Source organism: Myxocyprinus asiaticus, chromosome 29 (assembly GCF_019703515.2).
Source record: "Myxocyprinus asiaticus isolate MX2 ecotype Aquarium Trade chromosome 29, UBuf_Myxa_2, whole genome shotgun sequence".
Lineage (NCBI taxonomy): Eukaryota > Metazoa > Chordata > Actinopteri > Cypriniformes > Catostomidae > Myxocyprinus > Myxocyprinus asiaticus.
The window spans coordinates 22,494,959-22,566,282 of NC_059372.1; the positions used below are offsets into that span (position 1 = coordinate 22,494,959).

Consider the following 71,324-nt stretch of genomic DNA (forward strand, 5'->3'; position numbering starts at 1 on the left):
TTATCTTCTCTTTATCTCTTTTTTTCTCTATCTGTTATCTGTCTATTAATATTTTTATTTTCCCTTTTTTCTTCTCTAACAATTGCACACTAATTTTCAGCTTTATAACGTCAATAAAAGGTTGCAATTTCAGTATGCAGGGAGTGTGGAAGTCATGAGGCAGAGGTAGAAAATAAGAGAAGAAGGGGGAGGAGAAGAGAGGGGTTTAGGGGAGGGATTCAATGCAGGCAGTCACTATGCTGTTTTTCCCACTTATTCTCTCTCTCTTATCCTCGCCTCACTTCCATCCCCACTAGTGAAACAGTGCTTCAGTGTTTCAGATAGACACAACACAGCTGGTTTTCTCCTGAACCAGTTGTGTTCCTTCTATCTTTTCCCCACCTCTATTATCTACTTGGTTTCCTCTGCCTCTGCCTGTTCCATATCCCCTTCTTTCCAGCACTCTCTCTCTCTCTCTCTCTCTCTCTCTCTCTCTCTGTCTGTAGCTAATTTTTCCCCGTTGCCCCACTCTCAGTCAGCATGGTGAACAGATAACTGCTAAGCTGATGAACATGGGCTCCTGCCTCTGCAAAGGTCACCAAGGTCAGTCTCTTCGTGATTGTCTCTGAGTTTATCTGTCTCAATCTTGTCTGAGTCTTGTTCTCTGTCCGTCCTGTGTCCATCAGCCTACTTGCTGGTCCGTCCAGCACTCCCTCTATCTCTTTATCCACCTGTCTGTCCATTTCCATCAAGGAGAGCATTACCATAATAAGTCCTTAATGCATGGAGTAAAATCACAATAAAATATTTACATATATATATATATTATTATTATTATTATTTTTTTATTTATTTTCTTTATGCAAAATTAGCATATGTATTTTTATATTGTTGTGACTGAAATTAAGTACAGTGTTGATGTGCAGCTTTGGAGTTGTATGATACTGATCAGATAAAAAATAAATAAATAAACAAATTTGGGCAGCAATGGGAAATTGATGCTACAATATTGCTTCTTGTAAATGTGTACTGCATTCCAGATTATATAATGATTGTTCTGCTAGACTGATGGATTTGCTTCTATCAGTTATTTTGGCACAAACATTTTGGAACATCTTTAGATTTTAATTGATGCAGAAGTAGCAGACTAGATTCTGAGAAGATCAGAAATAACTTCTCTAAGTTTCTTAGAGAACCCAACCCAGTCTTAAAGGAATAGTTCACCCAAAAATAAAGATTATGTCATAATTTACTCACCCTCATGTTGTTTCAAACCCGTATGACCTATTCTCTCTTCCGTGGAACTTAAAAGGAGATTTTAGGCAGATTGTTAGCCTCAGTCACCATTCACTTTTATTATATGGAAAAAACATCCAATGAAAGTGAATAGCGACTGAGGGAGAGAGATGTAGTGATTGTTATATTGTGGAATTTAAGGCTCTGAGACAGTTCAATCTGGGTGAAGAAAAGATGTAGAGTCACAGAGTATTTACAAATGGAGTTCAAGGTGTCCTCCAAGGAAATGGCAAGCAGCGGGGTTGCAGTGAAGTGGAAGATTTGTAAATCCCAGGAAGCGAGCATGCAGTGTTTGTTTGTCTGAGCTTCATAGGAAGGTACAAAGTTCAGGGACACCGTAGCTAAGGTGGAGCATCACGTGCTAAATGCCAGGGTCAAAACTGATGTATAATGCATTTGTGAGATGGATGTTTCACGCTGATGAATGGGAGGTGGGTTGTAGTGGGGAAGACATGCACGACGTGTGAATTTGTAAAGGTCACACATTGTCAGTTGAGACCTATTAACAAATTGTCCATTCAATAACACACTGGTGGGGTCCAGAGGCTCCACAGGTCGAGATTAGCTGTCCTCTTTAAGGTCTCGCCTCAATGAGATGCGGCCGGTGACGAAAATGTACTCTCGCACACTGGGGATCCCCAGAGAGGTGTTGGCAAGACAATCTCTTGTTGCCATGGAAATGTGGGAGCAACAGCAGTGAGTCCTATCCATCCACTCCACTCCAACTCAGAGAGGCACAAACTTTTTTTTGTGTGTGTTGTGTTGTGATTTGCAAAGTTAGAGTGCCTATAACTCCAGAAGTAATACATTTATCTTTATATCCTTTTAAATAAAAAACATTCAAATCCAGACTGAAAACTCATCTGTTAAGCTGTGCATTTATTGACTGAGCACTTTGCTGCACTTACTGATTGCACTGCATCATTTTATTTCTGTATTCTTTCCTATTCTTTCCTTCATTTTAATCATTTATGCTTTTTTTAAATGTATTTTATTACTTTTTATTCTTATTTCTGTTCTTAATTGTTTAAAAAATTATATCTTGTATTTTCTTTATAATTTTTTATGTATAGCACTTGGAATTGACATTGTGTATGAAATGTGCTATACAAATAAACTTGCCTTGCCTAAATTCCAGTTTAAAAAACTTTTTCATACTAAAGGAATATTCTGGGTTCAGTTGTTCAAGTTGTTATGTGATAGAATCGCTTACTAACCTTTTCTGTGTAAAGTTATAGCCAATTTTACAACTTAGTTGCCATGATGATGTAATGCCAAGAAACCCTAAAACCCTAAAATGACTGTAAAAATTATGATTTAAACAAATTTACAGCTCAAATACTACATGAGCTTTAACAGAATAATTAATGTGTGCTTTTATAAAATTATAAATTTAAAATACCTGCCTTTAAACCCTCCAAAAATTGGCCCCATTCCCTTCCATTGTATTAATATTCTTTAAGGTCATTTACGATTAAATCCCAGAGGCTTTCAGTGTGGCTCCATGTGAAAAATTTACACATATTCAGTGATCAAAAACCAAATGTGGGTCACATGGTATGAAGCTAGTTTTTCTTGTCCAACAAAACAAAGGTCTGAAGTACAAATAATGTTTATTTACATTAAATTATTATTTCACAAGACTCAGAAATAATGGGACAAACTAAATTTTAAGAATACTTTGCAAATTTATGTTGACTTTTCAATTTCAATTTTCACAAATCAATTTTTACAGTATGTTGATATTATTATATGTAAAGGAAAAACTGTATTAAAATGCAAAATAGAAATTGTTTCTCAAGAGGTCTCAGACATTTAAACCACTCTGAATTTATAAATTTTAGCAGCATATTTGTTTCTACAGAGCTTCAAAATGGCCAGCTACACCCCATGGAAGAGCTTCAGTCCTATGCTGAGGGACAGCCCATTTTCAAGGTGTGTGCATGTCTTTTTCACAAAGCCAGAGTCAATAGTGGGAGTGTTACAACACAGACCTCATAACATAAAACCAAATGTATAGGCCACTTTGTAATCATGTTAGTACTTTTTTTTTTTCTCCCCTTTTCAGCATGCCCAATTTGCAATGCACTCTAAGTCCTCGTGGTGGTGTAGTGACTCGCCTCAATCCAGGTGGCAGAGGACAAATCTCAGTTGCCTCTGTGTCTAAGACCTTCAATCCATGCATTTTATCACATGGCTTGTTGAGCGCGTGTGGAGGCTTCATTCTATTCTCCGCTGCATCCACGCACAACTCACCTCGCGCCCCACCGAGAGCGAGAACCACATTATAGCAACCACAAGGAGGTTACCCCATGTGATTCTACCCTCCCTAGGGACTGGGCCAATTTGGTTGCTTAGGAGATCTGGCTGAAGTTACTCAGCACACCCTGGATTCGAACTGGCGACTCCAGGGGTGGTAGTCAGCGTCTTTACTTGCTGAGCTACCCAGGCCCCAATCATGTTAGTACTTAAAACAAAATGCCTGTCATTCAGTATTCTCCCTGTGACAGTCTATGAAGATATTTAAATTTTAGATTACACAGGAGTGCTTTCACCCAAACTAGATGTGTACAATCTAGGAAAAGCATCTTGTTAGGTGTTATCAGCACCTATGATTCACTCTGTTGCGTGGAAATGTGATATTTTGTCAGGTTTTATTTGGTATGTCAAGCTGTCATATTTATTTTCTCTTTTGTCATTTTCATTTAGGATAACCAACAGTCCTACAATGGCAGCATGTCAGATAAAAGGAGCAGCAGTGGGTATGACATTGGAGAACTGGCTACGTCCTCCCTACTGGGTGAGGAACACAAAGTGCATGTCAGACACACTGTGCGTTGTTTGCTATGTTTTTATTATCATTCAGAATTATTCATCTGAATCAGAAGAGCAGTCAGCCTCTGCCAAATCATGCTAATGTAATTTCCCTCTGCCTGCATATCTCAATTATGAACCTCTCTCTCTATCTCACTCTCTCTCTCAAGATTCAAGATTCAAATAGCTTTATTGGCATGGTAAAAGAAAAGTTTTACATTGCCAAAGCATAGTAACATTAAATATACATACATATACATTTACACACATATACATGCAGTTAAAGAAAACAATCTAAAAATACAATAAAATAAAATAAAGGAATAGTAAAAATGCATAAATAAAAACAGTTTGTTATGCTATGTTTTCCATTTTATGCTCGTGGAACAGTGTTTCAGTTGTTGTTCTGGTAGAGGTCCTGTTCCACTGGTTGTCCTTTTGTCATGGCAGGACTTGACATATCTTGACATAGCCAGGTTTGAGCTTGCTGGTGTTTCTCCAAGTAGGTATGAAAGTTTGTCCTTGTGATGTATCCAATTAAAGTCTTTGTGATGGGTTGTGAAATGGGGACAAATGTTTTCCTAATTTGTGCATAACTAGGGCATGTTGTTAAAAAGTGTTGCTTCTGTCCAATGTTTTAGATATTTTTATTTTCGTGGATGTGGAACTATAGAGATCAAGATAGAATTCTTTAAAAGCATTATAAATATCAATGGCCAAGGTAAAAATTTCACCACCAGCAGATTTCACTGAGGGAATGGTAGGAAAAAGCTTTGTCCCCCGACTCAAAATATGACTGTCTTGCTCTAAAAAACAAAAACACCACCTTCTGCAACAGAATAGTATTATATCTGTATTTCAATCGGGTCAATTCTCTGAGGCCATCAGATGACATTCGGCGCTTCAGTTCTGTCTCAGTACTTTATATATATATAAATCTATTCTAGACTAAATCTTATGGACTGATGGAGAAAATGTATAGTCCCTAACAGATGGGTTCAAAAGTCTCCAAATATCTGTAAGCCAAGATTTTTACACATCCTGTGACGCGCCAATGTTGCTCTAGGGGGCTTACACACTTTTGCTTCACTATGATCAAGGACTGAATCCATCAATATATTAAAGTCTCCTCCCAGTATTATATCATGAGGTGTGCTAGCGGCTTGCAACATCCCTTCAAGATCTATAAAAAAAGCCCAGATCATCAGCGTTAGGTGCATAAATATTAGCCAAAATCAACATTTGCCCCTGAATTTCTGCTAAAACAATAATTACTCTTCCTAATTTATCTTTAATCTGTTTGAGACATTTGAATTGTAGATGTTTACTTATCAATGTAATGACTCCTCTGCTCTTACTTGAGCCAGCACTAAAGAAAACATGTCCACCCCATATCTTCCCAAATTTGTCAGCTTCCTGCAGAGAAAGATGCGTTTCTTGAAGAAACACAATATCATATTTCTTATGTTTAAGAAAAGAAATAACCTTCCTTCTTTTTTATGGGGTGCCCCAACCCATTCACATTCTATGTGGAGAGAGAGAATCCACTCATATTTACACTGACATTTTGACATGTTAGAAAAAATAGATTTTGTGTCAAAAATAAAATTATAAATACCACATTCCCCATTAGTGCTACAATCAAACCACAAACTTCCCCCCAAACCAAAAAAACAGAAAAAAAAAAAATGCGTGCATTAACCCTGTGCACGACAGCGCCAGCTGTCGTCCATCCCTCTAAACTCAAACAGTCCATGCATGCCTACGAGAGTCCCCGCGACAAACTTGCCATTGGATTGCTCAAGTCCGGTGCTTCTATACAAATCTTGCGAGACAGAATTACATAACAGAATATAATCTATAAAACAAACTCCAGCCAATAGGCAGAACAAATACAAAGAATGTATAGATTCATTCACAAAACTGTATCAAAGGAATGTTCCTCCACAAAACAAGCTTCAACTGCTAGCGGAACCAGCACACACACACACACACAAAAAGGCTGTTCAGTTTCACTCAAACAAATGTTCAGTGAGACGGCTGTTCATGAGTGCAGCAGATGACCTAATCCTTCCAATGTCCTGCAAAAAATACTCCACAAAACAAACTCCAGCCAATAGGAGGTACAAGCACAAAGAACGAGCAGATTCATTCATAAATGTCCCAAAGAAGTGTTATTCCACAAAACAAACTCCAGCCGTTAGGCGGAACCAGCACAAAAAGAAACAAAGAAGGTGCCCAGCTTCCTCGGATGGTCAAGTGTATGTTCAGTGAGACAAGCTCACTTGGGAGGCAATGTGAGAAACACACCATGACTTCCTCAGTCCATTGATTTTAAGAAAGACATTGCTTGTTGTGGGCATGTAAATATTTTGCAGCCATCCTTAGTATCTATTCTCAATTTGGCCGGAAACATCAGTGCAAAAGCAATCCTCTGTCAATGCAAGAGATTCTTGAAGGAGTGTTACTACACAAAACAAACTCCAGCCGCTAGGTGGAACCAACACAAAAAGAAATAAAATGGTGCCCAGTTTCTTCAGAAAGTTGAGTGTATGTTTAGCGAGACAACCTCACTTGGGGGCCACATAAGAAACACCAAATAGCTTACTCACCCCATTGTCTCTATGAAAGACAATGCTTGTTGTGGGCATGTAAATATTTTGCGGCCATCCTTAGTATCTATTCTCAGTTTGGCCGGAATCATCAGTGCAAAAGTGATCTTCCATTGATGTAAGAGTTCTTGCATTCCTTGAATCTATCACGTTTCTCTCTTGTTGAATTCGCAAAGACTGGGAAAAAGAAAATGCTGTGGTTCTTCCAAGAATGCCTTCCTTTACTCTTCACCTCACGTAACACAAGATCTTTATCGGATGATCTCAGAAATTTGGCCAGAATTGATCGGGCCTGTCTCCCTCAGCGGATCGCTGAGCCAGGACCCTGTGAGCTCGCTCGATTTCCAGCTTATGGCCTGCTATGTCGAGCAGACTCGGAAAGAGCCCATCCAGGAATTCCACCATATTCTGACCCTCTGCTCCTTTGGGAATTCCAACAATTCGGACATTATTCCGCCGGTAATGATTTACCATATCCTCCAACTTTTCCCAGATGCACTCCAGATCCGCCCTGGTCGCTAGCGGATTAGCAGCTAATTCCCTCTCTGATGACGCCAGATAATCGATCCATTTCTCGACATCCGCCACTTTGTAACCATCTCAGTGAATTTCGGCTCCATGGCCGTGATCAATCGACGTATTGCAGCAAGATCCTCCAAGTCAGTAAAGACCTCAGTCAGCATTGACGACACATTCAACAATTGTCGCCAAATCTCTTTCACCTCTCCAGCCAAATCGACTCCCTAGCTCGAGGCCTCTGGAGGGGCATCAGCCTGAGCACGTAAGTGTCTTTTAATGTCTCCAAAGCCCGAGGATTTTAATTTCTTTGACATGTTGTCTTCCTAGAACAGTTATGGATCAGTGTGTATCAAATCTCACCGGTTTATGACACAAAAAATATCAAAACTAGCAAAGTGCACAGAGCTCACCATTTTCACGTCTGAACCTCGCAAGGCATCACGTGACTCCCATATGTTGGGTTTTGGTGTGTCTTCTGTGGGTGTTGTGGGGTTGATTGATTCACAGACTGGCTGTGAGTTTGTGGAATGGTTTGAAGGGTTTTGGCTGGGTTGTGACTCTGAGGTCTGGGGGCTGTGGTCAGAGTGGGGAGTGTCCTGCACCACTGGTTCCTCTGGTGAGGTGAACTCTGTGCAGTTAGACCCTGTTTCCTGCCTCAGTTCTCTCATCTCCTCCCTCAGAGCTGTCAGCTGAACCCAGTGGCTTTCAGTCTGCTGTAAGAGTTGGGTTTCCAGTGCTGCTAGCTGGACCTTTAGGCTCTCCTTCCCTTGCCGGAGCTCACTCACTTCGGTTTGTAGTGTGGGCAGTTCTCTCCTGAGTTCGTCTCTCTCTCTGTACTTGACTGTAGGGTTGTTGCTGTGCTGGAATGTGCTTTGGGCTGTGTGGAGAGGGATGGTCAACTCTCTGAGTTGGACCAGCTCTCCTCCAGTGCTGTGAATCTATCCCTCATGTTAGAGCAATAGCAGTTTGAATGGGTGTCTTTAGTTTGTTCAGTGCTGGGGATATCTCTGTGCTCTGTGCCAAGTGATCGTCTGTGGTTGAGGTGGAAGCAGGGATACTATCTGACTCCTCTGTGGTGAGGTGCTGGTCACAGGTAGTGTGCTCCTGCTGTGCTCTTTTTTTGATCTTGAGGAAGTTTTTTTCAAAGAGCCCATGGATGCTTTTCACCACAACTATCCCTGTTGTTTTGTATATGTTGACATTAATAGTTGCTGTGTCTTCCTCATTTTTTTATTTTTAGCAAGAAAACCCCACAAATTCCTTTTCTTTCAATGAGGAGAGGTGTGAAAGTCCAAAATCTGGACTCAAGATGGTGCTGAGTATGGCTGCTGCGTTGCAAGCTCCAACACAACATTGTAGTGTTTTGTTTGTTTTGTTTACAATTCTTATGTTTTTGTATTGGATGTTGTCTGCCTTATTGTCTACGACAGACAAACACTTTTGGACATTGGTTCAGCAATTACACACCGTAAACCGGACTTCAAATTCCTCAATGCCGACCCGCTGTTTACAAACACACCAGCAGAGCCCTTTGTCTGGGCTGCCCGGCCGTGGAAACGCAGGAGGAAAAGGGGAAACAGAGCCGGCGTTCTCATCAGAGTAAGACATCATGCAAATCGACCCCCGCTACCCAGTATTCTACTGGCAAATGTTCAGTTTCTGGATAACAAGCTCTGCGAGCTGAAAGCGCGGATCTCTTTCCAATGAGAGACGAGGAACTGCTGCATTATCTGCCTAACAGAAACTTGGATGTCTACTGAGATTCCAGATTCAGCCATTGAACATCCGTGCGCCGAGTGGACAGAGTGAAAGACCTCTCAGGTAAAAGCAGAGGTGGTGGTGTATGTTTTATGATCAACAAATCCTGGTGTGATCAGAGGAACGTACATTCTATCAAGTCTTTCTGCTCTCCTGATCTGGAATTTCTCATGCTTCTGTGTCGACCATTCTGGCTACCGAGGGAATTCACAGCGGTCATAATCACTGCTGTGTACATCCCGTCACAAGCCAACACAGACTGGGCACTCAAGGAACTGTACAGGATTATAAGCAAGCAGGAAACTACGCACCCTGAGGCCACGTTCATTGTGACTGGGGACTTTAATAAAGCCAGTTTCAAATCAGTAGCACCAAAATACCACCAACACATTAGTTTTAACATACAATGGGACCGGGTTTTGGACCATTGCTACTCTCCCTTCCGGGATGGCTACAAATCCCTCCCCCGCCCACCATTTGGCAAATTGGACCACTCTTCCATTCTGCTTCTGCCAGCTTACAGGCAGAAACTGAAACAGGAAGCACCCAACCTCAGAACGATCCAGTGCTGGTCGGACCAATCAGACTCTACGCTACAAGACTGTTTTGATCACGCGGACTGGGAGATGTTCCGGTCCGCCTCTGATGATGACATCGAGCTTTACGCTATCAGCGTAACGTGTTTCAGAAAGTGTGTAGAGGACGTCGTTCCGACCAGAACAATACAGATCTATCCGAACCATAAACCTTGGATTAATAGCGATGTTCGCACGGCACTTGATGCGCGGACATCCGCTTTTAATTCCGGGAACATGGAGGAGCATAAACAAGCCAGTTATGCCCTCCGAAAAACTATCAAAACAGCAAAACGCCAGTACAGGAGCAAGATTGAAGGACAGTTCAACACCACCAACTCTAGAAGCATGTGGCAGGGAATTAACATCATCACGGACTTTAAAGGGAATAAAAACTCTGCCGTGAACACCGCTGCCTCTCTCCCGGATGAGCTAAATACTTTTTATGCTCGTTTCGAGGGAAATAACACCACCCTCGTGGAGAGAGCTCTCGCAGCCGAAGCTACAGAGGTTAGTTCACTCTCCGTCTCTGTAGCAGATGTAACCTGATCCTTCCGACGGGTGAATATCCGCAAAGCCGCGGGTCCAGATGGCATTCTGGGCCGCGTCATCAGAGCGTGCACGAACCAACTGTCTGGTGTTTTTACGGACATTTTCAACCTTTCCCTCTCTTTGTCTGTAGTCCCCACATGCTTTAAAATGTCCACCATTGTGCCTGTTCCAAAGCAATCCAAAATAACTTGCTTAAATGACTGGCATCCTGTTGCTCTGACCCCCATCATCAGCAAATGCTTTGAGAAACTAATCAGAGATTACATCTGCTCTGTGCTGCCTCCCTCACTAGACCCATTGCAGTTTGCTTACCGCAACAACCGCTCCACTGATGATGCCGTTGCATCTACAATACACACTGCTCTCTCCCACCTGGAAAAAAGAACACTTATGTGAGAATGTTGTTTGTAGACTACAGCTCAGCATTCAACACCATAGTGCCCTCCAAGCTTGATAAGAAACTCCGACCGAGCTCTGGGCTTAAACAGCTCGCTGTGCAGCTGGATCCTGGACTTCCTGTCAAGCAGACACCAGGTGGTTAGAATAGGCAGCAACATCTCCTCATCACTAACCCTCAGACTACAGAGAGGAGGTGCACACTCTGACACACTGGTGTCAGGAGCACAACCTCTCCCTCAACGTCAGTAAGACAAAGGAGCTTGTGGTGGACTTCAGGAGAAGAGACAGAGAACACAGTCCCATCACCATCAATGGAGCACCAGTGGAGAGAGTCAGCAGCTTCAAGTTCCTGGGTGTCCACATCACTGAGGAACTAACATGGTCCATCCACACTGAAGCCATTGTGAAGAAGGCTCATCAGTGCCTCTTCTTCCTGAGAGGAAGTTTGGAATGAACCGCCACATCCTCACACGGTTCAACACCTGCACTGTAGAGAGCATCCTGACTGGCTTCATCTCCTCCTGGTACGGCAATAGAACCGCCCACAACCGCAAAGCACTGCAAAGGGTGGTGCGAACTGCCAGACCACCATCGGAGGTGAGCTTCCCTCCCTCCAGGACATATATACAAGGCGGTGTGTGAAAAAAGCTCAGAGGATCATCAGAGACTCCAGCCACCCGAGCCATGGGCTGCTCTCACTGCTACCATCAGGCAGGCGGTATCGCAGCATCAGGACACGCACCAGCCGACTTCATGACAGCTTCTTCCCCCAAGCAATCAGACTTTTGAACTCTTGATCTCCCACGATCAAAATACATCAGCACTGCACTTTATTACTCTTACGCTTATATCTCACACCGGACTGTCATAAATTATATTATTATTATATTATATTCTCTCTTAACAACACACTGGCAACTTACTATCAACCGACAGCCTGAATGTCAATTCAGTTCAATACAACCTACTGTACATTCTATATATACTATATATACTTTTTTATTGTATAATGTGTATTCTATATTGTGTGTATTGTATACTGTACATTGTATGTTATTATTTGTATATTGTGTTGTGTGTAATTATGTGTATATTAGATTTTAAATTGTGTTGTAAATCTGATGTTTATTGTAAATTGATGTTTATGTCTCATCACTGTCACGACTACTATGTTGCTCGGAACTGCACCCAAGAATTTCACACACTATTGCACTTGTGTATATGGTTGTGTAACAGTAAAAGTGATTTGATTTGATTTGATTTTGATTTGAAATTATGGCCTTGTGCCATGCATGGGGCTTGTTGGTGTAAAAGATCAGGTTGCTGGTGCTGCCATCCTTATGGAGGTCTGTAAACAAAGTTTCTGGGTTTTATGTCAGTCCCTTTTTTTGTAAACTTTCCGTGCTGTTTCATTTGAAGCTTCTTTTGGGTAATTCAGAGGAATGGCCTCCACACAATAGGGTTTTGTGGGCTGAGTGTTATGGGCTATTAGCACCTGTGCTGAGGCTGTGGCTCATCTCTGCTTTTGTTTTGGCCCAGACTTTTTCACACTTACATTTTCACACCTCCAAGATGTATGCAGGGTGGTCTGGCAAGCAGGTAAGCATTGGTAGCTCCAGTAACTCTATTGTTTATTTTAGGCAGTAAAACTTCTGTCTTTTTTAAGGTTTTTTAAGTTTTTTTGTTGTGGTTTTTGAAGAACACACTTGGATAGAATTATTTGGAGGGTACTCACTTTGGTAACTGTCCCTTTGGTCTTTTGGTTTGTTTCTAGTGCAGGGTTGTTGTAAGTCATTTGGTGTCCTTTTGCAGATAGATTATCCCAAAAATCCAAGTTAAATATACAGAATATTAATCCAAGTGGTAATTATGTTGATGATTGAATGCTTGTATACTGTATATCTCCTTGAAAAATATCCAAGATAGTCCAGGTTAATTCAACATTAAGTAGTAGATTTGCAGGAGCTCAGGAGTGCATGTTTTCTCTCTCTCTCTCTCTCTCTCTCTCTCTCTCTCTCAATCAAATCAATCAAATCAAATCACTTTATTGTCACACAGCCATATACACAAGTGCAATGGTGTGTGAAATTCTTGGGTGCAGTTCCGATCAACATAGCAGTCGTGACAGTGATGAGACATATACCAATTTACAATAACATCATATTAACACAACACAATTTAAACATCTGTTATACACATAATTACACTCAATAACATATATAAATACAAATAATAACATACACTGTACAGTATACAATACGCTGTTTTTTTATTTTTTATTTTACCATATAGATACACATTATTCAATAAAAATTAAAAAAAAAGTATATAAAAAATAAAAAAAAATAAATTAAAAAAAATATATATAGAATGTACAGTATTGTACTGTATTGACATTCAGGCTGTCGGTTGATAGTCAGTTGTTAAGAGAGAACATAATATAATAATAATATAATTTATAATAGTCCGGTGTGAGATATAAGAGTAAGGGTAATAAAGTGCAGTGCTGATGTATTTTGATCGTGGGAGATCAAGAGTTCAGAAGTCTGATTGCTTGGGGGAAGAAGCTATCATGAAGTCGGCTGGTGCGGGTCCTGATGCTGCGATACCGCCTACCTGATGGTAGCAGTGAGAACACCCCATGGCTCGGGTGGCTGGAGTCTCTGATGATCCTCCGAGCTTTTTTCACACACCGCCTTGTATATATTTCCTGGAGGGAGGGAAGCTCACCTCTGATGATGTGTCTGGCAGTTCGCACCACCCTTTGCAGTGCTTTGCGGTTGTGGGCAGTGCTATTGCCATACCAGGCGGAGATACAGCCAGTCAGGATGCTCTCTACAGTGCAGGTGTAGAACCGTGTGAGGATGTGGCGGTTCATTCCAAACTTCCTCAGCCGTCTCAGGAAGAAGAGACGCTGGTGAGCCTTCTTCACAATGACTTCAGTGTGGACGGACCATGTGAGTTCCTCAGTGATGTGGACACCCAGGAACTTGAAGCTGCTGACTCTCTCCACTGGTGCTCCATTGATGGTGATGGGACTGTGTTCTCTGTCTTTTCTTCTGAAGTCCACCACAAGCTCCTTTGTCTTACTGACGTTGAGGGAGAGGTTGTGCTCCTGACACCAGTGTGTCAGAGTGTGCACCTCCTCTCTGTAGGCTGTTTCATCATTGTCAGTGATCAGACCTACCACCATCGTGTCATCAGCAAACTTAATGATGGCATTGGAGCTATGTGTTGCCACAGAGTCATGTGTGTACAAGGAATACAGTAGTGGGCTGAGAACACAGCCCTGCGGGGCTCCAGTGTTGAGGGTTAGTGATGAGGAGATGTTGCTGCCTATTCTAACCACCTGGCGTCTGCTTGACAGGAAGTCCAGGATCCAGCTGCACAGCGAGCTGTTTAAGCCCAGAGCCCGGAGTTTCTCATCTAGCTTGGAGGGCACTATGGTGTTGAATGCTGAGCTGTAGTCTACAAACAGCATTCTCACATAAGTGTTCTTTTTTTCCAGGTGGGAGAGAGCAGTGTGTATTGTGGATGCAATGGCACCATCAGTGGAGCGGTTGTTGCGGTAAGCAAACTGCAGCGGGTCAAGATTGAGTGGCAATACAGAGCAGATGTAATCTCTGATTAGTCTCTCAAAACATTTGCTGATGATGGGGGTCAGAGCAACAGGACACCAGTCATTTAAACAAGTTATTTTTGATTGTTTTGGTACAGGCATAATGGTGGATGTTTTAAAGCATGTGGGGACTACAGACAAAGAGAGGGAAAGGTTGGAAATGTCCGTAAAAACACCAGCCAGCTGGTTCGCGCACGATCTGATGACGCGGCCCGGAATGCCGTCTGGGCCCGCGGCTTTGCGGATATTCACCCGTCGGAAGGATCGGGTTCCATCCGCTACAGAGACGGAGAGTGAACTAACCTCTGTAGCTTCAGCCGCGAGAGCTCTCTCCGCGAGGGCGGTGTTATTTCCCTCGAAACGAGCATAAAAAGTATTTAGCTCATCCGGTAGAGAGGCAGCGGTGTTCATGGCGGAGTTTTTATTCCCTTTAAAGTCCGTGATGATGTTAATTCCCTGCCACATGCTTCTAGAGTTGGTGGTGTTAAACTGTCCTTCAATCTTGCTCCTGTACTGGCGTTTTGCTGTTTTGATAGTTTTTCGGAGGGCATAACTGGCTTGTTTATGCTCCTCCGCGTTCCCGGAATTAAAAGCGGAGGTCCGCACGTTAAGTGCCGCGCGAACATCGCTATTGATCCACGGCTTCTGATTCGGATAGATTCGTACAGTTCTGGTCGGAATCACTTCCTCTATGCACGTTCTGATGAAACACATTACGCTATCAGCGTAAAGCTCGATGTCGTCATCAGAGGCGGACCGGAACATCTCCCAGTCCGTGTGATCAAAACAGTCTTGTAGCATAGAGTCTGATTGGTCCGACCAGCACTGGATCGTTCTGAGGGTGGGTGCTTCCTGTTTCAATTTCTGCCTGTAAGCGGGCAGAAGCAGAATGGAAGAGTGGTCCGATTTGCCAAATGGTGGGCGGGGGAGGGATTTGTAGCCATCCCGGAACGGAGAGTAGCAATGATCCAAAACCCAGTCCCCTCGTGTGTTGAAACTAATGTGCTGGTGATATTTTGGTGCGACTGATTTTAAACTGGCTTTATTAAAGTCCCCGGTCACAATGAATGCGGCCTCATGGTGCGCGGTTTCCTGCTCACTTATACTCCCATACAGTTCCTTGAGTGCCCGGTCTGTGTCGGCTTGTGGCGGGATGTACACAGCTGTGATAATGACCGCTGTGAATTCCCTCGGTAGCCAGAATGGTCGACACAGAAGCATAAGAAATTCCAGATCAGGAGAACAGAAAGACTTGATGGAATGTACGTTCCTCTGATCACACCAGGATTTGTTGATCATAAAACATACACCACCTCCTCTAGTTTTACCTGAGAGGTCTTTCGCTCTGTCCGCTCGGTGCACAGAGAACCCCGCGGGTTCAATGGCTGAGTCTGGAATCTCCGCAGACATCCAGGTTTCTGTTAGGCAGATAATACAGCAGTCCCTCGTCTCTCGTTGGAAATAGATCCGCGCTTTCAGCTCGCAGAGCTTGTTATCCAGAGACTGAACATTTACCAGTAGAATAGTGGGTAGCGGGGGTCGATTTGCGCGGCGTCTTACTCTGATGAGAACGCCGGCTCTGTTTCCCCTTTTCCTCCTGCGTTTCCGCGGCCGTGCTGCCCAGACAAAGGGCTCCGCTTGCGTGTTTGTAAACAGCGGGTCGGCATTGAGGAATGTGAAGTCCGGTTTACGGTGTGTAATTGCTGAACCAATGTCCAAAAGTGTCTGTCTGTAGTAGACAATAAGGCAGACAACATCCAAGACAAAAAACATAAGAATTGTGAACAAAACAAACAAAACATTGCTATGTTGTGTCGGAGCTCGCAACGCAGCAGCCATACTCGGCGCCATCTTGAGTCCACTTGAGTCCACTCTCTCTCTCTCTCTCTCTCTCTCTCTCTCTCTCTCTCTCTCTCTCTCTCTCCCTGTCTCTCTTTACAGTGCCTCTTATGGCACTTTTCCACTGCACATTATGGTTCGACTCGACTCGACTCTGCTCGCTTTACTTTTCTGAGCTTGCTTTTCCACTGCAGTTTAGTGCCGAAGCAACATGGGTGGGATTATAGGCTGATCATCATAGTTGCGCCGTCTCTACTGCCGTGACATCATCTTAAACGCGACACAAACATTACTGACCATAAACAATAACACGACCGTCAGCTGTTAGCTACTAGCTGATTGTGCTGCATAAAGCAGTTGTTGCATGGTGATTTTACACAAGTGTAACAGTTAAATTGGCCTGGTTGTTTCAGAAGCAAGCTTTCCAGTAGCTGGTCAACTAAATAAACTGAATCTTTCAGGCAGAATATAGAGTTAATGTAACAAAACATACCATCCTCCATCGTGGACTCCAACAACACCGTGGCTGAGTCCAGGGCACTCTCCCTCCCATTGCTCGCCAGTCTATTGCCATAGATAGCGTCCATTTGGTCGAACCACTTCCACTTTCTTCTGTTTGAACCACTCCGGCTGTTGTGGTCCTCGATGGTTCTGTAGTCACTTAAGTTTTTTTTACTTTTCCCTACACCGTTGATAGGTCCGGTGGTAGCCGTGTGCAGCCAACAGCTGAGACACTTCCTGAAAGACTTTTTCGTTTCACATCGTTTCGTTCGTCACTAATGAGAGGAACATCTGCACCTCGTTTATTGACCACGGCGTGGTTTTGCGCACAGCCATTTCTTTTTACAATTCGCATGAACAAATGATACTGCTATCGCTGTTGCTAACTTTAAAACTAGCGGGTTGATGTCCCGTGTCGCAAATCCAGTGACGCTGGTAGTGACGATTCTCTCTGACCAATCAGTGATCTTCAGGGTTTTGACGTCACATCTAGTATCGGTTCGGCTCACTTGGAAACTCGACCAAGGTAGTACTAAAAAAAGTACCAGGTACCAGGTACTATCCACAGTGGAAAACCCCCAAAAAGCAAACAGTTGAGCCGAGTCGAGCTGTACCGTCCAGTGGAAAAGCCCCATTAGCCAACTGTTTACTTGTCATCTAATTTGATTGACTTCTTTTCTTCAGGCACACCCTCTTTAGGAAGTTAATTACAGAGACTAATAATGTGTTGTGTTTTTAAGCTTTTTCCAAAGAAAACTTTTTGTGTAGTGCAGTCAGCAGCCAATAAATATGTATAAGGAATGACTGACAAATCTCTGATTGACCAAAATGTTACATTTTTATAAAATAAAAAATTAGTTTTAAATAAATTAAATGCTTGGGGAAAAAGACTAAAAACATGTGTCATGATGAGAGCAAAGCATTGCCACATCCAGTAATAGATTATTATAAAGCCTTATATGGGCAGTTCACCAAACAATAAAAAATATGTCATCATTTACTCACCCTCATGTTGTTCTAAACTGGTATGACATCTGTGGAACAGAAAAGGAGATGTTAGGTAGAATGTTATGGACTAAAAACCTCAGTTTTAGGATGAGTAAATGATAACATAATATTAATTTTTGGATCTGGAACTAACCCTGTAAACAATGTAACTTGCAGATGGCATGCCCTTGAGATATTCCAGTTTTAATACAAGTTAAGATTATTTTAAAGCATTTTTGGCATAATGTTGATTACCAGAAAAATTGATTTAGACTCGTCCCACCAAAAGCAAAAATCTTGGTTATATTGTGGCACTTACAGTGGAAGTGAATGGGGCCAATCCGTAAACGTAAAAATACTCAGTTTCAAAAGTATAGCAACATGACATAAACAATATGCATGTTATATGCATGATTTTAGTGAGATAAAATTGCGTACTAAACTTTTTTGTGTAGTTATATCTAATTTTGCAACTTTATTGCCATGACAACGTAAAGCCGTGACCCCTAACACCCTAAAACAACCATAAAAATTTTGTTTTAAACAACTTTACGGCTCAAATAATTAAAAAGCTTTAACAGAAGAATTAATGTAAGTGCTTTTGTAAAATTATAAACTTCACATTTCTGCCTTTAAACCCTCCAAAAATTGGCCCCATTCACTTCCATTGTAAGTGCCTCACTGTAACCTCGATTTTTCCTTTTTTTAAAGAAAAGGAAGGACGAGTCGAAATAAATTAGTAATTAGTGATCTAGTAATCATCATAGGCCCTATTTTAAGAGCACTAGCGCTAAGTGCAGCGCTATAAAAGTCATACATGCAATGTCAATGGGCATGGCCATAAAGTTTTGGTATTTTCACGCAAGCATGTGCTAAGTCTAGGAGCAAGTGTGTTAGGCAAAACTGCGCTCGCAAAGCATATTTCTATGATAGTGACACGCTGCTTTTATATGCATGGAAAATGTGGTTCTCGTCAGGATTTGGATTTACACCGTTAAATTATAGGTGTAATGGCTAGTATTAACAGTGATTGTATCGGAACGCACTTCAATTCTACCAGTTGATTTTGATTTAGAAACATTTTATTCATTTATTGAAACACGAAAAAATTAAACCAAAAATATTTCTAAATTCAAATTACACTTCAAACAAAACAAAAATATAATCAAAATAACAAAGTGGTCAAAACAATCATACCAAGTCAAAACATATAACTATCTCCAACTTCTTCCACCAGCCCCTTTTGCAGTGACTTAAAAATCACTTCACGACAAAAGGTGGAAAAATACCAATACAAATACGTTTGTAGTGCGTAGTGCTGTGCATTGTGCACTCACAATAAATAGGGCCCTATGCCACAAATGCTGCAGATTGAGCTTAACTTGTATTGAACCCGGAATATTCCTTTAAAGGGATCAACCAAAAATTAATGTTCGGTAATCATTTACTCATCCTTGTGTAGCTCCAAGCCAGAATTACTTACTTTCTTCTGTGGAGCACGGAAGAAGATGCTGCGCAGAATGTTAGTCTCAGTCACCATTCACCATTCTCTGTGAATAGCAACTGAGGCTAACGTACCTACCGTCTCACTTTGTATTCCACGAAGGTAGGAAAATCAAGTTTGGAAAAACATGAAGGTGAGTAAATTACAAAATTTTCATGTTTGTTTGAACTATCCCTTTAATTTGCTTATGACATAGGCAGTGTCCTCTTTGCTTTGACACTCATTTTAAAAAGCTGTGCAGTCTTTAATAACTTGGAGAGAATAAGCTCTTTGTCCCTTTTTCCCCTGACAATTTATCCTGTCTTTAATGTTCTCACTTTTTCCCTTCTTTAGCCTCACCTCTTCACCTCCTTTCCTTTCCTTTCCTTCCCTTTTCTGCACCCATTTTAATCCCTCCAATCTCCTCAGGACTGCTGGCCACAATTAAGGACCACATCACCAAACCCACTGCGATGGCCCAGGGCCGGGTTGCCCACCTGATTGAGTGGAAGAGTTGGGGAGGGGAGGCAACGTCTGGAGGGGGTCAGTGTGGCTGGACTCGAGATGGAGGGGGCTGGGGAGGTTTAGGAGCAGCACTGCAGGAGGACGAGCAACTTTACTCCCACCTCACTGATGAAATAAAGGAAGCACGATTTGCTGCGGGTGAGACACCGTTTGTAAATTTACCACATGACTGCCAATGCTTGTATGGTACATTCAATTTATACAGCACATTACAATTTGCCTGAAAATAGCACAGATACTCAATCCAATGCAGCAACTTTACAACATATAACAGTATGTAATATAGTATTACCAGTAGTAGTATGCAAGTAGTAGTGCTTGCCACAGTAACCCTCAGTATGAACAATAGTAATAGTGATGCTTGCCTTTAAAGCCAGAGCTACCACTCAGAACACTTAAAGAACTGCATAGCAACACCCTGGTACCCATCCACAATACCAAAGCATCATAGCAATCCATCCATCCATCTATTGAGAATGTTCCTGTAGCTCAACTAGCAGAGCATAGCACTAGCAATGTCATGGGTTCAATTCCCAGCAAACAAACACTGATTAAAATGTATACCTTGAATACACCGTCAGTCTCTTTGGATAAAAGTGTCTGCCAAATGCATCAATGAAAATAATAGGGACTTTTAATCTGAAGTTGAAACCAGTGTGTGAGCAGTAGATGTCTGTTGTGAGTAGAGCTGACAGTCTATTTGGTAATTTCATTGTCTTGAATTTCATTTAAATGTGTCTCCTTTTTTGTAAAATGTGAATGAGAAAAACAGAGAAGGTTGAAATGCAGTGCACATTTCTTTGAGGCAATTACATGGTACTCTATATGTGACCTTTATTTTCTTCCTGCCTCTTACAGGTGTCGCAGAGCAGTTTGCACTGGCTGAGGCAGCAATGAATGCCTGGTCCACACAGGACATTGAAAATCAAACCACAGCCAGCACAATCCCATTACAAGGTAATGATACCCTACCATTATATCAACCAAACAGCATCAACTCGAAATTGCAACTCCCCGACAGATCTAACCATGCTGAAATGAATAGCTCTGTTGGTCAGCAGTATAGGATTTTGTGAATGCTGATATGCTGGACACCAGCATGGGCTGCTGATTCCTGCTGAAAAAACTGTTTAAACCAGCCTAAGGTGGTTTGCTGATCTTAGCTGTTTTAAGCTGGTTTTGCCAGCCTCCCAGGCTTTCCAAAGTGGTCTTCAGCTGGTGGTCTCCCAGCATGATCAGCTGACAAAAGCCATTTAAATTCAGCAAAACTGATTGGCCTAACCATCATGGACAGTCTTGGGGACCAACTCCTGATAAGGTTGGTTTAAACTGTTTTTTTCATGACCAGCCTGCTTAATCATAGGCAACTATCCTTAAGGCCCTGATATACTTCATACAAAATCGAAGAACAGATGGGTGTGATGTAATTTAGAACAAAATCTGGCATTAGTTTCAGTGGTTCGTAACAGCTCGCAAGTGCAAACTTTTAGGAAAACTTCTTACTGGCTGCTTAACACCTTCTTACTGCCATTGGTCCACGTCATGAGTAGATGTGACCTGAAACTCAACCTACTTTGAGGCCGATTCTGTTTACGTTGTTCAATCAGTCAAGATCAGTCAACATGAACACACCGGCGTGCAGAGTTATTAGCGAGCTCGTGCAAATTTACCTACATCTGTATAATCGTTCGCATGGAGACATTTTCCAAGAACATGTCATGCAACCTTTTTTTATTTAATTATGCTACAAAAGGAATCAAATCTACTCAAATACTCTCAGGTGCCCATTCACTTGTGTGCCTTCTGCAGCAAAACTCATTCACACATCTGCCCAAAGTAAGGTATTTCTATCATCATTCTTTTGTCTTTATTTTGCCCATTAACACTTTTATACACTCATCTTTGCAATAGTATCAGTGTCATCATAAATTAAAATAACAGTGTAATCTGCACATTATGGACGCATATAGTGTGTTAGCACATTAGCTCATGATTTCAGAATGTAAACAAGACAAATTAAAAATTTTCTACTGCATATATATTATTTAAATCATCATCAAGGGGTTAAAACAGCTTCTTTTACTGACCTTATGTGAATTCTATAAAGTAACTGATAACACATTTTAATGTCACATTAGTTAAGGTTTTACATGTAGGGTCCTCATATTAAAATGCTCCTCTAAATGCCTCCCACAGCGGTGTGGTGTGTGTCTGAATGTTAGCAAACAGTATACCATTGCTCGACTGTTTCAAACTTCTTTTGACCCCTGAACGAAGAATGAAGAAGAACTGCTCCAGAAGTATATCAGAGCCTTTAAACTTCTAAACCAACAAGACCATATTAAGCCAGCGCCACACTAGATAATTTTCCCAGCGATTTTCAGGTGTAAGCTCTATTTACTTAATCGCTGGCCAGTAGGCGAGAGACGGAGGGCGCATTAGTGTCTGCAACAGGAGGTCGTTAATCTCTGCTGCGTTAAATGTTCCAGCACCTGGAAAATTTTCTGTCACTGTTATTTTGGTGAGCTCCACATCACAGTGGATCAGAGAAAGTCGGGGGGGGGGTCGTTATGTCTGTCACCCCCCCCCCCACCATTTTGTATCGAAAAATACCTCCAACTGAAGAGAGCGAGATCTCAGCAAAACAGTCACCCTCAGTCAAAATCTAGTTTTTTGAGTATGCTAGTGAGGCGCCGGCTTTAGTTGACCATCTTAACCAGCAAGAAACAGCTATGGCTATTGCCATGCTGGTTCACCAACAACACCAGCACTAACCAGTATAAACCAGCCTGAATGGAAATCCATGCTGGACTATTTTGGAAATTATTTCAATACCTATCAAAATGATCTTAATCATAATATTCTGACAGAGATGTGGAGTATAGCCACAATAATGTATTTTTTTTTAAAAATAAGTCTCAAATTCATGAGTCTTACAGCTGGGCGCATGAATAAATGACTGGGGGGAAAGAAATCTTTATATTAACAATATGTCGGGGACAGGATGACTCGTTGGTTCGAGCACATCAGAGGTCTATATTGAGTTTGGACTAATGGGCTTATTCATTTGCGATACAGTTCTCATTCTATCAGTCTTTTTGTGCTCCAGGTTTTTTTTAACTTCTGCTCTCGCAATGATGATGTCTTCACAGATCCTGAGGGCCTCTATCTCTCTCAGTTCCTCTTGGATGGAGGCAGTCTGGGTGTTCCTCAGCACCTATACAGGATGCACATGGATGCTAATGCTGACACCAGCTCCCTGGCAACTTCTCAGCGTCCTCCGTCCCATTCCCCCAGTCATTTTCACTCTCCACTGGACATACAGCATCCTCAAATGGAGCAGAGAATCACGCCATCGGAAGAGTCCATACGACATGCAGACAGCATTTCGCTGTCAGAGGATGAGGTTTTTTACAACTAAGATATTGACTGCTGGTGACACAACCGAGGACAATAAGTGGCAGCATTTTTGTCTATCAGTTGTGTTTGCTGATGTGGGAGAGCCGGTGTGAAGTTACATCTGAAGGGGTTATCAGTTTACTGATAAAGCACGTAATAGCCACCACGAGCCTCTTCAACAAGCAGTGAATGCCGGGATCGTTGTACACACGGACATGTTACTTCCATATCACATAGCCTTTTTGCCAATGAAAGCATCCCCATTTTCGGTAATGACGATTATAACTCAACAGGGTCAAACCAACTGTATCTGGAAAAAGGTACAAGGTCATCGCCAATCCAGGGCCAAAAGACAAATGAATGCATAAATGCTTCTGAAATTACACCTTGCTTGACAGTAGGTTGGTCAAGACCACAATGCCCTTTCACCTTGAACTGAGTGCTTGCAAGTAAATACCTTTTTTGAGCAACCTTTCAGACTGCTCAGATCAAAAAGAAGCTTATTAGCACTATAGACTGAAGAAAAGACAGCCGAAATAAAAATGTGCTTTCATCTCCCAGATATGGCACAGACATTTTCCTGGTGCATTTCCTCCAGGAACAGTTAGATGAGATTACATGGTGTGAGAACTCTCGTGTGGAGGTTGAAAGTGGCTTACGTCTTTGAAAAATGCTGCAGTCAATAATAATTTGGATGGCAAGATTTTTGATGTTACTAAATGTTTCCATGGAGATTTCAAGTGTAAAAATGTCTAACACAACAAATTACTGGATGTATCCTGAAGAGTGTAATGTGCACCACTAACATCACCAAACGGAACTGTGAAAAATAATTATTGTTTTCAGGCTGAACACTCCCCCTACATGCCATTGGTTGGACACACAGCTGCTTTAAACTCACGTTATTGGTTGAGCCAATGTTGATGTGTCAGGCTGGTTGGAATGCTCAAACAAACAGAGCAAAGTTTTGATAGCGCCACAGAGCCACATTGTTTACAATTTTCGGTGAAATCAACCTACAAATGGCTTACTTATAGTTTTCTCTGCATATTAAGCTGGAATATTAATTATTTTAACACTGAAAAAAACAAACACTTCAGCTTTTTAAAAAAAGTTACAGTTGCCACAGACTTATACACTGCTTCAAAAGTGTTACCTCAGCTGCCTTTGAGTAACTTGCCTCCATATTGTGTTAATTATTGTGTCAACCTGTTCTACTTGTGCAAAGTTATTTCTATGTATAAATTATGATTTAATCATTACAATATCTCAAATCTATATTGCAGCAGAAAATGCTTGCTAACAAGAGAATTCTTGTGTGTTCGTGCAAGGGTTCTGCTGGAGACAAAAGAGGTGGAAAAACAATCGTCTGCCTTGTCTCCGTAATTAGCCTTATTCACACTCCACTAATAAAGAGAGATGATGGAGAGAGAGAGTAAGATAGTTAGAGAGGCAGAGGAGGAATAAGAGATGGTGGGGATTATAGTAAATGCAGAGGCAGTAGAGGAAGAAAGAGAAAACAGAGGGAGGAAGAGCAGGGGTGTTTGAAGTTGGTATGGTCAAGTGTCATCATGCTCCAGGGTCTTTTAATAGAAGTTTACACAGTGTGATCCTTGTGTGCAGTGTCAGATAATGTGTGTGGCTGCTTTTGTGCTCCGGGAGAGGTTTGGAGTAGGAGTTAATTGTGTAGATAAAGGCTCTGGGGTGGTGAGCTGAATTAAAATGATGTTTGTAACTGGAATTCAATTTCAACAAAGTATTAAAGAATACAGTGAGAATTTAAATGAATTCTTATAAAATATTTTTTTTGTAGAAAAAAAAAGCAGTGGGTGTTTAAAGCATACAAGGAATAATTGCAGAAATACAGAGACAAAGAATGGATTTGGGTTGGTTAAAAAATTATTTTATTACTGAAGCATTTGTTTCACACTGTTCTTTTATCTTGGTGTTGGTCTCACAAGGCTAACAAGCTGTTAAAAAGGTTACAAACAGATATTGAATTTCATTTGAACACTATACATGTAAATGATCTATTATGCAGGGTCAGTTTCAAAGTCAGTCAACATCTTGAGTTCAGTCCCTACAGCTCATGCACTTTCAGAAAAAAAATTGTACAGTTTAATGTATTAGTCTGTTACTGGAGTGGTACCCAAGTTTTGGGTACACATTTGTACCCTTAAGGAGACAAAAAGATAATTTTTTTTAGTTCATTGAAATGTACATTGAAAGGTACACAATAGGTCCTTAGGGTACAATTATGTACCCTAAATGACTTACATAAAATGTACAACCCCTGCGATAGCGCTTTTTCTGAACAGAGACTGACAACAGAAAAATGAAAATTCTGTCATTAGTTACTCACCGTCAAGTTGTTCCAAACCCAAATGACTTTCTTTCTTGTGTTGAACACAAAAGGACATGTTAGGAAGAATGTTAGCCTCAGTAACCATTCACTTTCATTGCAAATTATTTCCAAACAATGTAAGTGAATGGTGACTGAGACTAAACATTCCGCTTTTGTGTTTTGCAAAAGAAAGAAAGTCATATGGGGTTGGAAATACATTTTGAATGTAAGTGAATAATGACAGAATTTTATTTATTTATTTATTTTTTGAATATTGATGGAGCAACACAATTTATGAGAAAATAATTGACAAGTAGTGTTTTGAATAAAATCCATAAAAGGTCAAAAAGAAAATGAAAAGTAAGCTTCTGGCAGAGCACGCCATAAAAAATTTAGGAAAATTTCACAGTACAGAGTGACAAACTGGTGTTCAGGAAAGTGATGTGGTGGTGTTTGCTGCTATTTAATATTTTGGGAGAAATTAAAATCAAAAGGGCCTTTACCCTGAGGAGCCTTTAACCTTGTTGTACCTTACTAAATTGCTGCTTAATTTCATAAGATTTCCCTTCATCTCCTCATCATTTTACTGTGAATAATTATTACTTGCCATCGGATGAACTATTAAGTATGCTTATTAAAATGAAGAGATTTTAAGTGGAAAGTATAAATTGATGTCTGTTCTCAGTTGCTGTCTGATCTTGTCCCCCTTGCATCAGACTTCCTTTGCCATCTCTTCGATTATTTTCTTCATCTGGGGGAAAATCAAGTGTTATATTAGGACAGGCTTTTTGCAATATGAATGTAGTCAGTGTGACCAGTGTATTTCTCAGTATTTGGTTTGTATATAATTTATGATTTTCTTTATTTATCACACATTATACATTTGCACATATACAGTGAAATTCTTCTTTTTCACATATCCCAGCTAGGCTGGGGTCAGAGTGCAGGGTCAGCCATGATACGGTGCCCCTGGAGCAGATAGGGTCAAGGGCCTTGCTCAAGGGCCCAACAGTGGCATCTTGGTGGTGCTGGGGCTTGAACTCCCAACCTTCTGATCAGTAACCCAGAGCCTTAACCGCTGAGCTACCATTGCCCCTGGTATATAGATGTTTGAGTGTGTGCATATGTTTGTGCTTGCAAGCTGGCTTCTCTTATCACCTCTTTCCATGTGATGACGCCACACAGCCGCCCACTCTCTGTCACAAACAAACGCTGCTCGCCCGTCACACACATGATACAATGGGCCTGAAAGAACAACACAAACATTCACTGCAAAGAAGAACACCTGTGCAAAATCATATACATTGTGTGAAGGAAACCAAAGTAATGGTCATGTAATAATTGTGGTAATCCACTGGTTTATTATCATACTGCACCTGCTTTACAGAAGTTTCAGGAGTCAGTTGTAGCCGAACAGGTCGAATGGAGCATACGTCTTCTAGCTGTTTACTAAAATCCTGCAAGAAAATGTTTTAGTGATGCTGAGAATCCAGTCTCTTTATTCAAATCCATTTTCTTTTATTACTTAAATATAATAATAATTATTATTATTTTTATATTCTGTCAGTACCTCTGCACAGTTCTTATTACGACTCAACACATTATGGGTTTAATTACCTCATTTCTATGCTCATGCAGAAAGTCCTGCAGCTGTGTTTTGATGACTGTGCCCAGGAGAGTGAGGGATTCTAGGAGACAAGGAGAGAGAGAGAAAATTACATTGCCAAGCCAAAGCCACAGAATTAGTCTTATTTCATTTAACAGTGCTTTTATTGTACTGTATTGGAAAATTATTTGAAGAGTGTTTTCTCTGCTATTTCTACAGTCATCATCACTGAATCGTTTGGCCTTTGGTCCTTGTCACACACATTTCAATTGCTTTCACCCTCATTTGTCAAGCACTGAGGTGTACTATTAAAGTGAAGAGCTGAGATTGTCATAGAGCTAAAATAAATTGTGTCATTAAGTTGGTGTAACGAGCGATAGCGAGACAAACAGACCTAATAGCAGAGGAACAGTTCAAAGGATTTATTTACAATAACTTAAATGAGAAGTGCGTGCCTTGGCCTCGCAAGGGGCAATCTTTCACCCGACACGCAGGCAAAGACAAAGTATCCTCCGTGGATTACCAGCTGACATGCAGCAAACTGGAAAGCAATTTCACTCCCATCACATGGGCAGAGACGAAGTATGCTTCGTGGATGACCAGCTGACATGTAGCAAACTGGAAGTCAACCACACACCCGACACGTGGGCAACCAACAGATAAACGAGACAGGGCCAACTAGGCAGAGAGAGTGAGGATAGTACTCGACATCAAACAGCTATCTATAATGTAAACCCATTTCAAACTACAACAAACTACATTCAACTTTAAATAATCCAGCGAAGGACATGACACATGAGGGGATTAAAATAGGCATGAACAAACAAGGAACAGGTGCTGCTCGCCAGCTGAAAGTTGGCATGATCAGCGTTCCCATGGAAACAATCAGGGTTCCCATGGAAATGCTGATTCCGCATGCCAGCGGCACCTGAAACACATGAGGAAGAAAACGTGAACACGCTTGGAACAAAACAAACAGCACGATGTTGCCTCGGTCCTCGTCAGACAAAAACCCAACCTGTCAAGGTGACAGGACTGTGACATCACCGGAGAGCGCATGGCGGTAACTCGTGCACGGTGGTAACCAACAACCAGACCTGTGCGCGCACACAAAGAACATACAAGAGACAGACGGGACGTTGATGCCACGGTGCTCTCACACAAAGAACGTACACGAAACACGAGACAGACAGGGGGACGATAATGCCACAGTCCTGCCAGACAGAAATCCAACCTGACAAGGTGACTGGATCATGACAGTAGCCCCCCACCCCCCCTCTCGGCATCCCAATGGGAACATCAAACAAAAAAAAACCAAGACAAACAAAACGAACACTTAAAGAACAGGAAACACAACAGAAAGGGAGAGAAGGGAGGGAAACCAGGGAGGGAGTTTAAGTATAGGGGCATGGTCTGGAGGCCTGGGAGGAGGCCTCAGGGCAGAGGCAGGTTCTGGTGGCATGGGAGGTGGCCTCAGGGCAGAGGGGACAGTGAACTGGGCAGAAGCTGCTAGACAGGGATCAGAAGGGAGCGGCTCAGGGGGCGAAGCCGTGGGCGGCTCAGGTGTGGGCACTGGTCGCGGCTGGGGAATGGCCTCACTGAGTGACCGTGGCACTGGCTGGATTGTTCTGTAACGCGTGATAGTGAGACAAACAGATCCAGTAGCAGAGGAACAGTTCAATGGATTTATTTACAATAACTTGGGTAGATGAGAAGTGCGTGCCATGGCCGCGCAAGGGGTAATCCTTCACCCAACACATGGGCAGAGATGAAGTATTCTCTGTGGATTACCAACTGACACACAGCAAACTGGAAAGCAACCTCTCTCTTGTCACAAGGGCAGAGATGAAGTATCCTCCATGGATGACCAGCTGACACGCAGCAAACTGGAAGGCAACCACACACCCGACACGCGGGCAACCAACAGATAAGAGAGACAGGGCCAACTAGGCAAAGAGAGTGAGGTTAGTACTCAACATCAAACAGCTATACAAACTACAACAAACTACATTCAACATTAAACAATCCAGCGAAGGACATGACACACGAGGGGATTAAAATAGGCATGAACGAACAAGGAACAGGTGCTGCTCGCCAGCTGAAAGTTGGCATGATCAGCGTTCCCATGGAAACAATCAGGGTTCCCATGGAAACGCTGATTCCGCATGCCAGCGGCACCTGAAAAACATGAGGAAGAAAATGTGAACACGCTTGGAACAAACCAAACAGAGCACGATGATGCCACGGCAGCATACTAAAAGAGTATATATTTCTCTAAAAGAGTGCAGACACAGAACGTCTTTTTAAAGGCGCATCTTTTCAAAGATGCCTTTCCGATTGTGTGTTATTCCTGGTTGCGGTCGTTATCTTTCAACTTCGGATGGTCATGATCGCTGTCTTTCATGTCTGGGCGCGACCCACATGGAGGCAGCATTTGTGAATGGTTCATGTTCTCACTGCGAGAACATGACCATGGCAACGTTGCGGTCGCGGCTTGCTTTTGTAAGAAAGCAAGCCACCCCAGCGGCTCCCTGCCTCGGTCCTTCTACCTACAGGTATGAGGTCAGCGCGGCTAGCACTGGGGGCGATTTGGGGACCCCAATGGGATTGTCTCCGCCGGGTATCCCCCCGCGGACCTCCCATTCCCCAGCACGATCGTCTGCCCCAATTAGGCTTCCGGATGAGTTCACCAGCTCGTCTCAGTCTGGCTTCTTGTTCGGAGCTCGCGAAGATGATGAGCTCTTGAGCGCAGCATCGGAGAGCGGGCTTGTCCAGTCGGACGCAGAAGCCTCAGCTGGGCTTCCCCCTTCGGGGACGATTGCCCAGTCACAGGCCGATGCCGAAATGATGGACATGCTTTCCCGGGCGGCCGCGAGCGTCGGGTTAGAGTGGAACCCTCCGCTCTTCCCTGAACACTCGCGGCATGATGATTGGTTTCTGGGCTCGCGGCGCCACTCAAAGCAGCCGCGCCCCGCTCCAGTGCCATTCTTCCCGGAAGTGCATGAGGAGCTGACGAATGTCGTGGAAGGCACCTTTCACTGCCCGGCCCCAACTCCGCAGTTCCCCCGCTCTCACTACTCTCGATGGCGGGGCAGCCAAGGGCTATACGGCGATTCCCCCGGTGGATAAGGCGCTCGCGGTGCACCTATGCCCGCAGAGCGCCACCACCTGGCGTGGATGCCCTAAGCTCCCGTCCAAGCCCTGTAGGCTCACGTCGTCCCTGACGGCTAAAGCCTACAGTGCTGCTGGACAAGCCGCCTCTGCCCTGCACGCCATGGCTCTCCTGCAGGTCCACAAAGCCAAGGCGCTGAAAGAACTGCACGAGGGTAGTTCTGCCCCAGATTTGATGCAGGAACTGCACTTGGCGACCGACCTCGCCCTCCGGGCGACGAAGGTCACGGCGCGGTCTCTCGGGCGGACGATGGCCACACTAGTGGTCCAGGAGCGCCACCTTTGGCTCAACCTGGTCGAGATGGGCGAGGCCGACAAGACACGGTTCCTTGCTGCCCCATTTCCCAGGCGGGCCTATTCGGCGACACCGTCGAGGACTTTGCCAAGCAGTTCTCGACGGTGAAGCAGCAGACAGAGGCAATCTGCCCCGGCGCGGCTCAAGATCCCACGCCCTGTCTGCTCGTCGCCAAGGGCGTCCCCCTGCAGTGACTGCACCGGCTCCACCGCAGCCCACCCCTTCGGCCCGGCCCCGACGTTGAGCCCACCGCAGGAAGCCGACGCCACCCGTCTCACAGCCGGTGCCGAAGAACCCACGGAGGTCCTTGAAGCGTCCCTGAGACGGGCAACCCAGGGACGAGGGAACCCACTCACGTGGAGCTGGTAGGAAGACCACTCCATCCCCCGGTGGAGGGCCGGGTGGAAAATCTTTTGTTGCCTTTTTGTTTGATTTTGCCACAAGCCCAAGTGGCTGCGGTACCCAACAGTTCAGCAAAAGAGTGGCTTCCTTCCTCCCTGGGTCACATACCCGGTGCGTACGGTCGTCACCACGACTACCGTCCACGGGCTTTTTCTTGCAGGATTGGTGCTCCAGCGGTGCCCTTTCCGCCCCTGAGTGCCCAGCTGTGGCACACAGCCGCCCCCGATGTCGCAGTCTCCACAGGTTACAAGGACAGGCCTCTTCCTCCCCCGTCCCAGGCTGTTCCGGGGGTGGTCACAAGGAGCCAGGTAAGTGCTTCGATGTCCCTAGACTCAGCACGGCCACGACGTGCTGTGGCACCTCGCGCTCAGCCCCGCCGCGAGGCCCCACCTGCTGTTACGTCCGACGACGTTGTCCCCTTGGTCCCCCTCGCGCGGAATTTGGACGCGTGGCTTGCGCTATCCAATCCATCGCAGTGGCTGATCCGGACCGTCCGACTCGGCTACGCGATTCAGTTCGCCAGGCGCCTGCCCAGGTTCAGCGGTATTCAATTCAAAGGGTGAAAACGCCGCCACCCTGCGTGCGGAGATCGCTACCCTCCTTCAGGATGATGCGATAGAACCTGTCCCTCCAGCCGAGATGAAGAAAGGGTTTTACAGCTCCTACTTCATCGTACGGAAAAAAGGCGGTGGGTTGCGGCCAATCTTGGACCTGCGAGTACTGAACCGGGCTTTACACAGACTCCCGTTCAAGATGCTGACGCAAAGACGCATTCTGGTGAGCGTCCGGCATCAAGATTGGTTTGCGGCGGTAGACCTGAAGGATGCGTACTTCCACGTCTTGATCCTTTCTCGACACAGACCCTTCCTGTGGTTCGCATTCGAGGGACAGGCGTATCAGTACAAAGTCCTCCCTTTCGGCCTGTCCCTGTCTCCTCGTGTCTTTACGAAGATCGCAGAAGCTGCCCTTGCCCCGCTAAGGGAGGTGGGCATTCGCATTCTCAACTATCTCGACGACTGGCTAATCCTAGCTCACTCTCGAGACGTGTTGTGCGCACACAGGGACCTGGTGCTCTAACACCTCAGCTGACTAGGCCTTCGGGTCAACTGGGAAAAGAGCATCTCTTTTCTCGGTTTGGAGTTGGACTCAGTCTCCTTGACAGTGCGCCTTACGAATGAGCGCGCCCAGTCGGTGCTGGCCTGTTTGAAGGCGTTCAAACAGGGAACAGCGGTTCCACTGAAACTTTTTCAGAGGCTCCTGGGGCATATGGCGTCCTCGGCGGTGGCCACCCCGCTCGGGTTGATGCATATGAGGCCGCTTCAGCACTGGCTCCAGACTCGAGTCCCGAGACGGGCATGGCGCCACGGGACACACCACATGGCCATCACGTCGGTCTGTCACCGTCTTTTCAGCCCTTGGACCGACCTCTCGTTTCTATGAGCAGGTGTTCCTCTAGAACTGGTCTCCAGGCACGTTGTGGTCATGACAGACGCCTCCAAAACAGCTGGGGCGCTGTTTGCAACGGGCACGCAGCCGCCGGCCTCTTGACGGGCCCGCTACTGCATTGGCACATCAACTGCCTCGAGTTGTTGGCAATTCTTATCAAAGACCAGAGGTGTCTCGGGCTCCCAAGAGTGACCCCTAGTGTCACTACATCGACACAACGTCTCGCTCCCTCCATCAGGGAACGGAGGTTACACAAGTAACCATGACGTTTAAGGTAAGAATTTTTACAAGTTTACCACTTTTTACACACAGGTTTATAACTCTAGACTGCTTGCACTAAAAATAGAGATCATTCCACAAGACCAACATTACTTAGAGTTCTTTGTATGTATATACTATATATCTGTAAATATTTGTATTTAAATTTTATTATGTTTTTGTTTGTTTTCTAGAAAATATTTACATATAGTAATACCTCAGACGATCTTAGGGTTCCCCAATCTCCAAACCCCTAATTTAACCCAACCATTTAGTATCATAATAAGACTCACCATGAGAGTTCACTACAGGGAATTCAGTCTCTATGCTAGTGTTTAGGATTTGCTGCACACTTGTCAATCTCTCAGCTTTCTCTAGCACAGCTCCTGCTGGGATCACAAACTGCTTGATCTGAACTTGGGCCAACCTGTGGGAAAGTGTTCATGATGAAAACAATTTACTGTGCAACCATCACTACCTTGATACCTCCCCTCAGATTCACCAAGGTCTTAATTTGGAATAAAAAAGCAGTTAGGGTGTGTCAGCTAAAAACAAAACAAAAAAGCAATTAAAGGGATAATTCACCCAAAAATTAAAATGCTGTTATCATTTACTCATCCCCATGTTGTTTCCAAACTGAATACCTATCTTTCTTCCTTGGAACACAAAAGGGGATGCTCAGCTCAATAACACCCTCAGTTACTATTCACTATCATTGTATGAAAAAAAAAAAAAAAGATGCAATGGTGAATGGTGACGAAGGCTGTCAGTCTCTAACATTTTGCCAAGCCTTTTGTGTTCAACAGATGAAAGAAAGCCATATGGGTTTGGAACAACATAAGGTCGAGTAAATTACTACAGAGTTTTCATTTTTGGGTGAACTATCATTTTAAATCTACAGTCACAACACAGTATAACCTGAAGGCAGCAAGAAAAGCAGTTTACTCACTTTGGACAAGCTCGGATGAGAGATGGCAAGTGCGGGAGCTTTTTAATAAGTGATATGCCATCGTAGAAAGATGGACGGTGCTTTGCACGGGCAACTGCGTAGGACACCAGCGTAGCAACCAGGGCGGGAACTGCATGTGTGCACTGCCCAGTCATTTCAAGAGCCAACAGGGCAGGAGACAGTGTGTGTGTCACAGCCCCAGAGTAGGCTGCTGCTCCTACACACACACACACACACACACACACACACACACACACAAACACGAGAATACAGCCCCACCAATACATAGACACAACCCTTATCATCAGAGTCAGCCTGCAGTATTCATAATCCTCCAACAGTAGTTGACAGGTTAATCAATTTGTTTACCTGCTAAAGCATAGCCCCCTGGGTTTATCAAACTATTTGCTGTGATTCCATCTGAGAACAGATAGGCAGTGCCCTCTCCCACAAAACGCCCCACAGCAGCACCTAAACCACAGACAATTGGTTTGCCCAATAGGACATTGAAGCATCACATGCTCACATCTTGGCTCAATACAAAGAATACACATTTCAAAGCTGTCTGTTTTGTTGTTGCAGGAAATTGAGTAGATGGTATATATATATATATATATATATATATATATATATATATATATATATATATATATATATATATATATATATTATAATTTTCTATTTGTAATTTATTATTTTCATCCCATATGACTTTCTTCTGCTGAACTCAAATGTACAATTTTTTGAAAAATATCTCAGCTCTATTGGTCCGTACAGTGCAAGTAAATGGTGGCCAGAACTTTGAAGCTCAAAAAATCAAATAAAGGCAGCATAAAATTAATCCATATGACTCCAGTGGTTAAATCCATATCTTCAGAAATGATGTGATAAGTGTGGATGAGAAAAAGTTCAGTATTTAAGTACTTTTCTACTATAAATCTCCAGTTTCACATTCTGAAAGTGAAAGTGAAAGTGGAGATTTATAGTAAAAAAAGGATTGAAATATTGATCTGTTTCTCACCCAAAGCAATTGCATAGCTCTTGAAGATATGGATTACTTTTATGCTGCCTTTATTTGATTTTTTTGTGCTTCAAAGTTCTGGCCACCATTCACTTGCACTGTATGGACCTACAGAGCTATAATATTCTTCTAAAATCTTTGTTTGTTTGTGTTCAGCAGAAGAAAGAAAGTCATACACATCTGGGATGGCATGAGGGTGAGTAAATTATGAGAGAATTTAAATTTTTGGGTGAACTATCCCTTTAGCTTTGTCAAATAAAACAAAACAAAACTGATTTTTAGTAGTTATCAGAGTATTGCTGTGTATGTAAATGCTCACTGTGTTTGACACTATAATGGGCTAATTTTACCTACCATAAACAAAAACTGGCATGAAGTAGCCAGCAGGTAAAGGCAAGGTACAAGCCACGACCAACAGCCCAACCTTTCAGAGAGCAGTTTGAAAACATGAAATCAGGTTATGAGAACGTTTGCATTTTAAATACATGCACAACCAGCTTATCAACCAATAAGTAATGTTATTTAATACCCCTTTAATGTCACCTTCATAAGAATAAAAAATCCTAGTGTTTGGAAGTAACTTCCGCCAGGTGGGTTCCATGCCTGCCAAAATGTGTTCTGAGGCTCAGGCAGTCCGGTAGCATTCAGGGAAATTGTGTACCATGAAGTGCTGTCTAACAGGGAAGTAAGCAGCTGCTTCATTGTGAGCTTTTCGGAAACAAAGAAAATTTAAAATAAAGACACGGCATGGCATTTAAGTTCTAATTTACACTGTAAAAAGAGGTCATCTGCAATTGTTACTATAAGGAACCTGATCTACCTGATCTAACCCTAAAATGTTTAGTTGGTGTAACCTTAAGTGATGATTTAGTGACATGTTTAATAATATTTTTGGCTTGAATTAGACCAGTTAATTTAGATCTTACCACATGAAACACATGTTTTAGGTTAACATTTTTTTCAGTATTTTGTTCAATATTCATGAAATCGACCAATTCTCACCTCAGCAGCTATGAAACGTCCTGCTGAATGATAAAACGTAAAGCAGGCTAGGAGAAATGCCACAATGGCTGAATAAAGTGCCTTTCTAAATAAATATAAAAATGTGAAACAGCATGGGGTTAAATTACATCAAATATTATCAGGCATCCAATCACAAAGCACATATTTCTCTTTAACATATATGTTGGCTTATTAAACAACAAAGTTATCTAACAAATCGTATTAATATGATATTTCAGTCTGTGGGTGGGAATAAATCTTTCTGGATCTCACTCTGTTGCCAGAAGTCTGCTGATGGGTTTGTTTTTCTTGACAAAACGCAGAGCCCAGCGATGACAGAATAAGTAAAAACAGCTGATAACCCCACAGATCAGCCTAAATCGGAGGAAAGAAGGAAACGTGTGTATGACTTTCTTTTTCGAAGAATTTTTCAAAGAATATCTCAGCTCTGTGTAGATCCATACAATGCAAGTGAATGGTAGCCAGACCTTTGAAGCTCCAAAAATCACTTAAAGGCAGCATAAAAGTAATCCATATGACTCCAGTGGTTTAATATATGTCTTCTGAAGCAATGCAGTCCCTTTGGGTAAGAAACAGATCAATATTTAAGTCCTTCTTTACTATAAATCTCCTCTTTTACTTTCACATTCTTCTTCTTTTGTTTTTGGCAATTTGCATTCTTCATGCATATTGCCACCTACTTGGCAGGGAGGAGAATTTATAGTAAAAAGGATTTAAATATTTATCTGTTTCTCACCCAGACCTGTCATATTGAATCTGAAGATATACAGTTGAAGTCAGAAGTTTACATACACCTCAGCCAAATACATTTAAACTCAGTTTTTCACAGTTCCTGACATTTAATCGTAGAAAATATCTCCTGTCTTAGGTCAGTTAGGATCACTATTTTAAGACTGTGAAATGTTAGAATAGTAGTAGAGAGAATGATTTATTTCAGCTTTTATTTCTTTCATCACATTTCCAGTGGGTCAGACGTTTACATACACTGTTAGTATTTGGTAGCATTGCCTTTAAATTGTTTAACTTGGGTCAAATGTTTTGTGGAGCCTTCCACAATCTTCTTACAATACGTTGCTGGGATTTTGGCCCATTCCTCCAGACAGAACGGGTGTAACTGAGTCAGGTTTGTAGGCCTCCTTGCTCGCACACGCTTTTTCAGTTCTGCCCACAAATTTTCTATCGGATTGAGGTCAGAGCTTTTTGATGACCACTCCAATACCTTGACTTTGTTGTCCTTAAGCCATTTTGCCATAAATTTGGAGGTATGCTTGGGGTCATTGTCCATTTGGAAGACCCTTTTGCGACCAAGCTTTAACTTCCTGGCTGATGTCTTGAGATGTTGCTTCAATATATCCACATAAATTTCCTTCCTCATGATGTCATCGATTTTGTGAAGTGCACCAGTCCTTCCTGCAGCAAAGCACCCCCACAACATGATGCTGCCACCCCCATGCTTCACAGTTGAGATGGTGTTCTTCAGCTTGCAAGCCTCACCCTTTTTCCTAAAAACATAATGATGGTCATTATGGCCATTTTGTTTCATCAGACCAGAGGACATTTCTGCAAAAAGTAAGATCTTTGTCCCCATGTGCACTTGCAAACTGTAGTCTGGCTTTTTTATGGCAGTTTTGGAGCAGTGGCTTCTTCCTTGCTGAACAGCCTTTCAGGTTATGTCGACAAAGGACTCGTTTTACTGTGGATATAGATGCTTGTCTACCTATTTCCTCCAGCATCTTCACAAGGTCCTTTGCTGTTGTTCTGGGATTGATTTGCACTTTTCGCACCAAACTATGTTCATATCTAGGAGACAGAATGCGTCTCCTTCCTGAGCGGTATGATGGCTGCGTGATCCTATGGTGTTTATACTTGGCGTACTATTGTTTGTACAGATGAACGTGGTACCTTCAGGCATTTGGAAATTGCTCCAAAGGATTAACCAGACTTGTGAAGGACTTATTTCTGAGGTCTTGAATTTCTTTTTATTTTCCCATGATGTCAAGCAAAGAGGCACTGAGTTTGAAGGTAGGCCTTAAAATACATTCACAGGTACATCTCCAATTGACTCCAATTAGCATATCAGAAGCTAAATTAGGCTTGACATAATTTTCTGGAATTTTCCAAGCTGCTTAAAGGCACAGTTAACTTAGTGTATGTAAACTTCTGACCCACTGGAATTGTGATATAGTTAATTAAAAGTGAAACAATCTGTCTGTAAACAATTTTTGGAAAAATTCTTTGTGTCATGTACAAAGTAGATGTCCTAAACGACTTGCCAAAACTATAGATTACTAATATGAAATCTGTGGAGTGGTTAAAAAATTAGTTTTAATGATTGAAACCTAAGTATATGAAAACTTCTGACTTCAACTGTAGATTTAACCACTGGAGTCTTATAGATTACTTTTATATTCTTTTTTTAGCTTCAAAGTTCTGGCCACCATTCACTTGCATTGAATAGACCAACAGAGCTGAAATATTTTTTTCTAAAAATCTTAGTTTCTGTTCAGCAGAAGAAAGTCATACACATCTTGGATGGCATGAGGGCGAGTAAATGATGAGAGAATTTTCATTTTGGTGAACTATCCCTTTAATAATGCTCAGTCAGCATAATCATTATTGATTAGGAACAGACTAACAATGTGATGCAAACACAACTGAAGATGTGCATGTAGTGGGGTCCAAATGTCTGTGATCACAATAGATTTTTTTTTAATTACAAATAATATTATCTGCATAGCAGTTTGAGTGAAAAGTTGAACTGAAAAAATATACATGAATTAAAAAATGTCTTAGTATTTGGTATGTTATCCCAGCATGGGGTGCTCCAAAGAGCATCTTGTTTGCTTAGATGAAAGAAAGGAAATCTGACCTAACATGGTCAATGTCACACATTTGCTTATTTAATTAGTGACAGAAATATGACAAAATCATATTTCTTCATTATCCATCATAACATTTCTTTGTTTTAAAGAATCCTAAAACTTTCTGCTTATTATTATATTTAAATTATATTTTGAATCCCAGATTTTCAATGTGGTATCAGACTTTTGGACCCCACTGTATGTTTTATATTCTTATTGAATCGATCGGTGGACAGCCACATAATCACCCTGAATACTGGGGACTTAATTTGATGGCTTACCCAAGCAGTGCAAAAATGAATACTTCAAATGGATGGTAAGGCACCTCAGCAGGATAGCTGGTTTTAAACAGGGCGTGGATGGTTTCTGTGGACATAGATCAAAGAAATATTTAATAATCTCTCTTAAATATCCTTCCATTTTCTGGCTCTTGAATGAAAATAGAATACAATAACGTGTTGTGCTACTCTCAGTTCAATCATATCTAAATTTAATAATGCCTCAATTCATAGAATTTCATGAGGCCATCTGACGGCTTAATACGCTGTGTTACTGTAAATGAGGTTTCTATGAGGAAACTGGTACATACATCAGGGGGCGCTGTAGGTAGTGCAAATGCTCTCACCTTGATCTTTACTACAAACAGACAGCAGCCTGAAGGTAATTGCTCCACAAGCTGCTGCAAAGAAGCAGGGACAGTAATTTCTGACTGAATAATGAGTCCCCAACACCTCTATACTGAACAGAACGCCTATGAAGGAAAAAGTGTCATAAAGATACAAAACAGGCATAGAAAGATCTACTCACTGTGTCATTAACAACTAGATGTAAATATGGATGTCATTACCTGAATATTTTGGGTTATTACAGATGTAGAATGCAAACTCAGTGTGTACAGAGCATGATTAATCAATCAGAAGAGGACTGACAACTGTATTTAGCTTTAGTGAACAGTGAGTACAGAACTGGATTTCGCAGAATTGGAAACATATTTAGCTGCAGTGTGAATGTGGCTAGAGAAAGATTGATTGACTGATGAAATGGGTTTCAATTATTGCCACTTTGTATTTTCGAGGACTAAAGGATACCATGTTGGTGTCAACTCACCACTAACTGGAGCCCCAAAACAGCTTGCGACGCCCACTGCTGCTGCCACAACCAGCATTTCTCCTTTAGCCACTCTCTATGAAACACAAATGCTGGTTCTTGTATTGTAAAATTACAGTAGGCTGCATGGTTTGTGTATTGCATTGCATTTTAGTTACCTGCTTTCCACCACGACAGGAAACATGCAGACGATTCATGAATGCACCCACCATGGTAGATAAATGGATAAATGGACCCTATTGAAATGACACATTTTATTCCAAAAGGTCAAACTATTCAGATGTTCATTTACCTATACAGCTGCATGCCCTCATTTGCATCTAAAATAGGTGCTGCTTACCACTTTGCCGAGAAACACTGTGCTGCCGGAAGCTAGTGTGCATATCAGGCCAACCAGTTTAGCAAACAGATTAGAGAGGGACAGGTAATCTGGCATGTCCATTCCTAGGAGAATAGACCTAACTTCAGGAACACCAGAACCTGAGGGTTTAGAAGTAAGACAAATCATGCATGATTAGGGTAGAAGGTAACATGTCTTCTCAAGCAATTCTCAATATTTCTTCTAAGATTTTTCACCATGTTTCATAACATCAATTTAAAAACAATGCAACCATCTCTGTCACTGACCATTTTTACATGAACATGAAAATGACAAGTAGGTCTAATTAGGTAAATATATTGATTTTCCGATTAATGGTGATCTTTTACTTTTACTTCAATTTTAGTTGTGCTGACTATTATACAGTATGTGTTAAATAAATAGCAATTGAACTGCAACGTTTAATGAAAATTATCATGTACCAAGTAAGAGGGTTACCCCTATAATTTACATCATTAGCTGAGAGAGAATTTCTTTCAAATGTAAGTAAAACAGACATTATAACTTAAATATACCCAAATAAATCACAATCAAATCAAATTGTATTTAAATCTAATTAAATCGTGAATAACATTTACATATTTACATTTATTAATTTGGCAGACGCTTTTATCCAAAGCGACTTACAAAAGAGGAAAACATAAGCGAATCATCTTAAGGAGACAGTGGTATGAAAAGTGCCGTATTACAAAGTTTCACTAGCATCAGAATAGTATTCAAAACAGAATAAAGTGCAACAGGATTTTTTTTTTTTTTTTTTTTTGGTAAAAAAAATTTTTAATGACTGGTTAAGTGCTCATGGAAAAGATGTGTTTTTAGTCGTTTTTTGTAAATAATTGCACATTTGTGGGCTGTGAAAAGTTAGCTGTGCACGAGAGAGATATCGGAAGCTGCACGGTACAGAACTTGCGCTCCCTGTTCGTTTCACGGGAGCAAGACGATATCTGTTACAGGTGCGTATCGGCCTGCCTGCTGGAAAGAACCGTCACTTAAAATATTTCGCAATATTTCGGCAGTTAAAAACAATGTTTAAAACATTAAATTACGACATAATTTGGGCATAAATGGCTAGTAGGTTTATGCTGTTATCAGTTATGATGTCGAGCTTTAAAATAATCGATAATAAATAATATTTTTTTTCATGAGTGTTAATTTAATTTAACATTAATGTGTGTCAGTAAAGGGTGTTCTACTATTATCTGTTCTCAAAGTCTCCTTTTTGTCAAAATGACAGCATGATGCACAGTCCAAATCAGATTAATTTTCTGCCTTTCATTCGTATTAATTTGCTCTCGTAGGGTATGTCTCGTTTGGAAGGCTGCATGCTAGGTAGGACGCGTCCTTTGAAGGCTGCAGTATACCGAGTGTCCTCCTTTAAACAAATCTCGTTTAAACGAGACAGCTTTCTAGGACAAACGGAAACAGAACGTAACATGGTTGCTATGACAGCATGCCACTCTTTAACAAAGTCCCTTTAGACGGGAATGTATGAGGTAAATTATAAAAAAAGTGTTATAATGATGTAAAGAGAAAAGAAAATAGATTTTACAGGTGTAGTTTTAGTCTAATACTTTATTTTAATTATATATTAATATAATTATACATATTGTATACTCTGCACCAATCTACTGAGGTACTTCAACTTGGGAATTAACATTACTTGCATTTGAACGTCATATTTACGGGCAAAATAGAGCTTTTTTTTTTTTTTAGACATTTCCGTTGAAGCAAAGAATTGTGGGTTATGAGTGCCCAGAAGGATACACCTCATGCATTCTCCGAATTCCCTTGAAAGAAGGTCGCATTCGAAGGCTGCACTCCAAGTGTCCTACTGGCTTTTGTGAAACGAGACAGCCTCGATGACGTATATATATATATATATATATATATATATATATATATATATATATATATATATATATATATACTGTATATAATCATTTTCTGATTAAATAAATATTCCAGGTGCAATACAAGTTAACAATTGACAGCATTTGTGGAATAATGTTTTATGGATTAATTATAGAATAATTTTGTGATTACCACACACACACACACACACACACACACACACAATAATTATAATAATAATAATAATAATATATACACTGGCGGCAAAATGTTTGGAATAATGTACAGATTTTGCTGTTTCTGAAGGAAATTGGTACTTTGATTCACCAAAGTGGCATTCAACTGATCACAAAGTGTAGTCAGGACATTACTGATGTAAAAAACCACACCATCACTATTTGAAGTGATTGCCTGCGCACATAAGCATTCTTCCACAGAGCGGTGAATACAAACAATTAAGATGGCGATCGCTGGTCGTAGTAGTGATGCAGTAAATCTACACTTTGCTGGAGAAGCGACAATAAACTCAAAATCTTGAGCAGCACAAACACAGTCCTGTAGTCCGCCATTGTAGTTTTGAATGTCTCGCGCGTTGTTTTGAAGTACTCGCGCATGCCTATAGACTGAACTCTCAAGATTATTCAATAAAGCTCATTTTTATCATCACTTCATCTCCTGCCTTCTTCTGTATTCCCCCTGCTGACTCTTGGGCTGGTAGGAGAGTTAGTTAACATAAGCTGTTGATGTTGACTGGTTTTGGATATCAGACAGAACTCTGAGATATGGATATCTTCCGACAGAGAGAGAGGTCTTGTGTACACTGGATCTAACATGCATTTCCTCATGTTTTCATATTCTAAGCATATCACTGAATACTGTACATGGCATCACATCTCTGTCTACAGGATATATCCATAAGCGGTGGGTGAATGAATTGCAGGGTGAAGGTACATCAAATAAAATTAAGTAAATAAATAAATAACATTTAAAATACAAATACATTTTTCCCATCTGAATCCATACATTAAATTCAAGATTTTGAAGTTTGCATTTTCAGGCCCCAAAACGCTGTTGTCGTGTAAACGAACAGCCAAAACGCATAAAAGGTTTTCTGTTTTTAGTTGAAAACGTTGTTGTGTAAACGGCCCCTTAGACAGGCCCCATTTCCAGCAGCCATCACTCCAACACCTTATCCTTGAGTATTCATGCTAAATTGCTAATTTGGTACTAGAAAATCACTTGCCGTTATACCAAACACAGCTGAAAGCTATTTGGTTTGTTAATGAAGCTTAACATTGTCTTTGTGTTTGTTTTTGAGTTGCCACAGTATGCAATAGACTGGCATGTCTTAAGGTCAATATTAGGTCAAAAATGGCAAAAAAGAAACACCTTTCTCTAGAAACTCATCAGTCAATCATTGTTTTGAGGAATGAAGGATATACAATGCTTGAAACTGCCAAAAAACTGAAGATTTCATACAAAGGTGTACACTACAGTCTTCAAAGACAAAGGACAGCTGGCTCTAACAAGGACAGAAAGAGATGTGGAAGGCCAGATGTACAACTAAACAAGAGGATAAGTACATCAGAGTCTCTAGTTTGAGAAATAGATGCTTCACATGTCCTCAGCTGAAAGATTCATTGAATTCTACCCGCTCAACACCAGTTTCATGTACAACAGTAAAGAGAAGACTCAGGGGAGCAGGCCTTATGGGAAGAATTGCAAAGAAAAAGCCACTTTTGAAACAGAAAAACAAAAAGAAAAGGTTAGAGTGGGCAAAGAAACACAGACATTGGACAACAGATAAATGGAAAAGAGTGTTATGGATCTTAACCCCATTGAGCTTTTGTGGGATCAGCTAGACTGTAAGGTGTGCGAGAAGTGCCCGACAAGATAGCTACATCTATAGTGACTGCTACAGGAAGCGTGGGGTGAAATGTCACCTGAGTATCTGGACAAACTGACAGCTAGAATGCCAAGGATCTGCAAAGCTGTCATTGCTGCATGTGGAGGATTTTTTGAAGTAGTTTAAGAAGTTCTGAATTTTTTTTTTTTCAAATTGTAATAGTAATTTTTAATGTTATTAATGTCCTGACTATACATTGTGATCAGATGAATGCCACTTTGGTGAATAAAAATACCAATTTCTTTCCATAAAAGCAAAATCTGTACATTATTCCAAACTTTTGGCCGCCGGTATATGTGTGTGTGTGTGTGTGTGTGTGTGTGTGTGTGTGTGTGTGTATATATATATATATATATATATATATATATATATATATATATATATATATAGTGGTAATCACAAAATTATTCCATAAAACATTATTCCACAAATGCTGTCAACTGATCTTAACTTGTACTGCGCCTGGAATATTTATTTAATCAGAAAAGGTTTAGACATTAGGTATTTAAACATGGTCATTGATAGAAATTCTTGATCTTGTTTTATGCATTCTGGATTTTTGAAGATACTGCTGTGGTGAGTGACTGTTTGACCTGCAGACGACGGGCAGATGCTGTGAGAGAAGCTGGTGGACAGGGCACAGACACAGGTTGGGTAAAGCACCCAGCAGAGGAACTGCAGCAAATGGTGACCCTTAAGACCACCATACAGCCATTTGTAAGCTAATAGGAGAGAAGGGTATGGGCTTTTAATTAACAGTGTGTGATTTAAATTCTAGCAAGTGTAAGCTCAAGTCTGTTCAGCTCTTAGAATGCTTCAGAGTTTAAACAGTTAACTGGCCCACCTGGATCTGTATGTAATCAGTTATTTCTCATTATGTCAATTTTACACCAAACTTTTCTTGAGTGACATTGTGGAACCACTCACCGTTGAGTAACTTGGCCACCGTCATGTCCATGAAGAAGCTCATTAGAGCGGTGAGGATCCCTAACAGGGCATAGCAATACCACTCCATGCCACCCAAAGAGACCATAGCCTTCTTCACATACAGCATACACTCTGATCAAATGCGATACACATTATGTACAGTTGTTTGGAATGATGATGTTTTGAGTTGATTCAATTGATAGAGCGACTACTAAGCATAGCAGTGGAACTACAACTAAATGATTTCATTAGATCTAACCTCTGATCCGGGACCGGGCATGTTTCCATGGTTTCCATGAGTGTTCATTAGAGGTGATTAGCTTTTCCTCTGCACTACCAAGGTCTGTTTTATTTTGATGTGTGCACTGGTCTTCATTTTTTTCAGGACAGTCTACATCGACGCAAATCTGCTCCATTGTCTAAAATTGTACAGCTTGCTAAATATTTTTTATTGCATATATATAATGACAAAACACACAGTTAACAGGAATATTTCAAATCATTTAATATAATTTCAAAGACATTTCAAGGTTCTTTATCCTTTTACCAAACTAAAATACAAAGTTTAGAGAGAGCTCACCTTTCAGCCTGTTGACTCATTCCCCATGAAAAACCATTGAGGTCAGTTTCAACTCCCAATCTGCTACCAACCCTAGCATTACCAGACATAGCATGAATGGAAATAAATTAAGCTTTAACTTATTTATGGTGCACGTCCTCTCCTGCTTTGCCTCTGGGCATGCACTGAATTGGAACAATGTGAGATTGAATTTTCCCATTTTGTTTCCTTTAAAATTAATTTTGATCTTGCAAATGTCATTCAGAGCTCTTTGTGGCCTTCCGGAACTTTTAATTAGGTGGTTAATAAAATGAGCTGTGATACGTTGTGGATCTTTGCTGCTAAACAGGTAGAAAGTGATAAAAACCGGCTGACCTTTAGAATTGTCCTCTGTTTGCTTGTAACACTCACCTGCTGTAATGAGCGCTGACTAAATTTCCTTACAGGTGAAAAGAGCAACATTAATTATAAAGTGTACCCAGCTTTTGTTATCCATTGCATATTTTAGAATGTGACTGCCCCCATATTTTCCATGTTTGAGCATGGATTCATATTGCATTAACCTTAATTTAAGGTGAAAGCAATCAGGCATAATACAGACACACAATTACACATACTGAATCATTTACTTGAATCACTGTCGCACACAATCATTCATTTTCTACGAGTTAGTCTCTAAAATGATATGTTGCTACTGTGCAAATAATACTATAATTTTGACTATGTGCCAGTCTGCCCATGGGGAATGCATCAGGCTATTACAGATAATTAAAACATATTACTGAATGATGATCTGCACTAACTCAGACGATAAATTAATATTTTCTAAGAAATAACAGGATGCATTATTCATATCAGTGAAGCCCTTAATATCCACACACAGAAGAAATCATGGATGTGAAATAGCATTTAAAAACCTTTATTCTTGAACATGCTCATACAGCTTCTTTATTCACTAATTTAGCTGAAGGCACACTTGGGATGTTATTTTAATTTTTAAAAGTGACATGGTCCATGAATATTATTGTTTCTACACTCTATAAAATACAAAGTAATGGACCACTCTGTCATATCAACTTAAAAACAATTTAATGTCCTTTGATTTTAACCCTTATATTTTGAAAGAAAATTCCTAACAACTGTATCCATCTTACAGCCATTTAGTAATAGCATAGCAACCACATAGCAATGCCCAAGAAACCAACCAAAATCCCCTGACTTTGCATAACTATAAACATATAGGCTATAAGTATCATAAAAAATAATATATTTTTTTTACATATTCATTTATTTGTTTATTTTTTTATTGTTTTGGGGATTTTCTCCCCAATTTGGCATGCCCAATTCCCAATGCGCTGTAGGTCCTCGTGGTGGCGTAGTGACTCGAATCAATCTGGGTGGTGGAGGACGAATCTCAGTTGCCTCCTAGTCTGAGACAGTCAATCCAACCTTCTTATCACGTGACTTGTTGAGCGCATTACCGTGGAGACCTAGCGCGTGTGGAGGCTCACGCTGTTCTCCACATCATCCACGCACAACTCACCATGCGCCCCACCAAGAGCGAGAACCACATTATAGCGACCACGAGGAGGTTAACCCAACGTGACTCTACCCCCCCCAGCAACCGGGCCAATTGATTGCTTAGGAAGCCTGACTGGAGTCACTCAGCACACCCTGGATTCGAACTTGCAACTCCAGGTGTGGTCAGCGTCTTTACTTGCTTAGCTACCCAGGCCCACACATATTCATTTATTAACTCTTTAAGCTCCAAGGACGTTTTTAAAGATGTCCTGTTTCTGTGGCATACCCGAAGTTAAATGCTTATAACTCTATTTATAAAAAAATAAAAAATGAGGGTGAGTGTTTGGTATCATTTTAAAGAAAACTTTTCATTTTTTAATGATATATATTATGATAAATTCTGAGACTCTCAGACTAAGAAACTGCTTTAAAATCACAAAAAAACTTGAGCCAAAATTAATATTTTTTTATTTGACATTATATACCTCAGGGTGTAAATAAGGTGGCTCTGCTTTTGTTTTGTTCCCAATCATGTCGCCTGTAACTGAGTAAAATTTTGTGGTGGTATGACAAAGCAATCAAACTTTATAGCATTACAAAAATAATTTTTCCTAGTGTCGAAAAACGTCTCCAAACAAATAAAACATAATAATTGTACAAATGAACTAATTACACATGCAAACACAACAATGACTAAAGGTTTGCAGCACATGCAGACATGATTTTAGTGATGAGATTTCACAGAATGAGTTTCATTCTGTTCCATTTGAGTCATCATTGAGTCTGTGTCATGTAATTGGTGCCATCTTCTGGTGGCCATTTGTCATTATAGTGATTGATCACATTACTCTCTGCCCAAATATGGAGGACTATCACCACTTTGTGCTTCGTGAGGATTATCTAATGATCTATGCATTCGATTACTTTGTGCATTTGAAAGATAATCCCCTCCTCTAAGTAATGGTATGTATTTTATGCTCTGTTTATTTTTTTTTTTGTGAACTTGTAAGCGATTTTCTGGAGATTGCAAGGGTGAATTTCCATTTGTATTTTAGGTTGAACGACTGTCTAGGTAATGGGGTGAATTAGAGGTGCGGTATTTTAAAATGCTAGTAAAACTGTGCAAATAACTGATTTGGGATAGCAATAAGATTATGTGGGAGTGAGAGGAGTATAAATATAAAATATAAAGTATACATATACAAATATTCTTTCATATCGTGCAGCCCTATAGTGGTCAGTTCTAAACCTGTTTATTATTAAGAGAGAGAGAAAAAAGGGGGGCCTCAGGCTAATATATTGTGGTGGGTCAGAGAAATGGTAAAATAGGACTTGTTATATGAGAAAATAATGTTATTTTGCCTATATTACCAGACTAACGTTCTCGTATTTACTTAATACCAACAATTTAAATATTAGTTTCCTTGCAGTGCCCCTACCAACTTTCAAACCAAATCTACGCCCTTGAATGTGGAGAATCCAAAGGAATTTTGACCAAATACATGATTAAGTTTAGTTGTTCACTGTTTCAACTCTTAAACAGGTTAAACATTACCCAAACATAACAGGAGAGTTAAAAAAAGATCCTTCAACTCCCTTGATTGTTTTCTCTGACTCCATACTCTGTTGTACAATGCCCAGCAAAAACTGAATGACAAAAAGTGAAATTGCTGTTTATTTGAAATCTGATTGAAACCCCTGATCAGTTTGGAATTGTTTTATTCCCCTTGCAAACTCAATTTGCAGTTCCCATGAGGAGTGGATGAATCAAAGGGTGAATACGTATGTGTGAAATGTCACAATAATAATGCTTGCCTCACTCCATGACTGATGAGTGGCTACCCTCTGTCCTTCTGTATTCTGTTCATTTTCCCTGTCAGCATTCATCCTTTTCTCTCAGACGGGTCTAGACACTGTTGAGCTTTATAGAATCATGACAGCCAAAATCAAACAAGCCAACTGGTTTGTGAATATATTAACAGATGTGTATGAATGCAGCCTGAATTCTTTCAGCATTTCAGCATTTCTTATTGTATGATTTGGTTTGGTACTATAATTTGAATCCCTGTATTGTTTGTCGCTTTTGTGTTTGTGTCACACAGTCCCAGCAAAACCAGCCAGTTGTATTGATAATCCTATATTATGTAATGAATAGCAGCTGAGAGCAACACAAACACAAGCTCTATCTCTCTCTGGAGCTTCTCTATGGTCATGTATGTTTACATTTGAATGTGAATACATGATTATATCTTTTACTAGTAATTTTACATTTTAAAATTGTTTATGGCTACATGCCCCTGAGGGCTGTCTAATGACATCCATGAACTAGATTAATACTTGGGGGGGATATCAAGTGAACTAGTGAATTTACACCAAGCTTGAGGACAAACTGTGCTAGTAGTGATTATACTGCTGACTGATTAAATGTCCCCTCTCTCTCTCTCTCACTCCCAAACAGAATCAAAATAGAAGAGCTGCATTGGTGACACATGCTGTAGTTGGACAGTGTTTCACAACCTTTTTTACCATAAGTACCCCCTCAGTACCATCAGTACTAAATATAATTTAACATTATCATTAATATTGTTTATTATTGATCAATCAGTATTTGTTTGCTCTATTGACATCCCTTTATCAAATACAGATTTTCTGATTCGATTCTGATTAAATTCTGTATATTTCAGTTATAATGTCTATTTTGCTTACATGTGAGCTAATCTTTCATTAACTTTCAGCTAATGCTGTTAATTATACAGGGGACCTTCTAACTTAGTACATAACGAAATTTAGCTTTTTAAAAATGTACAGATTCCATGTATTCCACCAATAAATATGATGAAGATTTCCCGATTCAGTCTGATTCAATTCAGATTAATTTGGGTATATTTCAGTTATATTGTGCATTTTGCTTACACATGAAAGAAATTCTCTCTCAGGTAATGCTGGTAATTATACAAGGGACCTTCTAACTTTTAGCTTTTTAAAAATGAACAAATTCCATCAATAAATATGATGTCTTGAAATTGTATATATTAAATAGCATACATATGTTTTATTTCTTGTTTATTGTTTACATGCATAATTTGAACTATTTACAAGTTTTTACATTGAGATATAGAACAAGAGCTAAAACTGCACTGTCTCTTTAAGACTACTGGCAATTCATGATACCGCATATTAAGAGATATGAGCACATGTCCGAATAGAATTTATGTTTCTTTTTTGTTGTTTTTGATCAACAAACTCTAAAGAACAAAAAAGGAGACATTATTCAGTGACAAATGGATTGCTTGGATTGTGTCACGGGACACAGACACACTGACCGAGTCAAACCAAATTCTCCTCTCAACACGCAGGGAAAAGATCTCGGTACCTAGATTAAAAGATTGATATCGGGATTGTTCAAATGCAGATCACGATCAATTGGAAAATCTAAATTTCGTACGACATCTTCGCAAAGTTCGTACGATATCTTGCAAAGTCAGTACCAACGGGAAGAAACTGTGTCACTCTGCATGCATCTAATTCTGCACAAGACAGGGACACTAGAATTGTTGTAATGGAAAGCAACACAGAGGCCACAAAGACTTTTATATTATTGTTTTGAAACCTTATGTCTCCAAAATTCTTTCAGTGCGATGAACATCCTAAACTATAAATTCAAAGGAGACGTAAAAGTTACTGTAATGAAGGGTAAACCAGTTGAAATGAGCATTGATTTAGCACTGTGTAAATAAAGAGGCTATTATTAGAAACTCTCCTCCAAAAACAAATGCCACCTAATCCGTTTTCCTAACGTCATCTGACCCTCAACTACACTCTCTCATCCGCATTCCTTCCATCTTTCAGTTAACCCTATGTTTGAACTTTCATTCCTCAACCTTGCTGTTATAAAGAGATAAACACCCTCAGGACATGTATTTACTGTAATTATCAGACAGACGGTAAAGACTGACAGTTTTCAGTCAAGAGACTTTCAATAGAGTGCAGTTGCAAACCATGGCAAATTACTGTGGATGGCAGGTTTGAGAGAAATGGATGGAGAGGACGCAGAATGGAAGTGAGGAAGGGAATAGATGGCTATTTCAGGAAGTGAGTGTCTGGAATGCCAGCTGTTGACCAACAACACCCCCACCCTCTCTATATGTCCCCCTTTCCTATCTTTAAGTCTTTGTCAGAGCCCCTTCTCAACATCAAGCCCTCATCACACAAAATTTTTCCGACCACCTCTCCCTTACAAGATAAATATAGCACACTGTCATCCTACAGTTAACACACACGCATGCACATCTACAAAACTCACAACCTAGACCCACTATATATAAGACGGTCAGACAAGCAATACCCACAGACCACAGCTCCAGGGAAACACGGCTAATACAATTTGTGAGAGGAGTTTTGTACAAAACAATACTGAGTTAAGAAGGGAACAAGATTGAGAGTGGATTCACACAGTGCTTTGAACAAGGACAGGGTCAAAACAGACTCATTTATAAACTTGGTGCTCACCTAGTCACTTTAAAGCGCTAGCTGGATATTGGTTCAATTCAACAAAACCGTTTAAACACTAATGAGTGTGACCAACTCCTCTGCCTATCGATCGGAGCGCAGTTACCACCAGACATCTTCCACTTCCTCCTCATCCTCAACAAACCCATACATGGAGAAGAGCCGGGGACTTTTTGCTGAGGACTTTGGATCTTTCATGTGTCCAAACGATGCTTTGGGATTTCCAAGTGAGTTACAAAACCCAGTTCCAGTTCTTTATGAATCTATATATTGAAGTGTTTATCTTTGAGTAAAATACACAGCTTTCACTCATTAAATACTGTGGTTGGTTTCTCCACCAGAAAAAACATAAATTAACAGTTCCATTTTTTTTCACAGTTCTACTCAAATGCTTATGTAAATAATGACATAGTGCGCATTGACAATGACAAATGTGACAAATGTGTTGACTGTATAAGGCCTAAAAGGATTTATGTATAATAGTATATTAGTATATGCATTTCACAAATGACTTCAAGACTGTATGAGACATTTGACTGTTTTTCTACATATGTGGTTCAAACTTATGCAGGCAGATGTATTTTACTGTTCACACAGCTGCGTCCAGGCATGTGTAAAAGTATGTGTTAAGATAAACACAACAGATTAATATGCTGAATGGCATGTCAGTGCCCTTTACAAGGGCATCTGGGGGGCAAATTGAGGGTGACTTTAGAGAATATTGGGACCAGAGCCAAAATTGTGACTTCACTGTTGGGGAATGACTCAAGTGACAGTGGAGTAAAGATTTGGCAGCCTGTTGCTAAGTGACGTGATTTATGAATATTAATTGTTAGTAGTCTGTTAGTGTTAAGTTCACCAAGGCAAATTCCCACATGCCACTAAAGTGGCACATTAATACACAATATTTCCTGTTTGCAATAAACTGTAGTGGTGCTTGTGTATAACAGTATTCATTTCACAGTCATTTCTGCTCAGTCACAGCGTTTAATTTTAGCATGAGGTTGTCACTGAAAAATGCCTGATGAACATATTGCAGAGCATCAAATTCTTTCCTCGTCCTCTAGTTCCATATAGTATAAGATATTACATCACATTTTATGGTTTTCTAGACAGAACAGGGACAACTGGAAACATCAAGACACTGGGAGACACATACCAATTCACAGTGGATGTCCAAGACTTCTCACCTGAGGATGTCATAGTCACCACCTCAAACAATCAGATTGAAGTTCATGCTGAAAAGGTAAATATACAGTTTCTCCTAACGAAAATTGCACGGTCCTTCTCTATTGCATAAAGCCTGTATTTCATTCAACAGCTTGCTACAGATGGTACAGTGATGAACACATTTACCCATAAATGCCAGCTACCGGAGGATGTGGACCCCACCTCTGTGAAGTCGTGTTTAGGGGCTGATGGAACTCTCACTATAAAGGCACAGAGACACCCTGCAAAGCTGGAGCATGCACAGACGTTCCGCACAGAGATCAAAATCTAGATATTTCCCCTCATGCAGTGTCTAAGCTCCTGTTTCACTGTGATAACTGACCTTGAAAATAGTTACTAAATCCTGCTGTGTCATTCCACCATGACCTCCTCTCATTTCTTCTCTGACTTGGATGGATTTTAACCCTAGAAAGCACATGTAACATTAACCCCCTAAAATGCATTTCTGGGTTAAAGTTACATGCAACAAATTACTCATGTTGTCAATGAAAATACATTTGACTTATATTTTTGGGGTGTTTTAATTGGATGATAGGCCTATATTAATCAATATATTTTATTCAATGGAGTTTACATACATTGAAAGTGGAGTAAATGATGATTAAAAGTCCCTTTGAACGGGAACGTTCCAAAAATGAAAATTCATTCATAATTTACTCACCCTTATCCCGTCCCAGATGTGTATGACTTACTTTCTTCTCCTGTACACAAATTAAGTTTTTTAGAAAATATTTCATGTAGGTTCATACAATGCAAGTGAATGGTGGCCAGAACTTTGAAGGTGCAAAAAGCACATAAAGGCAGTATAGAATTAATCCATACAACTCCAGTGGTTTAATCTATATCTCTGAAGTGTTATGATAAGTGTGAGTGAGAAATAGATCAATATTTAAGTCCTTTTTTACTATAAAACTCCACTTTCACTTCCACATTCTTGTTTTTTAGTGATTACATTCTTCGTGGATATCACCACCTACTGGGCAGGGAGGATAAATTATAGTAAAAAAAAAGGACTTAAATATTAATATGTTTCTAACCCACACCTACCATACCGCTTCTGAAGATATGAATTTGACCATATCTACAGTTTTGCATGGATCTACAGAGTTTATATATTCTTCTAAAAATATTTGTTTGTGTTCAGCAGGGTTGGCATGAGATGGAGTAAATAATGAGAGAATTTTTGGGTGAACTATTCATTTAATATATATATATATATATATATGTAAAAGCAAATAATGTTAAAAACACTTTTTACATGATCAAATACACCTTTACTGAGGAATTCCACATATGCGTTCTGAAGTTTATCATGTTGCACGTATTTAAAACATTCAACACAAGTGCACTGCTAACTTCCCCTGCTAACTACACATCAAAGAGCAATGCAACTCATTCCCAAATGGTGAGAAAATTTATTAATTGAACGGATCATTATTATTATAAAATATTACATTTTCTAAATGTAAAACTGCGTTGTGTGTGATTAAAAACACTTTTGATTTATCCTAGTGTCTTGATGAATATTTTATATAAATATTTTGAGCTTGTGAGTCAATGATTTGGTCCGTGCCTGCTTCCATTAAAGTGGACATCATGAACAAACAGGTACTCTATGTGCCTCTGAATAGTTTTTCTATATATAGAGTCCACTGTCATTATTCAGTCTGTAGTCATCTATTTTTGTTCTTTATGTCATCCGTCAACCTGTCACTGATCTGTACCAGATACAAATGAAAGCAAATCAACAGCTATTGTACATATAAAGACATATCTCTTTCTAGTGTCTAAACTTGCTTGTGTTAAATAAATAGTTTTATGTGATATTTATGGTTTCTAATACTGGAAATGAAATGCCTATCCCATCCTCCTTTCAACTGAATAAATAATTCTTCCATCAAAATGAATGGTATGAGACACTAAAAATTACTATATGTTACATACAAAAATAAAGAGCATAGATAAAAAGTGTTGAAGCAATCTGAACTTTTTCCATGAGATTCGAAAAGGCAGAAACATAAAGATGCATTAAAGATATTGATTATGTGAATAAGGCGCATCATATTTTTTTTAATGATTTTTAATGTGCATACTTAACTCAAATGCATTAAAAAGTCAATCCAATCACTTAAAATAGAAATACTATTGCTTTTTGTTTCACTGCAGTCGAGTTATTGACTTTAGATTTGCGCTAAAATATGCCTGCAACAAACTGCTAAGCATGCCCACTTATTGTATTTCTAGATTGCACTATATTTGTTGGGCAGTCATATTTTAAAGTAACACGTGGCGGTGTTTAAAATGCAAAAATGACCCACATTCAAACTAATTGCGTTCTATTTTATGCACATTTCCTCACACCGTTTCCATGATGAGATCACGTTTTCAATAATAGCTCAAGATCGCTGTCATGTGGTCAAAACAATAAGTTACACGTTCGCGCATGCGCATATGTGCTAAACCGTCAGCTATTCGCTCGGCCACAATCAATCGATCAGAGAGCGGAAGATGGCGGCGCGTCGAGGCTGAGCATCGAGATCGATCACCGAAACACTCGATTAGACGGAACAGGTGAAGTCTGTGAAAGCTAAAAATTCGTCCATCCTATAAGGAAACGAAGGTAAAACATGACTCAGTCTTCTAATTATTTTAGGACCACCCTTCAGAGTAGGGTTTAACCGAAAACGTGGGGAGGGAAACAAGCAAAGAAATGGCAGGATTTCAGCCTCTCTGTGCCTGCGCCATCTTGTTCCAGCAGGGCCAGGCACGCTGAATTAATCCCGGAGTAGAGAGAGAGTGAGTGAGAGAGACAGAGAGAGAGAGAGAGGGCTCATAATCAATCCGCAACATCGTCAAACGTATTCTTGTGCGGGAAAAGCGCAGTTCCACACCAGCAGATCCCCTAGAAATATTTACTGTCAGCTCATACAGTCATACATCATTGCGCAAATTGTCTTGGGCTGTTGATGATAGATTGAATTTGACTGCAGTACTCAATGTCCTGAGCGAGTTAAGAGATAAACGTCTCAAAGTCACACAGACACACACTCTTGTGTCTTACATAATGATGTTTGTTTGTTTGTTTAAGTAATAATGAAGTGTTTTGGGTGATTAATGTTTTTCGATGCACACGTATTGAATCATAAGACATATGCACCATAAAGGGGCTACTACATTTGCTTGGAAGATTAGATAACTCTATTCAAAGGAATAAACGTTAGCAATAATCAGATAAGTGTATTAAAAAGTGACAAAATTACATTTTAACCGACTTGTGATTGTAACCAAAGTGAGAAGTGTTTTTGGTATGGACAAAACAGCAGTGTAGTTAGCTGTCAACACGACTGGGATTACAGAAAATGAGAATAAATAGGTAGTCTTGAGAAAGCCAACATACTGTTATTCTACAGACATGGTTAAGGGTTTTAACAAAATCCCATACCAAGCCCAAAATTATCAATTGTAACTCCTCATAGCACTTTCAAGCTACATCCACCAAACTTGGCACAGACCTACAGGCTGTTCTGACATTAGCTGCTTTTCCACCATCGGGCCGAACGGTTCCAGTAGCAATTCCAGTTAAGCATGTGGAGACCCACGACTGTCAATATTCCAATGCTAGGGTAACTTATTTGTTTCTAGGTAGCTGTGCTGAGGTTAATAAAAAATGAAATACTTGTGTATGGTTGGTGTATCTTCTGATTTTATGATGATGGTTTAACTACGTTACATAATTTTTTTTTACATGCCTTGTTTGGCACGGAGGTAGATTAAGATAGCTAGCTCATTAAAACCAGAGACTATTTAGCAGAGATGGGCCACTTTTATTAAAATGAATGGCTGAAATTGGAATGCCCAATGATCAACGGATGTAGAAAAGGAAGTCCCACCTTACAGGTCAACAGTCCAGTCACCTTTTTGATACAGACATCACCTGTTAAAGGTTCACTCAGCAATTCCTGAGAAACACTGCTGATATTTGAACTCAACTGCCAAAACAAACACACCCCTCCCTTCAGTGCTCCTTTGGAAGCTCTGCCCTCGACTTATCATAATCCTTCTTTTTTAGTTTATATTCATCTGACCTTATTCTCTTGGTCTGTTTCTCAGCCTTTTGTCCTCCTTGGAGTTCAGAAAGTTTGCATCAGCCAGATTTGCCGTTGCTCTTCTAATGAATGTCCCTCTCACTCTGCCCCCACCCCCCATCCTGTGCACACGCAAGAACTACCCCCTTATGCTGATTGGCTGGAGTAGTGTTGTGTGGATCTGTCCGATCCACTTTGTTTTTGTCCCATTTACTGAGCCAGGGCTGTGTACAAATACTAGATTTTCAGCCCACCCACAGAACGGACATCTAGCAGACTGTGAGGATATATTTGCAGAATTTGACAAAAAGTGTATTGGATTAGAATTACTGAGTGCACATTTAATCATGTAAATTTACCTTTTCTGAAGTTAATTTGCCCAAATTTTTGGTAATATTTTCTCATTTTCCCTTATTAAAATCACTTTAAATGGTTACTTTAAGCTTAAACACAAAAAGCTTTAAATACAACAAACAGATCAACTAAAAATATACATCTGGAACACCTGTTATGAATTTCACCTAACACCTGTTATGAATGAGTTTGCATCCCTGACAGTGTTGTCAGATTTTACTGCTGATTTGAAATATGTTCTTTGATCATAATCAAAGTAGATAGGCGCTGCACTTGTATGCCACTTTTCACATAGAAAAATAGCTGCCCAGCCTGCCCGAGAGCATTCCAAAGATGGCCGTCGAGTGGACTGACTTGCTAAAAGACTTTGTTAAATCTCATATAATATATCAGTATATTACTCATATAATATTTTGTCAATAAATGTCTTTTTAGCTAGTCTGGGAACGTTTACCTTTCTGTATATTCATGTTCAGTGGTACACAACCCCTCAGCAAATGATAGTAAACCTCTCTCTTTTTTCTCTTTGTTTTCCTTTTTGTTATACAGCCATGTCTTTCCTGTGCTAAAGCAGAGTAAAAACAAGGGGAAAAAGTAGTCCTAAAGCTGCAGTATTGGCACTCGCTCCAATGTTTACTTCTCACGCCGTCACCAACTGACGTATTTGTTCCGTACATTCAAGCACCACAGTGGAATAAGAAACCGTAACCATGCCAACTGGCCCAAATCAGCACAGTTTTGCAACGAGAACCATTCAGTCCGATGGTGGAAAAGCGGCTTTAGAGTGCTAGCCTATGTCGTTTCTAACTGATCGGAATTGCAGTTTCCGCACAGCGGACGTTCAAAAATTTGAAAAATTCCATAGACATACATTGACGGAATGCTCAAACTGACCAAAACTATTCAAACTCCAACTGTCAAAAAATTCAATTATTCAAATCTATCTTTTTAAAAACTTTTAGGCCAGGCTCTTGACAAACTTTACCTATCTATTCTGTATAACTTCACTAAAATTACTTGTTTTGAAAAGCACAACTAAAGGGACACAATTTGTTACAATTCGTTATCCTTTTTTTAATTTTTTTTTTATCACACATCAGGGCGCTCCTATCTGAATACCTTAAATCCCCTCATCAGTTATGGAATTCCCCTGGCATAGTGTGAAAGTCCTTGGGCAACTAAACGAACAACGTCAGTTGGGTCTTCTTTGTGACTGCACATTTGTGGTGGATGGAGTAGACTTCAAGGCCCACAAGGCAGTTCTGGCAGCATGTAGTGCTTACTTTCGCACTCTCTTTTTGGACCAGAATGATGTCGTTCATCTTGATATCAGCAATGCCGCAGGTAGGCTTGCTTTCTTATGGAGAGCTTTACATAGTCTGACTGTTATATAGTATGTTCAATTGTTTAAAATTGACTAAATATTCTTTTTTTTTTTTTTTTTACACACACACACACATATATATATATATATATATGTTCAATGTTTAACAGGTCTTGAGCAGGTTCTTGAGTTTATGTACACAGCAAAGCTGACTCTGAACTCTCAGAACTTGGAGGATGTGCTTGCTGTAGCTACTTTCCTTCAAATGCAAGAAATTGTCAATGCTTGTTCTGCTTTTCAGTCAGTGGCTGTCCCTTCATCATCCAAGCCTGGTTAGTAGAGTTCACATTCTTATGTAGGTAATTAAAAAAGGTACTGTAACAAGTTTCTCATGGATACTCTTCCTCATGTTTGTTCATGTGAAATAGTAGTAAGAGAGCCTGTGGAGGAACAACCAAGGGAAACAGAGGATGCAACATCCGAGGAGCAGCAGGAGGAGTCTCATGCCGTAGATAGGAATGCGGCACCTGAAGTGAAAGAAGCTCCTTCACAATCCGAGACAACAGAAACTCAGGAGGTTGCATGCAACACACCTGAGAAGCGAAGCACAAAGACCCAGAGAACTGTGAGCAAAGTTTGTGGGCCGTCCAAGCTCAGTCACCCCACCAGACAAAAGAAAGCAGCCAAGACAGAAATGGAGGAAGAGAAAGCCGCAAAAGAGATTCCACAATATCAAGACGACCCTTCTGATGCAGACTATACTCCCAGTCAGTATCCCTTCTATGTCCTTAGTGCTTTTGCCAATGTTAGCCATCTTCCAATACAGTGTTTATGTGATACTATGTCTGCTCTTACAGGATACTCCCAGAGGTTAACAGCTAAACAGTCTTATGTTAGCACAAGGAGAAGCAAGTCGAAATATGCTACTGTTCACCCGTCTACACAAGGTAAACATCTGCTTTATATAAGAATGGTTAGGTCTCAGTATTTTTCTAACTGTTTGCATTTTTGTTAAACAGTTGATGACAGTGAGGAAAGCGTGTCGAAAGCTGAGATCGTGGAGATCATTGGAGAGGAAGATGATGGAGAGGATGAAGGAGAGGAGGAAGTGGAGGAAGAAGGAGAAGAGATGGAGACAGAGGATGGAGAAATGACAGGTTCGGAGGGGAAGAGCCTGAAGCCTGGAGCTGAGCGCAGTGAATCCAAAGCTTATGGCTCTGTCACACACAAATGTGAGGTAAGTGACAGTTCGGTTTTGTAATTCTAAGACTATAGTGTTTAAATCTCCCCGTTTTTCCTATAAGGATGTAGCTATAAATCTAATGTTTCTTGCAGGACTGTGGGAAGAAGTTTACGCACGCAGGCAACTTTAAACGTCACATACGTATTCACACTGGTGAGAAGCCATTTAGTTGCAGAGACTGCAACAAAGCTTTCTCTGATCCAGCCGCCTGCAAAGCACATGAGAAAACACACAGGTAAGTCTTTTATACAAATAGTGTGCTTTTCTACTGTGCCAAACTTACCCTCTTCACTATCTTAATGAAGAAAAACGTCTCATCCAACATCACTCTGTGTCTACAGTGCAACAAATATGACACAACAAAACTATAAAACTTTCATTATAATGAACGAATAAAAGCAACATTGATGACTTGTGGTGTTGAACGCTTCATTGATTATAATGAGAGCATTACAGTTTGTCGTTTCACGTGAATCACATGGAAGATATTTCGTTGTGTGCAATTGTCTTCACACATTTGCATGCCCACTTCTATCTCTCCAGTCCTCTGAAGCCATACTGCTGTTCCACATGTGGAAAGAGTTACCGGCAGATCAGTCTACTGAACCTGCACAGGAAGCGGCACACAGGCGAGGCGCGGTACAGCTGTGAGGACTGTGGTAAGCTTTTTACCACGTCTGGAAATCTGAAGCGGCATCAGCTGGTGCACAGCGGAGAGAAGCCCTATCACTGTGAATACTGCGAACGGGCCTTTTCTGACCCCACCGCTAAGATGCGGCATCTAGAGACCCACGACACAAACAAAGGTCACAAATGTCCACACTGTGACAAGAAATTCAACCAGGTGAGGGATAAATGTACACCCATGTTGAGGACAGAGCTACCTTTTTTGTTATTGTGGCAAAATTAGTACTGAATTACAAATGGAGTTGATTTTATCCTTTGAAGCTGGGGAACCTGAAAGCTCACCTGAAGATCCACATTGCAGATGGGCCTCTTAAATGTAAAGAATGTGGAAAGCAGTTCACCACCTCAGGTGAGATTTATACACTATACTTTATATTAGTGCTGTCAGTTGATTACAGTTAATCGCATAACTTTTTGTAGTTAATCGCGATTAATCGCAGATTTTGAAAGAGCTGAAATTTGATTAAATATATTTATCCTTATTTTCCTGTCAAAATGCATATATTTCCATCTTTGGAAAGAAAACAAAACAATATGTAACAATGTAATGCTTTATTAAGATTTTCCAAAAAAAAAAGCCTTTCACAGTATAAAGAAAGAAATGCACTAAAATAGCACGAAACTCCACATGAAAAGCGCTTGCAGACAAAAATGTCTCCTGCATTTTGGTGATAAGATTTGACGTACTTCTGTGGTAATTAAAATGCTCCTTACATAGGCTGAAAAATACTCTATTTCTATCACAAGTCCAATCTGTGCTTGTTTTGTACATCAAATAGTGTTAAGAGTTGCTTTCTCCATCATTTTATCACTGACAGGGAAACGCTGCTGTGTGTGTTTGTGGTGTGTCCGTCAGTGTAATGACTCTGGGCGGTCACATTACAAAGGTTCCGCACTTTCAATAAGTGTTTATTTTGGTTTATACTGTATTAACGGTAAAAGCATTAATAGTGATTAAGAAAAATTAACGCGTTAAACTTTAATTAATCGCATGCATTAACACATTAATTCTGACAGCTCTACTTTATATACTTTATACAGTGGGGTCCAAAATCTGAGACCACTTTGAAAATGTTGGATTCAAAATCTAATTTCAACCTGTAAATAAACATAAAGCTTTAGGATTTAGAACCTTTTCTAAACATAGAAAAATTATGATGTAAAATAAAAAAGACTATATATAAAAAAAACACTATTTCTAGGTCACTAATCAAATAAGCAAATTTTACATGTGTAAAAAAGGTCAAATTTACTTGCTTCCATTGAAGCACAAAAGATGCTCTATTAAATTACAGGCTTGCTTGAGTGAATGCTGCCATTAAAGCAAAAGGAGGACATACCAAATACTAAAAAATTCAAAAAATCATGTTAATTTATCAATTCAACTTTTCACTCATATCTTTATGCTGACAATATAATTTATAAATAAGTGTATTAAATTATATGCCTTTATTGTTGGTCCACAGGAAACCTAAAGAGACACCTGCGTGTGCACAGTGGAGAAAAACCCTTTGTCTGTATGCACTGCCAGAGAGCTTTTGCTGACCCTGGAGCCTTGCAGAGACATGTGCGCATCCACACAGGTAAGAATCGTTTCTCATGTCCTTATGCATGGATCTTTTAAAAATTCAGAGCTTTTTTGACCGTGTCTGTTTTTCTCTTTTAGGGGAAAGGCCTTGTCTCTGTATGATTTGTGGAAAGGGCTTCACGCAGGCCAGTTCACTCATTGCTCATGTTCGTCAGCACACTGGGGAGAAACCGTATGTGTGTGACCGCTGTGGCAAAAGGTAAGACAAGCCATGAATGATTCACAATGGTGTTATGTGATAAGAATAATTCTGATAACTGTCACACTTTAAAGGTTTGTGCAGTCCAGCCAGCTGGCCAATCACATCCGTCACCATGATAATATCCGACCACACAAGTGCCACGCCTGCAACAAAGCATTTGTCAATGTGGGAGATCTCTCCAAGCATATAATTATTCATACAGGTAAGAGAAGTACCACACTCTACCACAAAATTTCCAGTAATTAGAGGTTATTTTGAAATTTTCAACACTGCAAAAAATAATTTATTAATCAGTATTTCTGTCTTGTTTTCCTGTGTGTGTGTATATATATATATATATATATATATATATATATATATATATATATATATATGAGAGAGAGAGAGCCTTAAAACAAGATACATTTACTCGAGGAGCAGAATTGCGTTAGATATTAAGACTTGATTTCAGAGAAAAGATCTTATTAGCAGATAGTTTTTTTCTTTCTTTTTTTAAGAATATACAGTACTGTGCAAAAGTTTTAGGCACTTGTGAAAAATGTTCCACGGTGAGGATGTCTTCAAAAATAATGCTGTAAATAGTTTTCATTAATCACTTAACATCATGCAAAGTCCAGTAAACATAAAACGAGCTAAAACTATATTTTGTGTGACCACCTTAGCCTTCAAAACAGCAGCAATTCTCCTAGGTACACCTGGACACAGTTTTTCTTGGTTGTTGGCAGACAGGATGTTCCAAGCTTCTTGGAGAATTCGCCACAGATCTTCTATCTATTTAGTCTCAATTGATTCTGTCTCTTCATGTAACCCCAGACTGACTCAATATTCAGTGGGGGGCTCTGTGGGGACCATTCCATCTGTTGCAGGGCTCCCTGTTCTTCTATTCTATTCTATTTGCAAAAGGAATGTTTGGAGTCTAAAATGGATGTATAGATTTTTTACTGGAAACCATGACTAAAATACTTTTTGCATTAAGGTTTTAAGCATTTTCTTCTTGTGACTTCCTGTTCACAGGGGAGAAACCTTTTCTGTGTGATAAATGTGGCCGAGGATTCAACCGTGTGGACAACCTCCGTTCCCACGTGAAGACGGTGCACCAGGGGAATGCAGGAATGAAGAGACTAGTGGTTTCTGAGGAGGATGGGGAGGAGAAACTGCTGCCTGACACCCCAGGCTCAGAGTTTGACAATAATGAAGTCAACATCGTCACCGTCACCACAGATGACATCGTGACTCTGGCCACAGAGGCTCTGGCTGCCAGTGCCGTAGCACAGCTGACTGGTGAGAGAATTACATAAGTGCTGTAATAAAACTGGCTCAAGGAATCATGATTCATGTTCAGGTTATTTCATGGTACCTTGTATTCTAAAGTAGTGCCACAATAATACTGAGAGAATATGCTAAGTTTGCTAAATCTAGGCATGACCGTAATGGCGGTTGGATAGTCTCCTGACATTATTTGTTGTTCTTGTTGTTCTGTAGTGGTGCCGATGGCAACCGCCGTATCAGCAGATGAAACGGAGGCACTGAAAGCAGAGATCACAAAAGCAGTGGAAAAAGTGCAGGAGGCAGGTGAGGCAAATATAGCTTTATTATTATATTATATTATATTTAGGGCTGTCTAAATATAAGTTTGTTTAAAAATTTAGTTTGATTAATTATATAAAAAATAATATCATGCCTCCAGACCCGTATGTAAATTTAATAATAAAAGTAATTATTTTCTTACCATCAGAGCAAATTTAAGTACATGGCTTCATTCACAAAGTCTGTGTTTGGTATTGAAAACCACATTTACTTACAGGTGTGAGTCTTGAAATGTCCTGTTCATACAACATCTTAAAGTAGCAGCTTGAATACTGTCTGTATGAACAAACAACCGAAGCCAAGACCGTAACACCTGTAACCATATTGTTCTAACACCTGTAACCATAGTGACAGTGGTTAAAGAAAATATCAAAGATGGCTATGTCCATAACACCAGCATGTCTTATCACAGTTGATGCTGCTTTATTAAATAAAGAAGTCCAAATGAGGTGCAAGTTCATTCATCATTTCATAATTAACTGACAGCGCCTTTGAATGCTTTTTAACCAAGTGCAGAGTACAGCATTTGTCATACGGCTCGCAATGCTTTGTTGAAAGAGCGGTTGGGTCTTCAGATGACACGTAGCTCATATTTCCATCTCTGTGAATTAACAAAACCACTCATGATTAACACGAGACCTGTGCGTGTGCAGTGCAGCATGGCTTTCACATTATATGAAGTGACAGACAATTAGTTGTCCAGTGCGGTTCCATTTATACAGCACAGGTTTGCCGAAAATGTGGTAGTAAGTACTGAAAATTTGCAAGCGTCAGTTCGTTTATAAAATGAAGTTGTCACACTCGTAAATAACGATAAATTACTTGTGTGTAAACGTATCCGTTTTAAGCACTCAAAACAGGACTGACAACCGTATTCTGCTGCTGTGTAAACGTGGCCAAAGTAACTTTGTGTTTTAACGAACCAATAGGGGGCAGTCAGAGCGTCTCCACAAACCTCACAAGCAGCGCAGCCACAGAATGAGAGCCTGGACATGTTGATAGCTGGACAAAGCGCAACAGAATGCAGGGGTCTCGAGACATAACTTTTTTCAAAACACAGCATTTATGATGCTGAAAACAAGTGAGATGCTTCAAAAGCATCCATCTGACGCATATGTACATAAACTGACAATACAATTAAAAATAGCATAGATGGAACGTTAAAACATGTCCTGTGACAACAGGAAAGAATGATGAACTCATTTTTGGCAAATATTGATATGTGCAATTCATTTGATTAAGTCACCTGCATGACATATAATAAATTTGATTCAAATTTTTTATAGATTGACTATTATATTATAATAGCTTTATTATCCATTTTGATTAATACTTAAATAATTTGTTTGTACATCTCATTTCCTGGTGCATTTTGCTTTTTTGCATGGGTATTGCTCATCTTTGGGATTCAGGGGATTTATCATACTGTATCATATTGTATCATTCTGTATTGTTTTTGAATCGGCACATCAGTGTAACTCTGTACCTGCAGATCCGAACACCCAGATCTTGTATGCATGTGACTCTTGCGGTGAGAAGTTCCTGGATGCCAGCTCCCTTGCCCAGCATGTGCGCATTCACACTGCCCAGGCCCTGGTCATGTTTCAGGCAGACTCTGACTTCTACCAGCAGTACGCAGGAGACGGTACATGGCAAACCACTGAGCAGGTGATCCAGGGGGGCGAGCTCTTGTTCCGCACCCCGGAAGAAGAGGGTGATGAAGGTGAAGGAACTCTAGCCCAGTCAGAATCTCAGACTGAGGAGAAGGAAGAGGAGACCAGTACGCAGACAGAGACAGAAGAAGGAAGGGTGGAATCTGAAAGCCAGGGACAGTGAGGAGTTTCTGACCTGAGTGAGCTCAGTGACAATATAAAAGCATGAAGAGATCAACATAAAGTTGAAACTGTCACAAAGCTTATAATGTAAATACAACATAAAACAGCTCAATATGATATTTAGCATAAGAGGGATGTTATTAAATGCTAATAACATTTTATAATAGATGTATGTAAGAGGCTCATATTTTGAAACTAATGTCATAAAATCTCACAAACCACAGCACAGTGTGTGTGGTTAGCTCTATACAGCCATAACAATGCTAACAATACTAGGTTGTATAGAATTGTTTAAATAGAAAAGAAAACAAGATACAATTTAATTAAATGTGAACAAAACAAACATAATTTGTAATGCTCTATGTTTGTTTATCAGACATTTTAATACCAGCTGAAAGTGTATGTGCATCCCTGTATATTTCCTCTGCCAGATCATGTATTCACAGTCTTGTAGAGTAGATGGTGTTACTGAGGCCAAGTAAACATATGACTGTCCAACAGCTTTCAGTTTTCAATAGATCAGGTTGTGACATTTTATTTATTAATTTTGTTTCAGTTATTTAGTTTTTTCTTTGTGGAGATTGAGCATTTTCTAAAAGGAGGTGAATTGAACATAAAACTGCTGATTTTAACTGTATGCTTATTATTTGCTTAATGAGTAAAAGCTGAAACAACTCTCAAAAATGCTACATTTAATTTTACATAAATATTTCAAGTGGCTCATGTTTAAAATGCATCTTCAGTATTTCTAAATGCATTAATTGTGTTCCGCTTTGTTCACACAGGTAGAAAAAAATCGGATTTTTTTTTTTGCCTATCTGACTCAAATCCGTTTAGGTTTTTGTAGTCTGAACAGGACTAAAAGACATGAAATCAGATTTTTACAAGACGGATCACACACATTTGGAGGTGGTTTGAAATCAGATTAAAATCAGATTTTTGTTAATGTATCTCAGTCTGGTCAGATCGGATTTCTTGTTTTTCGTCATTCATTGTCCCCGACGGCACCAACAATTATCCAGGCGATTATCTAGTCAGCCAATCGTGTGGCAGCAGTGCAGTGTATAAAATCATGCAGATATGGGTCAGGAGCTTCAGTTAATGCTCACATCAACCATCAGAATGGGGAAAAATGTGATCTCACTGATTTGGACCGTGGCATGATTGTTGGTGCCAGATGGACTGGTTTGAGTATTTCTGTAACTGCTGATCTCCTGGGATTTTCACGCAAAACAGTCTCTAGAATTTACTCCGAATGGTGCCAAAAACAAAAAACATCCAATGAGCAGCAGTTCTGTGGATAGAAACACCTTGTTGTTGAGAGAGGTCAACAGAGAATGGCCAGACTGGTTTGAACTGACAAAATCTACGGTAACTCAGATAACTGCTCTGTACAATTGTGGTGAGAAGAATAGCATCTTAGTATGCTATTCTAAGATGCAGGTTGGAGCTGTTTTGGCGGCACGAGGGGGACCTACACAATTTTAGGCAGGTGGTTTTAATATTGTGGCTGATTGGTGTATACTGATGTCTGACAAAGAGCATGTGGTTTTTTTTGTCTCTTGGTAAGCTCATTCAATTGATTTTGAAGTAACAGTGTGCCAACTTTGTTGTGTGTTTACATGATATGAATAAATAAATAGTTGAATATAAATATCGATACATGGATCTGAAGTATGGATACAATATCATCGGAAAAAGTATGACATTGTATCAATATTTGATTGTATCGACACAGCTCTAATTACTTTGAAAATGAATGTGGATGTGCTTGCAGTTTGAGCAGTTGGTATATAAAAAAAATCACATTTGAGGGAAAATCTGATTTTTCCTGGCCTTCATGTGAACAAAGCCTAACTAATGGACTATCAAAACACCTTTTTTTGTGAGATCAGTGATGTCTGTTGCAAGCAGCTTCTGTTTTGAATATCATACTATTCATTAAGTTAAATGCTTTCATGTAAACTATTATTGTAGGGGTCAGCACAATTTGTTGATACCATAATATACAAAATCTTACTGTTTTGTTAACATTCTTTTGGAATTGATCAGATCAGATATTTTATCACAAAATAGGTACAATATTAAATTAAACCATATGCTTTTTAACACTCAAAATGACTTAAAATTTGCAATTTAATTGTTTGTTAATAAACCACTATCTTTGGATTGATAGTTGAATAATGATTGCTCCTTGAATAAATTCTGAGTCTGTACCTTTGCCAGGAAAGCAAGGATAATTCTTGTTTATCATATTTAATGTTGGTAAAAACTTTATCAAAAGCAATGGGGCTTTGATGAGAGCTTATCAGTTTCGAAACAGTACCATCTGAATCACATAAAGTTTTTTGTTGAAAACAGCTTGACATGGACCGCAGGTGCCAAAGGTATGGGTGCTGCTTTGTTGTTTAATGATTTTATGTTCAGTAATGGGCTGCCAGATGCGGTAATTGCAGACTGCACTTTCAAGCAGTGTTTCACATTTTGGGCTAATAAATTATTTGTATAAAAAATGAACATTTGTATAACAAAAAAAGTTGTAGTTGTTTCATGTGCTAAAGTGCATGAAGCAAATGCCAACAGAGAAAAAATTAGGTAAATATAATGGAAAACACTTATGGAATCCATTGAAGGACATTATAGAATAAAACCTTAAGAACACTCCAATTAATCTAAAACACATAAATGAATATATATTTGGAAAAATTAATATAGGCCTATATTTTTATACTACTGCTAATAATAACAACAATTGTCATCATCATCATAACTATGCATAAACATTATAATAGTTTTATAATACTTGTAGTAAAGTTTAAGGGGCGAAACAAGCAAATACAGAATAAACTTGAGTTCAGTAAAAAAGATTAAGGGGACCCACGATCTGGGAAACTCGTGAGAATCGATCAGTTGCTACTAAAGTTAGGTTAGTATTAGGTGTGGGGTTAAGATTAGGGTTAAAGGGATAGTTCATCTAAAAATGAAAATTCTCTCATCATTTACTCACCCTCATGCCTTCCAAGATGTACATGACTTTCTTTCTTTTGCTGAACACAAACAAAGATTAGAAGAAGCCTAGAATTTGGCGATATGCATGAAGAATGTGAATCACCAAAAACAAAAAGAAGAATGTGAAAGTGGAGATTTACAGTAAAAAATATCGATCTGTTTCTCATGCACACCTATCATATCGCTTCTGAAGATATGGAATTAACCACTGGAGTCTTATGAATTACTTTTATGCTCCTGTATGTGCTTTTTGGAGCTTCAAAGTTCTGGCCACCATTCACTTGCATTTTATGGACCAACAGAGCTGAAATATTCTTCTAAAAATATCCGTTTGTGTTCAACAGAAGAATGAAAGTCATACACATCTGGGATGGCATGAGGGTGAGTAAATGATGAGAGAATTTTCATTTTTGGGTGAACTATTGCTTTAACCCTAACTTTTCCTTTAAGTTTAGGGGCAGGGCATCTGTGGGACTCCCATGAACACAATATAGCTTATTCACAGTAGAGCCATCTTTGATTTTTGAAGGGAATGAAAACGAGGCTGTGAGGGAAAGACTCTGTCTCTTCAATGACATGCACTGTATAAAGCTACCAGGAAGCTCCCATATCACATCAAATTTTCAACAAATCATATTGTTGGGAGTTTTTTGTCTACTAAAATTTCTGAGAAAGATATGTTTTCAATGTTTCATCAGCTTAAACGGTCCATAAACACTTTGAACAAAACTGTACAACCCACTGAAGAAAGCATCTTGATTTAGCAACGCACAACAACTTTCGTCATGTGCATCTTTGTCTGTAATAATGGCAATTTGTAATAATCTATTCATTTTTATCATTTACAGTTTGGGAGCATATCGTAATTTATTTGTTTGAAGATATGATTGTACAGAAAGTAGTTTCCATTGTATTTATGTTTTATTAAATACCCTGCTACTGATAAATGACTAAGTGTGAAAGTGAGAGGTTTTGTTTAATATAATATTCATGAATCCATGAGGCAGCACGCTATTGGCTGCAGCTCTTGGTCAAAGTTCACATCCGCGTTAGCGCTGACGTTGTCCAACGGAGGAAAATGTCGATGGGTTGTTTGTCAATGAGGGACACCACGACTGTTGTAACGTTAATTTGCAAAAGACGAGGCGCAACAATGGCCCCCACATTGTCTGGTGGATTTTGCAGAAGCACTATTTTTGTTTTATGCGTGTCAGTAATGCTGCAGACAGTTTTGGGAGACGGAAAGACTCTCGTTCTACTGGAAAATCCCAATATCAGAGACACTCATTCAGTTTTCTTCCGCAGTTTAGCAGGTGAGATGCAAATTCCCTGACACACGCCTGGATGACTTTAAACAGGATTTCATTTATTATCAAGTTACAAATGAATAAATGAGCACCTTAATAGCGCTTTAGTACCTGGCATGTCTCAGGTGCATGAGTGTTGCTTTCTAGTCTGTTTCTGCAATTACACTGTTGTTGTCAGATCGTGGGTTCGACCTTACATTCAAGACTGCTGATGATCCTGGTCTCTCTCTGATCAAGTATGGCCAGTTCCTCTATGACCATCTCATCATTTTCTCTCCATCTGTCGAAGGTGAGCAAATTACAGTTGGCCATTTTTATGTTTATTTATCTACTTTATTTTTTTAAATGCTGACACATTTCCAATGCAATAGATTTTGGGGGCAACATCAACGTAGAGACTATTACAGCCTTCATTGATGGTGGACGAAACGTTCTTGTTGCTGCCAGCTCTGATATTGGTGAGTGTCCTCTATGCAGGTGTAGATGCATGTATACATATTGACCTGAAGGCATTTACATATTCTTTTATCCACCGTGACTGGCAGGTGACCCTCTGAGAGAGCTTGGCAGTGAATGTGGTATTGAATTTGATGAGGAGAAAACTGCCGTCATTGACCACCATAATTATGACATTTCAGACCCTGGTGAGGTAAGCAAATGAAAAGAGGTTAGAATCCAATTTGTATCTGTTTGTAGGTCATTGACAGGTCAGGTTATCCGAGGTGATAAAAATTAGAAATCTTTGAAGAATCTAGTTTAAAAACACATCTTTGAGTCCATGTTGGTTTCACACATTTTTGAAACACGTTTAGAGCATTTTCTATAATAATGAAAAAAAAAGCTTTAAAGCTGAAGTATGTAGTTTCTACAAAACTGGTGCCACCAAATAGAATTGCAAAAATAAACAATCACTGCTTCTCAATGTCCATTCTTTTGGCGTTCTTACATTCTTGTGGATTTGTTTGGTGTTATCACCCACCTAAAAAAAATAAAAAATAGTTAAGAGGTTTGTTTAATCTATATATCGCAGTACATCTCAAACTCGCATAGATGAGTTTTACATCCTCATGTTTCTGAGTTCGCTCTTTCAAGGTAGTTGGCAAGATGAGAACACGTTCTTAGCATTGAGAAATGCCCAGTGTTTTCAAAACAGCTTTTTAACTACACTCCTCGTCTGTAGTTGTTCAAACAGTCAGATAGTCCCGCCACCATCTCACACCATTAGTTGAGTAACGTTGCTGGGGCGGGTCTAAGTGGGTCTCAAAACAAACGCATTAATATTTATAGCACCACAGAGACGCAGTGTTTACAATTGTTGAGAAAATTAACCTATGAATGGCTTAATTATTGCTGTCTCTGCATATTAAACTAGGATAGAAGTATTTTAACACTGAAATGTTACATACTTCAGCTTTAAAAATGCCATGTGGTGTATCAATCAGTTAAAATATATTAAAAACTATCTTGAACCTTGAATACATGGGAGTGTACGCAACTTAATCGTTAATTAAAAAAATACTTTCTACTTATTTTTCAAGGTAAAACAAATTTATATTGTATAAAAATATATTTTGTATATATACTAGTGCTGTCACAATTAACGCATTAACGCAAAATTTGTTGAACGCCACTTATATTTTTAATGCCGTTAACGCATAATATGACCCTGAGAATTGACCATAGTTCATGAGAAGAGTCAGTTCACGCAAACGCTGCTAATGTCACATGCATTGACCGTCTGGAAAACAGATGGTGGGAGACATTATGCTGATACCTGTGCCAAGCATTTTGTCAATGTAGCACAGCAGTAAAACATGCCCGCAAAGCACAGATAGAACTCAGAACTTTAACATGATTGCAGTGGCAAGACAGCTGCCATTT

General features: G+C 40.1%; 5 protein-coding genes across 7 annotated transcripts in view; 4 read left to right on the top strand and 1 right to left on the bottom strand.

Moving 5' to 3' along the window:
• Positions 1 to 336: 336 nt before the first annotated feature.
• Positions 337 to 22,904, top strand: LOC127420094 (protein FAM131C-like). Of its 2 annotated transcripts, none has more exons than XM_051662081.1 (6): positions 337 to 582; positions 3,140 to 3,210; positions 3,985 to 4,075; positions 19,288 to 19,596; positions 20,317 to 20,415; positions 22,611 to 22,904. In XM_051662081.1, the coding sequence occupies exons 1-6, from the start codon at positions 546 to 548 to the stop codon at positions 22,877 to 22,879; spliced, it is 876 nt and encodes a 291-aa protein (XP_051518041.1). In that variant the 5' UTR covers positions 337 to 545; the 3' UTR covers positions 22,880 to 22,904. The 2 variants fall into 2 exon arrangements, with proteins under 2 accessions (XP_051518041.1, XP_051518043.1); XM_051662083.1 differs by having other exon boundaries at positions 19,363 to 19,596.
• Positions 22,905 to 25,818: 2,914 nt separating this feature from the next.
• clcnk (chloride channel K) lies at positions 25,819 to 44,819 on the bottom strand. Its single transcript, XM_051662096.1, has 19 exons — positions 44,663 to 44,819; positions 44,404 to 44,535; positions 44,070 to 44,198; positions 39,681 to 39,820; positions 39,499 to 39,576; positions 39,341 to 39,416; positions 38,859 to 38,984; positions 38,515 to 38,599; positions 35,625 to 35,726; positions 35,352 to 35,436; positions 34,893 to 35,057; positions 34,704 to 34,773; positions 33,698 to 33,799; positions 33,329 to 33,545; positions 32,673 to 32,806; positions 26,819 to 26,889; positions 26,578 to 26,658; positions 26,360 to 26,446; positions 25,819 to 25,952 (listed from the first exon to the last, which is right to left on the bottom strand). The coding sequence occupies exons 1-19, from the start codon at positions 44,817 to 44,819 to the stop codon at positions 25,914 to 25,916; spliced, it is 2,076 nt and encodes a 691-aa protein (XP_051518056.1). The 3' UTR covers positions 25,819 to 25,913.
• Positions 44,820 to 50,791: 5,972 nt separating this feature from the next.
• On the top strand, positions 50,792 to 53,728 carry LOC127420101 (heat shock protein beta-7-like). The gene is made up of 3 exons (XM_051662095.1): positions 50,792 to 51,219; positions 52,105 to 52,238; positions 52,314 to 53,728. The coding sequence occupies exons 1-3, from the start codon at positions 51,054 to 51,056 to the stop codon at positions 52,491 to 52,493; spliced, it is 480 nt and encodes a 159-aa protein (XP_051518055.1). The 5' UTR covers positions 50,792 to 51,053; the 3' UTR covers positions 52,494 to 53,728.
• A 987-nt stretch (positions 53,729 to 54,715) lies between these two features.
• LOC127420079 (zinc finger and BTB domain-containing protein 17-like) lies at positions 54,716 to 67,315 on the top strand. Of its 2 annotated transcripts, none has more exons than XM_051662052.1 (15): positions 54,716 to 54,842; positions 57,762 to 58,005; positions 58,156 to 58,317; positions 58,414 to 58,752; positions 58,843 to 58,932; positions 59,005 to 59,222; positions 59,321 to 59,463; positions 59,772 to 60,072; positions 60,177 to 60,264; positions 61,382 to 61,498; positions 61,582 to 61,702; positions 61,777 to 61,907; positions 62,720 to 62,986; positions 63,188 to 63,277; positions 64,785 to 67,315. In XM_051662052.1, exons 2-15 carry the CDS (start codon positions 57,801 to 57,803, stop codon positions 65,126 to 65,128), a joined length of 2,616 nt encoding a protein of 871 aa, XP_051518012.1. In that variant the 5' UTR covers positions 54,716 to 54,842; positions 57,762 to 57,800; the 3' UTR covers positions 65,129 to 67,315. The 2 variants fall into 2 exon arrangements, with proteins under 2 accessions (XP_051518012.1, XP_051518013.1); XM_051662053.1 differs by having other exon boundaries at positions 58,417 to 58,752.
• A 1,868-nt stretch (positions 67,316 to 69,183) lies between these two features.
• The window catches only part of LOC127420086 (dolichyl-diphosphooligosaccharide--protein glycosyltransferase 48 kDa subunit-like), a 10,594-nt gene continuing 8,453 nt past the window's right edge, over positions 69,184 to 71,324 (top strand). Inside the window, exons 1-4 of the mRNA XM_051662067.1 lie at positions 69,184 to 69,449; positions 69,622 to 69,732; positions 69,815 to 69,901; positions 69,989 to 70,092. Of these exons, the coding sequence (XP_051518027.1) occupies positions 69,215 to 69,449; positions 69,622 to 69,732; positions 69,815 to 69,901; positions 69,989 to 70,092 (537 nt within the window). The 5' untranslated portion in view covers positions 69,184 to 69,214. The remainder of the gene's footprint in view (positions 69,450 to 69,621; positions 69,733 to 69,814; positions 69,902 to 69,988; positions 70,093 to 71,324) is intronic.

Excerpts from the sequence above, each read along its gene's own strand:
- LOC127420094 (XM_051662081.1), top strand. The coding sequence starts at position 546 with ATGAACATGGGCTCCTGCCTCTGCAAAGGTCACCAAG. Across the intron at positions 3,211-3,984 it reads AGGGACAGCCCATTTTCAAG|GATAACCAACAGTCCTACAA; the intron begins GTGTGTGCATGT and ends ATTTTCATTTAG. Across the intron at positions 19,597-20,316 it reads GGAAGCACGATTTGCTGCGG|GTGTCGCAGAGCAGTTTGCA; the intron begins GTGAGACACCGT and ends TGCCTCTTACAG.
- clcnk (XM_051662096.1), bottom strand. The coding sequence starts at position 44,819 with ATGGAGCAGATTTGCGTCGATGTAGACTGTCCTGAAAAAAATGAAGAC. Across the intron at positions 32,807-33,328 it reads CTCATCCGAGCTTGTCCAAA|GTTGGCCCAAGTTCAGATCA; the intron begins GTGAGTAAACTG and ends ACTTTCCCACAG. Across the intron at positions 26,447-26,577 it reads CTGAAACTTCTGTAAAGCAG|GCCCATTGTATCATGTGTGT; the intron begins GTGCAGTATGAT and ends TTGTTCTTTCAG.
- LOC127420101 (XM_051662095.1), top strand. The coding sequence starts at position 51,054 with ATGAGTGTGACCAACTCCTCTGCCTATCGATCGGAGCGCAGTTACCAC. Across the intron at positions 51,220-52,104 it reads CGATGCTTTGGGATTTCCAA|ACAGAACAGGGACAACTGGA; the intron begins GTGAGTTACAAA and ends ATGGTTTTCTAG. Across the intron at positions 52,239-52,313 it reads TTGAAGTTCATGCTGAAAAG|CTTGCTACAGATGGTACAGT; the intron begins GTAAATATACAG and ends TTCATTCAACAG.
- LOC127420079 (XM_051662052.1), top strand. The coding sequence starts at position 57,801 with ATGGAATTCCCCTGGCATAGTGTGAAAGTCCTTGGGCAACTAAACGAA. Across the intron at positions 61,908-62,719 it reads GCATATAATTATTCATACAG|GGGAGAAACCTTTTCTGTGT; the intron begins GTAAGAGAAGTA and ends TCCTGTTCACAG. Across the intron at positions 62,987-63,187 it reads TGCCGTAGCACAGCTGACTG|TGGTGCCGATGGCAACCGCC; the intron begins GTGAGAGAATTA and ends GTTGTTCTGTAG.